Source organism: Pyxicephalus adspersus, chromosome 9 (assembly GCF_032062135.1).
Source record: "Pyxicephalus adspersus chromosome 9, UCB_Pads_2.0, whole genome shotgun sequence".
Classification (NCBI taxonomy): Eukaryota; Metazoa; Chordata; class Amphibia; order Anura; family Pyxicephalidae; genus Pyxicephalus; species Pyxicephalus adspersus.
The window spans coordinates 21,248,823-21,320,911 of record NC_092866.1 but is presented as its reverse complement, the minus strand read 5'-3'; the positions used below and the strand labels follow the sequence as shown (position 1 = coordinate 21,320,911).

Here is a 72,089-nt window from a genome sequence, read left to right as displayed (position 1 = left end):
GATCACAATGACCTGGCAACTAGCATTTTCAGAAGAAGGTCAGCAATGGTAGCCCACATGTCTCTGATGACAGATGACAGAAGTGGTATGTAGGTGTGATATGTTTATACACTTAATTCAGCAGCCCGTATAATTACATCAGTTCTTGTTTAGTTGGTTTCTAGGTTCCCATTGCTTATATTATAAACTATATTTCAATGTAATCTTATTATATTTAGTCATAATGATTTAGTTAAAAAGTTGGCTTAATTTAAAGAAAGTCCTTATTCTAAGTTCATCTCTAGCTCACAATCTTGACTTTTGATACTGACATCTGGCTTGATATAATTTGATGAGTGTGCATCTTACCTTATTCTCTTTAATGGCAATGGCTCAGACTTAAGTTCAGTTTAGGTTCAGAGCTATAGTAATAGACTGTAACCAAATCCAGATGATAATGTTGCTTTTTGTGATGCAAGTTTAAATAGTTAAAAGGTAAATTGTCCAGGACCGATCTAAATCAGGTCTCACTATATTACACCAGCTGATTTTAATTATCCCTTTACTTTATTACATTTGAGGGCAATTATTTTACACCTATATCTGCAAATATTCTTCTTCAGCAGGAAGGAAAAACAGTACTGGTTCTTCTTCCTCTTCTGGGCTACAATGGAACGAATGGCAAAAAGAGCTGATTCATAGTAGAGAAAAATTATCAGAAAACTAGATTGGCATTAATTCTTTTTGCAATCTATAGTGCTTATAAAGGTGTTGGTAAGCTGGCTTGAGCAGTCATTATCATGCTTCAACTTTGTAGGTACATTTTACAACATTTCTTTTAGGTTGTGCTAGAATTCTGTCAGCCTTTCTGAGACATGAAAATGAAAGGGGTACAAGGACTTTTTCCGGAGGTGTATAATATGTGACTGGAAGCACTGGGAAGGCTTTTATTTTCTGCTGGTGTCCTTCCTGCCATGGAACTGGTGCAAAAGGAGTAGGGAAAAAACTTGAAAATATACATATGTTGTAAAAGTGAAAAAGTATGCTAAAGGGAGAGACCCATGTAGGGACCTTCACCCTAGGCTGTGGGAAAAGCAGTGGGAAAAATTACCTGCAGGAAAAGAACCTGTATTTGAAATACCTCTTTCCTAAATAAAGTTGAACTAAACTAAAAACACCTTTACTCTTGCAGATCTCCCAATCCCAGCAGTTGCCTGGATTGGGTCCCAAGCCATCCAATTATCCATGTTTGACCCAGAGAAAGTGCCATGTGCTGCCATGTTATTTTCTTTTCTTCCGCTTTATGCCTACATCACCCATTCTCGCACTGCGCAGGCAAGATTAGGTGATGTGGCCTGCGGTAAATGGGAAAAGAGTGCTGATCTCACTGCACATCTGTAAGATCGGTATTTTTTTCTCTATTAAAGAAAAAGCTCCTTCTGCGCATGCTGGCACACGTTGAAGGAGCAGCCAGAAATCTCCTTTTTTTTGTTGCCGTGATAAAGACATAAAATAGTTTTCTCCTTACAAAAATTGTAGCTTAGGTGTGCTTTAAAAGGTCAACAATAAAATGTTCTAAATGCTTATAATGACTAACATAGGATTTGATCTTCCTACCAGATTATGTCAAAAACCTCCTTCGGGCTCCAACATTTCTAGCAGTTTTATTTAACTTTAAAAGATGAAAGCTGAGAATAGTTTAAAGAAAACAGACCCTAGTAATAAAAAAAATAAACAAGTTGAAAATTTTTTTATAAAGATTTAAAAAACTTTAATTGGGTATGTCACAGTTTACAGTCATGTAATGTAACCACTATTTAGAGATGTATTCCCAAGCTCCAAGAGGTGGGGTGGAGATTCATTTTGACCATAGGAAGCTACTTTTGACATCATATATCCCAACGTTGACATTTAAATTGTGCAGCACTAGGCGGGGGGCATTGACAGCAGTAGTGAGGACATATTGGCATGTCTGTACTCTCATAATAACATATGTTCCAGTTGCTTTTACTCAAACTATTGACATGGCATTCTGTATCTGTAAGCCTATGCCCTGGAGCATAAAGTGACCACCCCAGCACAGATCAACATCCTTGCCTGGCATAGTCAGAATCCCATAGGAAACCACAGAACTGGGAGGACCATTGTTTTCTAAAACAAACAAAAAATTGAAAAGAACATTTAATATATATATATATATATACTCTGTATATGCAATTTTAAATTTTGGGTTTAGGTACACTTTAACAACATTCTCTGCTCATGTGAAGTCATTTACCTGATGTTAACATACCTGCAATAAATAAAATAAACTCGTCTTTAACCCACCATCTTTACCCAACACCCTGTAACGACTTTTCCCATAATACAATACATGGAGGGTGGCCTAGTAATACAGAACTCATAAAGTATCATTATAGGTGGGTCAGTCATTATGGAAGAGGCCAAGCCAATAAAGACAGTAGAGAGGGAAAGAAGTTAATGAAGCAATTCCAATCTTTGAATCTATGTGAAAATGTATATTGGGATAATACACAATTGCAAGCAGTGTTTAGGTAACGTATTGTATTTATATATCCGTAGATGAAAGTGTTGAGTAATGCCACTTTAAACTTTAATATTCCTACAAGAAACTGGCAGGTTCCCATGAACTGATTTACAATGAAGATCAACAGCCTCATTAGTGTCAACTCTAAAATTCAGTCCTAAAAGATGAATGTCTTTTTTGTTGTGTTTGTTTATAGAGAGATTGCCATAGAGACCCATAACACTGCAGCCCAAGTAAGTACAGATAATTAATCTCATACTGCCTGAAAGATAGATGTTAAATGATTGCAGTAATAATAAGGGCTATGTATACTCAGACTTACTAAGCTAAATGTTTTTAAGTCAAATCAAATGGTTTTAACTAAGGAGTCACCCAGGCATGCAAGATTTATGATGACCACAGAGGATTTTGTAGTCCTGCCAGATGTGGATTATGTCCCTATGCTGACAAAGGCTGCTAATGGAAAATTACTTTGTGCTGCAAAGGCACACTATACATATACATGGCCAGGTCTGACAGACATTGGTCAGCAAAATAGCATAGCAGTCAGAATTAGTTTTGGACACTTATTATTACTTACAACTTTTTATTGGATGTACAATTGCTCTATTTTCATATTGTTCTTTCTTATGACTGTGCTGTTGGAATTTTCCTTTTGATTTTCCTTTTGACCATAATTTGGTGATAACTTTTTTACTTACATTTACAAAGCAATCCATAGATTGATATTTTTCAGCACAGAAAAGATTTTTTTGAGTAATTTTTATGTCTTGTTAAAATTATATTATTTCCTATGCAGTCCATAGAAAAAACATCTAAAAAAGTAATACAGGTAGTCTAGAGTTTGGAGCATCCAACATATGGAGGACTCCTAGATACAAACGGGGCTTCCCTGCTCGCTCGTGTGCAGGGCGGGGGCTTGATGGGGGGAGGGGGCTTTTTTTCCAAATAATTTTTGTTGTGAAAAAACATCAAGGTTCATACAAAAGGGATGGGGGCATTTGACTGGCAGAAGAAATATTTTGCTAAACACAGCTGAGGTTGTGGGTGATCTTAAGTGCTGAGATATTCAGCAACTTCTTGTAACTCTTTAATGACCAAGACAAACTCTGCAGTTGTTTCTTTTTGCATATTAAAGCACAGCTTGCTCCAGAAATTAATAAATGTCTTGGCTCTTCTTTTTTGCCTTGTTTGTGATTAACTCACAGTCAGGATTTTATATAGTAACTGACACCACACTGTACATGCACAGAAAGGTAAAAATATATAATATGTTGAGACAAGCATCTGTCCTAATTGCATTTTTTCAAAATAATGTACCTGTTCTGACCTACATACAAATTAAATTTAGGAGCAAACCTACAGTCCCTATCTCATATGTAACCCAGGGACTACCTGTACCTGAGTTTTTGACTTTTAAATATAATTTGTCTATAATGACAGCAAGATTATATTTTGTACAAAGCATTGCAAAGATATTTATAACTAAAGTAGACTTATTATTAGTATTTGTTTTTATTTTTTGACTTTTAAAAAAGTTACAATTAAAAAAGAAAATAAAAAGTAGAGAAAAAAATGCAGAACGATAGTAGCTAAAGAAGGACCAGTGAGTTAATAGGGCTGATTGTGGTTAGCTAAAGGTAATAAAAAGGTTACATTATAACAAACTTTATTATAATCTTAAACAGAAGTGACATAGTATTCACCGATCTAGCAGGAGCAGAAGATATTTTGGAGGAAGAATAGGAAATTGTTTACAAAAAAAGTTTTTTTTTTTAATGCTTTGCTTCATATCAAGTATAAGCTTGTTTTTGTAGTTCTATTTTACCTTTCATACCAGAGTATTTTATCGAAATGTAAAAAGTGGGTTGTCATCATGTATGTAGAGCATTTGACTTTTTATATACAGCTTTAGGACAATAAAGTAGAGAAACTACCAAATCGCACATAGAAAATAATGGAAGCATGTATGTATGAAGGTTAGAGTATCTTGGCGATAAAATACCCTAGTAATTTCCACTCTGTTAAATATACTAATGAAAATTTTGTTATATCAGTTTATCCTGAGATATAGGGCCTGATTTATTAAAGCTCTCCAAGGCTGGAGAAAATATGTTTTCATAAGTGAACCTGGGTGATTCAGCAAAATTGGAAAGAGTCTGGTCAAGGACTGGAAACATTTGCTAACAAATAGCAAATGACTTTTACAAAATCCATTCCAGGTTTGCTGGATCACCCAAGTTCACTTATGAAAGTGTATCTTCTCCATCCTTGGAGTGCTTTAATAAATTAGACCATACAGTACAGATTTTGAACAGTGTTTCAACCCCCATACCATATTTACACTAAACTGAAAAATTAGAAGCTTAGCTCACCTAAACAAAATTACTGATTGGCATATTTTTAAGTAGCATAGGTGGTCTATTTACTCCGTCCCCCCCTGCCACGTTGTACACTAAATTTGAATAGGCAAAAAATGAGGCAAAACAATGATTTCCACTATTTCCTTTGGCGATCACCACCATCAAAGTGACAATCTTCATATGCCCTTATAGATTTGTGATCAGATCTGATTACTACTTTATAGATATGCCAAAACTAGCGATATCAGCCACTGTTGACCTCATTGTAAAGAATGCTAGCTACTCAGTGCAAGGGCCAATTTAACATTTTCCCATATATATATATTTAAAAAAAAGTAACCTCCAAATTCTAAATCTAACACTAACCTGACCAATAAAGTAAACTCTAACCCCTATTTTACCTTCTCAGCTATAAAGGAGCTAGAGGTCTTTCTGCCAGGAAAGTATGTCTGTGACCCGCTGACCACATACCATCAACATCCTGGTGCAAGAAACAATGGCCTGCAAAACTAAGGAGGCTTAATAGAAAAACTATGCTTAAAATGTAAGGATAATTTACAAGTATATTGACCTTTGTGGAAATGTGCGTAATGGTCAATTCGGTGTTCAGTATGGACAAGTGAATGAAAATAAGAGCTAGCAAGAAGACTACCCCCCCCATAAGCCAATGCAACATTGTTATGTGTGACCCAAGTTGACTTTTATTAGTTGTAGACCATAGCTATAGATCTTTATAGTATACTTCCCTCCAAACAACTACTATAGGTATTCATTACATTAAAAAGTTCCAAGCCGAGTTTAACAGGGATTATAACACAGGACAGTAGTTGTATGTGAATCAGTTTTAAAGCTGTCTATTTAACCAGTTTCAATGAAAATGAATTGATTGACAGAATACTATATATCAGGGGATTTGTATTAATATGTTGGAACAGAACAAGGGCCCGGGGGAAAAATGAAATGCATCATAACATTGCAAGGTCACTTGATGTACATGCTCTTAGTTAATCGCATCTAATGTTGGGTGACAACAAATATTACAGCTTGGCCTTGTAACTATGATACAGCTAAGCACACAAACCCTGTGTTCAGTTGAAGTGGTATACTTAACCCAGAGCCTCCTATATGTGAACTAGTTAGTGGATTACAAAACACTGACTTCAATTAAATACAGATTGTTCTTTGTGTGAAGATTTCTAAACCATGTGTGCTTTTCAACAATTTCAAGTAAATCTCAGCACTCCCATACAAGAGGATGAACAGGTTTTCTATTTATTGTTTGTATTTACTAGGAGATTGTCATAGAGACGGACTTTATCTTGGCTTGAAACAGAAGTGAATAATTGATTACACATTATCTGCTAACAAATGACAAATGATTGGTATTACTCTGAGGTTTTGGAGCACAAACCAGTTGGGATTTAACATCTAAATACACATATAATGACGGGCAATTTCTATATAAAATAAATATATAGATCTAAATGTCTTTTCTTTGGAAATTGACAAATGATCCAGCAAGCAGATCAGATATCTTGTTAGATGATACATATTCCAAATAGATACATGTTAAAAGTTTAGTGTCAGTGAACACTGGTACGATGAGAGGTAAAATGGCTGCTTGGCCTTACGTTACAGCAAACACAATGAAACATATAAACCACAGTGTTGTTGCATTACCATTCATCTTTGAATATCACCCCCATTTACTAGTACAATGCACTTCGTAAAATATGTGCCTAGTATGTAATCCATTTTAGTGGCTTTGGCTTGATTAAGCTACGTACACACGTCCAATGGTTCTCACCCGATAATCGTCTCAGGGCCGTAATCGGGCGAGAATCGGGTATGTGTACAGCGCCCGTCATCCATCGTTCGAACGACCGTCCTGGCGGATCCACAGGCGATGGACTACGAACGATCGTAATGCAAAGGAAAGAGGGAGATCGCCCAGCAGGGTGCCGCTCAGTCACTCTCCCCTTCCCCTCTGCATCATTCATGCATTGTGCAGTCTTCGGTCATTGGAAAGGATCATGAAAGATCCTTTCCAACGACAATAATTGTAGGTGTGTATGTGGCTTAACCCAACACACATAAAACTATGCACATTGTATGTGTGTGCGTTCAGACAAAGCTCCAATGTGCACTGGCCCATAAATTGTATCTGCAAAAATAAAATAGAGAACAGAACAGTACACAGCTGTGTGAGGGCCTATGCCAATTGGCCTTACACTTATGTCAAGGGACATGGGACTTATTAAGGGACTTATGTCAAGGGACATTCTGAGATCACATGACATCACATAATAATTTTGTTTGGTACTTGGTAGATTTGTAATACTTGCAGCTCTTTGGCACCTAGACACAGAAGTTTGTAGCAAACTATTATAAAAAGTAGATGAAGTTGGTTGTTGTTTTCAGTATTACCATTATTTCCTCCCTCTCCTTTCTATTTGCAGCTTTTTCCTTAATTTTTTTATTTTTGACAGGTGTCCCAAGACAAATAACCCCCAACATTGCTTGTAATACCTTTGCTTCCACCAGAGATTAGTTTGTATAATATATTGAGATTGCAGAGAAATAATCTAAAACTTGGGAAAGCCTTTCTTTGATACTTTTCATAATTAAAGCAAACTCCTTCTTACATCTCATTCAGGCTTTAACATGTTCATGTCATTTAAACAATACATTTTCAGTTTAGATTTTCTTAGAACTCTTCTTTAAATTCCCATCACCCTTTGCAAACTAAATAATATTTTGACTGGATATTGTGCACATTCCAAATATGTGAATGCTATGCAATTATTTGGCCTCTGATGCAAAATGTCACTTATGGCAGCTTTTTCTTGCACCATGGACCGATTTCATGGAAGAAACTTTTTCCATAGATTGGGGGGGTTAGGATGGAGTGTTTGTGGATGGAATTTTTCATGCATGAAACATTCAGCAAGGACTGGCCCAAATGCAGCAAACACTACGGCTGACAAGGATGGCTGCAGCCTGGTTTGGCACAGCCCATTGCCCATAATATTAGCTTCATCTACATACCCAAATGCTGCAGTATTTACTATACCATAATATAACCTGCCATGTTTCAAAATGAAAAAGCCTCTTTCATCTACTACACATGCTACTTTTCTATATCAATGTGTGTTAAAAGGGAATAAGAGGACATGAGGCACTTGTAGAAAGGTTTTATAAAGGCAGACTTAAAAGTGTTAACAAGCTCTTTCCTTAAAAAAACTTCCTTGAGTTCAACAGAGGCAGCTGTTTTAACATCACCAATTAGTGGTATGTTTCCCGGGGCTTTGATGTATAAACATGGACTGCTTCCTAGATACGTCAGGGAGAATAATCAAATATTGTGCCTTGTAGCATGCATACTTTAAATCAAAGGAGCTTTTCTTCTTAAGGCTGCCATTGCATTGCATTAAGAGTCTGCAGCCAGTATTAACAATGGACAAAGAATAGGGGGATGTAGGAGGGTAAAGGAAAACTATTCTTTGGCAAGACTACTGTACTAGATCATTGTAGAAAGACTGCAAAATACATTCATCACAGTTGGTGGAACATGTAACTAGGCTGACATTAAGCTTGTCCATGAATGTCCTCATCTCAAAATGTCACTATGTTTATGACAGTTGTTTCCAAAGTGATGTTGTAATGTTTATTTGACATAAAATGAGATGTTCATTGGAATTTTTTTATTTTAGAATCAAAGATGCACCTTTTATCCATGGCATGCAAACTACATGTCAACAATTATATGCTACCTTAGTAGATTTTAACATCTGCCAAAATATATTATCTACAGTACCTGTGTGGGAATCATCTTTTTAATGGAAAACAGTAATTAGGAGAACATAATAAAAATAATCTCGACGAGGGTAGCTCACACTTTCTAACCCATCCTTCACCACCACCATCAATACTTTCGCCTCCCCCCGACCCCCACCTGCTTACCAACCACTCCCCCACCAATAAATACCCAGACACCAATCCTGGATTTATATTGGCTGGCAAGCAGCCGTTTATTTAAACACCATTAAATAAATTAACCATTCAAGTATTTAACAAATATCCAATAATAAATAAATGACAAATAAATAAATACATTTACACTTTTGATATGCAAGCATACATTACCATAACATAACACTCCATTATTATTATTATTATTATTACTTAACCAGGATTATATAACACAAACATATTACATAGAATATAACCTATTTAACCAACAACCTTTTTCCTCCCTTTTATTAATACCTAACCAAAGCAACAATATCCATAATGTTATCAAACTCCATACTCCCAGTTATACACCCAAAATCCGAACCCAAAACAACTTCTTCCAACATCTCCGCCATGGCCCCTAGCCGCCCAGCACCACCTCAGGAGCCATAATCATCCACTCACCATAAAGGCATAAAGGGGGAGACCCAACCAAAGGGGATCCCCCCCTGCCAAATTCCACCACTTTACCAATGCACTGGATCCTTGCCTTCAAAGACTCCAACCACTAAAATTAACCACACTTTCAAATTTTAATTACAACTATAAAAGGGGTGGGTGGGCGTAAAACTTTTTCTTTCAAAAGAGGGACTCTCACTTTCATCCAGCCCCTTTTAACTCATCCTTTTCCTAATCCCCTCCTACGCCATGCTCCACACTAGCATAGCCCCCTCGTGCCCTACTACATTTTATTAACCCTAACACCCCCGAGCTAGGCCTTCCACCTGAATTGAAAACTTGTCAAATAATAGCAAGTTACTGTAAGAAATCTATTCCAGGTTTGCTGGATTACCCATGGTAGTCTAGTTTTCCCGTCTTGGTGAGCTTCAGTAATAAATCAGGCCCAACAAGTGTAAAATGCAGGCAAACTCACTTATATATAAAACTCACTATATATCACTATATATATATCACTATATATATATCACTCACTATATAAAACACATATCACAAAGCAAACCATACTTCCCACCTTAGATCCAACAGTTAGTACCAAATATCAACTAAACCACAGTTCCATACTATAAAACAATAAAGGCTACAACAATGAGAAGCCTTTTCTTGCAATATCTGGGCCAGGATATAGATCAAATTGTTTTAATTATAATACAAATATAACTATAATAAAACTTTTCCCCACTTTTGGTCTGTATAATTTTTCAAAGTTCTAGCTGGAGGACTTTCAGTCCGTGATCAAAGAGGGAGCCTGAGAACGGATATGCTATTGAAATTGTGGCAGCACTGTGTGTGGATGCACTGATCTTGGATTCCATTGTGCAAGTCTGTAGTTAGAATGGTAGATCTGATTTATTATCAGGCAGGAAGCTGAGAACACTTTATTTGTTATGAGTAAGAAACAACATAAAGATGATTCTTTGCTGAAAGCGGTTTGTGAGAACAATCTACATTGCTGCATACTTTGCTTTTTTGTTTTTCTTAGTTGCTACAACAATATAATTTTGTAGCAATCACCCCGTAGGAGCGGCTGAATTCTGCTGGTTCTCTCTTCTGGTGGGGTACAGACACACAGGCGCAGTCCATCTCTTTAATCTAAGAGTTTTATGAAACAGTTCAAAGGGATTAGGAGAGAGAGTTAGGCTGCAGAATGCCAGGATTAAACAATTCACCATTTGAAGGGTTGGGGATATTATACACCAGGATGTAGGATAAATCTCCCACGAATCCTCACTTCTCTCTCTCTGGCAAAGGCTCAATTCTCAGCATCACGCCCTCAGAGATACCAATCCTCATAAAGCAGCCCCTTTGCTGACAGTCCAGGACATTGGAGCACTCTCAAGGGAATCTGTCTACTCCATTGCAAATCACCTTCCCATCTTCCAGGCAGACTACTTTACTCATTCCAGAGCCTCCTATCAGATAAAGAACTTAAAGCTGGCTAGAACCCAAGCTCTAAGGCCTTTGTAATAATTGTCCAGAGATTTCCAGCCCCTTTTAACTCATCCTTTTCCTAATCCCCTCCTACGCCATGCTCCACACTAGCATAGCCCCCTCGTGCCCTACTACATTTTATTAACCCTAACACCCCCGAGCTAGGCCTTCCACCTGAATTGAAAACTTGTCAAATAATAGCAAGTTACTGTAAGAAATCTATTCCAGGTTTGCTGGATTACCCATGGTAGTCTAGTTTTCCCGTCTTGGTGAGCTTCAGTAATAAATCAGGCCCAACAAGTGTAAAATGCAGGCAAACTCACTTATATATAAAACTCACTATATATCACTATATATATATCACTATATATATATCACTCACTATATAAAACACATATCACAAAGCAAACCATACTTCCCACCTTAGATCCAACAGTTAGTACCAAATATCAACTAAACCACAGTTCCATACTATAAAACAATAAAGGCTACAACAATGAGAAGCCTTTTCTTGCAATATCTGGGCCAGGATATAGATCAAATTGTTTTAATTATAATACAAATATAACTATAATAAAACTTTTCCCCACTTTTGGTCTGTATAATTTTTCAAAGTTCTAGCTGGAGGACTTTCAGTCCGTGATCAAAGAGGGAGCCTGAGAACGGATATGCTATTGAAATTGTGGCAGCACTGTGTGTGGATGCACTGATCTTGGATTCCATTGTGCAAGTCTGTAGTTAGAATGGTAGATCTGATTTATTATCAGGCAGGAAGCTGAGAACACTTTATTTGTTATGAGTAAGAAACAACATAAAGATGATTCTTTGCTGAAAGCGGTTTGTGAGAACAATCTACATTGCTGCATACTTTGCTTTTTTGTTTTTCTTAGTTGCTACAACAATATAATTTTGTAGCAATCACCCCGTAGGAGCGGCTGAATTCTGCTGGTTCTCTCTTCTGGTGGGGTACAGACACACAGGCGCAGTCCATCTCTTTAATCTAAGAGTTTTATGAAACAGTTCAAAGGGATTAGGAGAGAGAGTTAGGCTGCAGAATGCCAGGATTAAACAATTCACCATTTGAAGGGTTGGGGATATTATACACCAGGATGTAGGATAAATCTCCCACGAATCCTCACTTCTCTCTCTCTGGCAAAGGCTCAATTCTCAGCATCAATACGCCCTCAGAGATACCAATCCTCATAAAGCAGCCCCTTTGCTGACAGTCCAGGACATTGGAGCACTCTCAAGGGAATCTGTCTACTCCATTGCAAATCACCTTCCCATCTTCCAGGCAGACTACTTTACTCATTCCAGAGCCTCCTATCAGATAAAGAACTTAAAGCTGGCTAGAACCCAAGCTCTAAGGCCTTTGTAATAATTGTCCAGAGATTCGGAGTAAGTGAAGTCCGTACAAACCATAGGCCTGTGATACCCAGCACATGTATTTAATAAATAATGGACAGAATACCATAATCTAGGTCATGATATGCCTATTGGTTATATAACATCCCTTTAAATATTTTACCTGCAAACTACATTCCAGGTCCCTGTGTAATAGTATGTATTCTCTAAACAACATATTGAGACTTTTAAGGTACAATAATATACTAGTATAATATTTTATACTATTAGTACTAATATACTATACTAGTATAAAGTATATTAAAACAGAGTAAAGCAAAGGAAATGTGTTAACTTTTATTATAAACATTGTGAAAACAGACCTAACAAGGGTACTATTAGAAAGTAACCATACATTCCACAAGAGATTTGCATATACACGTGGAGTACAGCTAGGTAAGAGGCACAGTATTTACTGGTAATTTTGCCTGTCTAAACACAATTCTCTTACAGTATCCAACAAAATATTGATCATAATATATTACAGTAAATATTCAGAATAGATAGGGTGAATAAAAAGTAATGGGTAGATACCATTGTCTACATGTTTCGTAGACAGATGTACACTTTTTCGGGAGATTACAGTGTCAGGTAAATTCTATAAAGATATAAAAAATTAAACATACTGATCCACATTTTTAAATGTATGTAATCCATAATAGTACCTACACTACAGGTTTATTAAAAGTTCCTGGACTTGGTATTGTCACCAAAACTGCTGGGGAAGACAGAACAGTGCAAGCATGTCACAACTGAAAAAAAAATCATTTTTTCAAAAAAGCATGTACTTTTTTCCATAAATTAGATTAAATATACTTGTTAAAGTGCTTTTAGGCCCCTGTCCAACTTTCAAGTTAGTTGCAAAGTTGCTAACCATAGTAAAGAGTCTAAAAGAGCTGGGGGTGTCATAAGGACATATGGGAACATGTCCCATGTAAAATAAAGTTTTATAGAGCATTTTGTCCATCCCTTCAAAATATCCATTTCCAGCTATGTGCATGAAATTTTCAAAAAGTTACCTTGTTATATACAATTTATAAACAAGCAAGTTTTAGAGGTCGCCTATACACAGAGGTTGAATAGAAACAGGATATGAAAATTCTCACATGTTGTAAAGACTTGAGCATTAAGCTGTGTCAACCCCGTTAATTAGGATGTTTTACATATACAATAGGTAAAGGATATTACTTGGTGCTATTTTTGTAACAATGCTAATATAACATCTGTCCCAGTAGGTCCCTAAGGATATTTTTTGTCCATCTGAGTTCTGAAAACTGTCGTCTTTATTGAATGGCTGGTTCTATTTTGCTGAGTGTGTACAATATTTAGAAGACGCCTTTGAATCGCGTGTGGTTTTCCTCCAGTCATTTAGGACTTTAAGGTGAAGATTAAAGGCAAGCAATCATCATATTTCAATGCAGTCATCATGCCCAGTTCTGTATATTTTCACTATGTTTGTATCTGGTTGCTAAGTGGGATTAGGAGTAAGCCAGCAGCCTAATGCTTCTCAAGATATAGCCGAGTTTAGACATTTTAACAAGCATATTTCTGCTCCCATGTGTATATAATTGGGCATTATATTTCAGTTTTTGCACACAGAAATATCATACACAGACTCTGAACATTGTGTCATATGAATGATTGCAAAAAGCTACCGGTCTATGACTGGTGTAGATTATATAAACAATGCGGCCTTCACAAAATTGCAGAACTGAAAATGACTTTCATTTAGAACTGTACTTTTTTATGTATTTTGGAATATGTTTGTGTTTCAAAATTTAAGCTACCCATATTGTTGGGTAGACCTCCTGAGCCCCAACTGCATCATGCTGCTTCATAGCAACCTTCAGCCCCCCTAAATTTCGAGTTCAATGAACCTTATACACATTGCTTCTCAACCAATTACCAATGTGTTTTTGTTTTTTGAGAGCACAATGGAAAGTTTCTGGGTTCTACCTATCCAAAAACCTAAGCTAACAAGAATTCCACTTAATAATTCTCTTAAACCCCCAAATATGGTAACCCCAAACATAGTATGGGGACCCAAGTATAATATTTGCATATGGTATAAACCCATATTATAAAGTGATTTTTTCTAATTCAAGTGTTATGCACTTCCAAATGATTTCTATACATTATTTTAATTATGTCCATATATTACTTGTTATCTCAATACTGTGCAACCAATTGCATCAGGACTTGATGTATAGAAATATCTTATTCCAATACATTGCATGACACTTGACAAAAGTGTGTAAATTTTGAAGAAACCATTAGATATAGCGGGGACATGATAAGGATACCTTCTAATGATGATGCATATACCATATGCCAAAAACATTCTCCTGTGCTCCTGTAAATCGCAAATGGCAGAAACATTGCCAATCTTGCCAATATACTAAAGAGAAATATCCTCCCCAGGGTCTTTAAGTGTAAGGTAAGTAATAAATGATTTTTTTCCATGACACACGTCTACTAGATGTACCTGATAAAAAAAAAACTGGACCATTGTCTACAATTTTTTTACAATTTCGACCACTAGGAAATATATCCTAGATAAAAACCCTATAGATATAGTTGATCCAGAGGATAGCAAAAAAAAAAAAAAAAACTCTGGTTCAATTTTCTCCAACAGAGGAAAAAAAATCCTTCCTGATTCCATGAGCCAATTGGATGTTCCCTGGATCAAGAGTCACTGTTATTTTTACTTGAAAGCTTTATGACCATCCAAAATCACTACAGGTCCAAGTCTATTTGCAGTCCATTATGTTTAAACTGTAGCCTAATCAAGATGCAGCCCTAAAGATTTTATCCATATTGGTGGAAATTTATCCTGCCTGGGGAGTAAACAGAAGATGCTGAGTTGCTTTGGGATATTTTTGATATGGAGATAATAAAATACACATCAAATTTAATTTGTCAAGATCTTTTGCATTCCTGTTAAATGGACATCAATGATAAGATTTATTGCTGGCAAACATTTTTAGTAGATTACAGAGATACAAAGGGCTTTTATATGTTATCCAAGCATTTAAGGCATTTCAGTGTGGATTCTGTAAAGAAAGTACTTAACCGTCCTTTTTATTTTTCCCACAGTAATGGACCATTCAATAGAGCAGCATTAATGGTTGGAAACTTAAACTTGGACTCTTGCCTTACCTTCAGTCTTGCATAGTTATACATGCTCCTCTACATTTGAAATTGATTACTGGAATTTAGTGCATTATTAGATGCTTATAATGTGCATTCTCAGCCTTTTTGTTCCTGGCCCACCTTTTTCATTCACTGGATTTTTAGTTCCTTTAATTATGGAAACTCTGTATCAAATGTGAGTGTTATCTAGGGTGGTCTTCATGCAGCCTGATAAAGAATACCTATTTCCCCAGCCAACTTGCATTATGGCTGAGGCCTCTTGAGTTGATTTCAGGAAGCACCCTGACCCGTGATACGATCTGCCTACATTGCCTGGCATAGCACATAAACCCAGCGATTTTGGTGGGTAAAAGGAAAAACATGCTTGTAATAAAATTTTAAAGGTTCAATAAAAATTATCATTAGTGTGTTCGAAACGAGCAAAAAAGGAAGAAAAGAAGGTAAAATAAATGCAAATTAAACTTGTATCTATGACTGGCATGCTCCTTAAGCCATTTGGTTAAGAGAGGTAACCAAATGGTCCAAATACAATCATAACCACTATGCCTGCTTTTCTGAGACTGTTTTTAAAATTCTGGGCACAATGGATAGAGGAAAAGGGTTTAGGCCAGACTGAAGCCCCACCTGTTACCGAACTAATCCAAACCCTGTAGAACTTCAGTCTGAATTGGAGCAATAATCCTAAAAGACTTTATTCTTTAGGTTTTCAAGGAAAAAAAACGTTAGACTGTGGTATTTACCACCAATTTACACAAAATACAAAATACAGGTGTGTCCTCCTAGTTCCAAGACATTACTACCGGTAGCAATCACACTGATGCTCAGTGACGCTTGAAACCAAAAAGTCTGCAGCTGTCACTGTGGATAATATAATAAAATTGCTCATAATCTGAATTTTATAGGTGGTTGTATGAAGTTGTACCTAGTTATGTCTAAAGCCGCTTTGGGGGGCCGTTCTACTGTACCCCCTTAACATCTTCATTGAAAAAATATTCATTCCTGGGTATACAGTACTATGATGTAAGTAATTATTGTTATTGTTTTTGTTAATATGATTTTTTGTTTGAGTTTATGGATTTTTTCTTCAATTTAAGTTATTATACTATAGGTCTCATGAATTGCGTTCCTGGTGATGTGGTATATATTTGTATACGCGTCAAACTATTTTGATATAATCATGTAGACTGATATCAATTTTTTTATGCTGCATTATTGTGTGTTCACTGTTTTTAATATTTGTTTAATAAATATTTTCCTTAAAATTTTTTTTTGGACTGATTTCTGAGGAGTCAAGTAATACACACACATCTGCTAGCCATCATAATTCCACTTCTACCGAAGTTGTCATAAATCATGCTTATTGACATTTGTAATTTCATCTACATATATGCAAAGCCTTGATTTTGCTCTTTAGGTGATATTAGATGTGATATCAGAGGGAAGAACACGCATTTTAAAACAATACTTAAAAGGGTGAATCAAATGAAAGAAATTTGCACTAAACAAAATCAAAGGCCCTAAAAAAAATATACTAAATCTGGCTTCATGGGGTATTTCTACAACTCCAAATTATCCAAACTGAGTGGAGATAATGACCGGTTTGCCCTGGGCAAATGTAAAGGTTGATGGGCAGATATACACCATCCTTTGGCTCCATAAACTGAGATGAGATAGAAAGTCTGTGGCCTTTTTGTAAAAAATGATAAATTCTGATGCCCGTACTTTTTGGTCTACTCCACATTCTACCACTACTTACTTTTGGCCCTAAATTATTGTAATTGTAATTTGGCCATGAATACTATAAATTATTATTATAAACTCTGTAGTCCAGAGCTCTGAATGTTGGGAACCTTTCTCTGGCTGATTCAGTTGTCATTTTTCTATGTTTTTGCCCATTTCCTAACCCAAATCCACTTTTCAACATTCTGTTCATTTAAATACCAACAACGTTCGTCTAGCAAAGAAACACTTTAAACCAGATTTATCCAAGTTTCATACTCCGGAAATTACCCAACGTGTGTATTTTTCTATTACTTTTTTATTCTTTGTACAACCCAGGAAATGTACATTAACTCCACAGATCCACAGAGATCTGCCAAATATTTGGCTTACACCAAACAACTTTGGTTTCATGGGAGTAATGAGAGATCTGTAATCCGTTCACAAAATAGTGTGCCGACCTTCGCCAACATAATAGCAGCATGTCACATGAGACAAATAGGCTGATATTTCACTAGTAAGATGGATTGAAAACATTTAGTCTCCTGCTATGTGAATACCAGTCCACATGCCCCTAAGCATCCAGATAATATGAGAAATCAGGGGTACCACCTAAAGCACCCAGGCCCTGAAGCTTAATGGTATGATGACTGGTATTCTCATAGCATGGAGGGCTACATGTTTGCAGCTCTCCTAGCCTGGCATTACCAACCCAGCCGGACTATACATATATATATTGTAGTAGACAGAAACATGTGATGCCATATTTAGATGGTATTTGGCATGATTTATCTCTTGGAAAGGGGATTAAAAGTCCTATATTGGGCCATATGTAATTATGGTGCTGCAGATTTGCAATTTTTTTGGGATCAAGGCCCAGAGCGGCCTGGAAGGAATGGGTGTGCAGGCACTTGATCTGATTTCCAGACCAGAGATTGGCAATATCTTTGGAGCACCTGGTCTTTGATAATAAAAAGACACCTGTCCTTGAGACTGAGGGGAGTTGCAGCCTGAGGCCAGGTGGCCCAGGTGGACAGGCTGAGTGTAGCCTGTGTGCTGGGGGAGCCAAGGAGGCTCCCAAAGTTGAGGTCTGTGGACCCACAGAGAAGAGCCAAAGTTTGTGTTTTTTTTCATGCTGTGCATCATGTGAACTGGATTTTGCTTATTTTGGTTGATATTTTTGTGAAAAAAGTGATGTCTACAATATGCCTTTGTAGCAAGTGAGTTTAAAGCCACCCACAATATATATAATTTCAGAGAAGAGATTTCTTCTGTTTGAAAACCTTTCTGACCACTCTCCAGACTTAACCCCAAATGCCCTGTACTGTTGATGGACTTGATCATAAAAGTATAATAGTGATCATTCAGGTGCCGATGGATACCAACTGACGGACAACGAAGGGCCATGTGTTCTGAGCAAATTGTGTGACTTTCAGAAGAGTTTTACATGGATAAAAGTAGCAGATTAGGTAATTAGTTGGGGAGCAGATTTTGAGATATTTGCTAGTCTCTGTATCTCTTTCTTGTGGTTTTTTTGTGTTAATTCAAAGCAAATATTGTAATGAATAACTATACAAATCCACAAGGACCACCAGATGTTTGCTGTTTCTAATTTTACAAAACTGAACTAAGCAAATGTCTCCTTATGTCTGACAGCACACATGCAGCAAAATACTATTTAAACATGAATTCCTTAAATATGTACTAACAATTTGATGTGTTGATTTAAGTGTATTTAAACCCCCCCCCTCCCTAAAAAAATGTTAATTTACTGCAACCTGTTGATCCTTAGAGTTGGTGGCTGCTTTAGTCTTCTGTTTTCCAGGGTAAGTAGATACAGAATAATAGCTGGTAATGCTGCCAGGATTCCATGGTCACTTCCTGTGCACTGAACTCATATATCCCATCTATATAATGAAGATACTGGGAAGAGGAGAGGTTGGTAATCCTAATCAGGAGAGCATCCTATAGTGGCAATGCCAACAATACAACCACATCTACGAATTGGCAGTATACTTTATTTTTTATTAGATATTCTTTAAGGTAAAAAAAATATTTTAATTTAAACCTTAAAAAAAATCATATTTTTTACCTCCTAATAGCAATCAGATGAAAAAGAGGGACAAAGCACTAAGAGACAGTTAGATTTTGACCCCATCTGTGCACTGCAGCTCCTTCATTGTCCAATCAGTCCACTAATGGTATGATTTAACTTTGGACAGTTTTTGGTGCTGAAATATAAAATAAACCAGAAAACTGGTTTCACTTTTTACAGAGTTTGACTTTAAAGCAGAACTAAACTAAAACCTAAAACAATTAAATATATACCGGTATATATCTTGAAATACATTTAAAAACAAATAATTAAAAACTGCTAGCAGATAAGAGTTTTTTTGTTTGAAGAGACTTAGTATGTCTCTATGCTTTCTCAAAACAAACATTGAACGAATTCATTGGGTATTATTTTCAGTCCAAGAACACACATAGGGGGCCCATAGGAAATGCATTAACCCACTCAACACAATGTGCACATATTTACCAAAAACATCCATAAATGCACACAAATATGTGTACATAGGCCACTAATGACTCTGCATTGCTTTTGCCCCCACCAAGTAAGAAAGTATAATAAGAAGTGTATTGTGATCTTTTACCACCAATTCTATTTATGTGAATGAAATAGTAAAAAACTGACTTTGGACTGTTAATGAAATCTGTAAAGTTCTGCGTATATTAATGCTATATAAATACAATAATATAATAAAAATAGAAAAAAAATTTGTTGCTTAAAATAGTATGTAAATACCTGAAAAACAATTGCATCTCAGTATAGGATTTTTCCCACTTTAGTACATACCTTGCCTGGTTAACACCTGGTTAACACCTGGTTAACATTTGTCATATGGTGCCACCCTGTGGACATTCCACCTTTCTGTACAGTAGCACTAAGTGAAATGAGAGATTTTCTTTTACTGTAGTCACCTGGGTAGAATATATAAATATGGTTGTGTCGCTATGGACTGGGGCATTTATCACAGGGAGTTTGGAGGAATTCTCTAATGTGTATTTACTACTATTGAATAGTGGGCTGCTTCCTTGTCCACCCAATTCTTTCTTAAGGCATATTGGTAAATTCGAATGAGCTGACAGTAAAACACATCTGTGTTTTTGTACATCAAACTTCATTTAGATTGTTCTACTGATAATATTGGCCTAGAACGATGGTCTCCAATACGTATAAATGTGTTTCATTAAAAAGAGTAAGAAAGTTAGAGTAAAAGTGAGTTAGAAAGGTGGGTGAAGATGATCAGTTACTGTTGAACTCTAGCCAGATAATAATAAATAAATCAATACACAATAAATGTCTTTCTTTTAAAATGTAACAAGTGTACCTGAATTTCACTGGGCATTCAGCCTTTTGTCATTTTCTATACATCAGCACATCAATAACCGTTCACTTTGCTTGTACCAGGCTGGACGTCCTTTTGCTGTCAGAGTTGCTGTAAATCTTTGTGGCATAAATTCAATAAGATTCTGGAAACATTTCTCAGGAATTTTGTTTCATATTGGCATGATAGCATTGTAGAGTTGCTGCAGATTTGTCTGTTGCACTTCCTTGGTGTAAATCTCCTGTTCCTGCACATCCTAAAGGTATTGTACTGGATTGACTGCGGAGGCCATTAAACCTCCCTAGTGGTTCATTTCTGTCCTCTTTTATATGTCTAAAAGCAGTACATTGTTTTTCATGAAAATTTATTTTACAGTATAATATAATACTAGTATAATAAAGTTTGAAACACAAAATCATGTCAAAATAATAAATGAAATAAATTAAAACAAAAAAAATATTAAAAAAAAATAAATATTACACTTATACTATTATATTGTACTGTAAAATACATTTTCATGAAAGACAATGTACTGCTTTTAGACATAATAATCCATTGTATTGCATTTATTACAGTTTTTTTGTATTGAATGCAATACAAATAGATTTGAAATTCCCGCCGCGCCTCAAACGGAATGTCCGCATGCACCAACGTCACTGGGAACTCCCCAGTGACTCAACAGATGCGGAAGACGCCAGCCGGAGGAAGCGAGGAGACGCGAAGGACGAAGGAGGACGCCAGCGGATCATGTAAGACACGATTTGCTACTACTTTTACCTAACTCGAGTGTGACTGGGGTTTACCGCTTTCAGCATCTTTTTTCAACCCCGAGTCACACTTGGGGTTACCGCTTAGGGGGTTAAATACAGCTAACTCATTGTCATGGTCAATAAACCAGTTTGAGATGATTTAAGCTTTGTGACATAGAGCATTATTCTGCTGGGTATAGCTATTGAAGATGGGTGCACTGTGGTCATAAAGGAATGGACATGATCAGCAACAATACTAACGTAGGCTGTATCTTGTAAATTATGCTCACTTGGTACTAAGAGACCCAAAGTAAGCCATGAAAATATCCTCCACATATTGTACCACCAGCAGCCTGACTTGAATCGATGAATTCTTGCTGGATCCATGGATCCTTGCTTTCATGTGTTGCCAAATCCATACCCTACAATCCAAAAGGTGAAAGATTGCAGGTGAAATTGTGATTCATCGGACTAGGCAAAGTTTCTCCAATCCTCTTTTGTCCCATTTTGGTGAGTCCGTGCAATCTGTAGCCTCTGGGGCTAGTTCCTAGCTGACATGAGTGGTGCCCAGTGTGGTCTCCTGCTGATGTAGCCCATCTGCTTCAAGGTTTACCATGCTGTGCATTCAGATGTTCTCTTGTGCATACCTTGGTTGTAGCAGGTCATTGAGCTACTACTGTCTTGCTATCAGTTTGAATTAATTTGATCATGTATTCCTGACCATCAACAAGGCATTTTTATCCAAAGAACTGCTACTCAGTGGATATTTTTAATTTTTTACCCATTCTCTGTAAACCTTACAAATGGTTGTGTGTGAAAATCCAAGTGAATAAGCATGTTCTGAAATACTCATACCAGTTTGCCTGGCACCAACAAATATGCCACATTCAAAATTACTTACTTACCCCCCTGACGGTAATCCCGAGTGTGGCTCGGTGTAAACATTACAAATAGTGGTAACCCCGAGCGACACACGAGGTGGAATTGAGGGCTTACCTGGTCCTCACAAGCCAGCGGGTCCTCCTGTGATACCGGCCCGGCATCTGTGTCCATTTGGTGATGCCTGGCCGGCATCTGCGTCCCCTGGCCTCGCATCCCGACATGTGAACATTGGAGACACAAGGTTGCAGATGCCAGGAGGGCATGCAACGTGTGTGCGGGCGGCCTGCGTGCGTTGGGGGGACAGGATTAGGCAGGCCCCTATTTGATTTCAGCTTCTAATGCAAATTGAGACACACATTGCACATGAAATCAGCCCTGCTCATTAAGTGTTTTTTCTAAAGTGTAGCTTTATGAGGCCACCTAGGCCTGGCCTGCCTAGTGTTGCTCAGTGTGGTCAGTCCTCAACCCACCTACTGCTGTTTATAGGGTTCATTGAAGTATACAAGTAGGGGGTCCCACTAAATGCATGTGTACTTGGCTATTTTATTCTTATTGGATTGCTTTTTACTACATTCATCAAAACTAAGAAGCACAGACAAGACTCAAATGGCCTCTTGAAGGAAACCAATGCTTTGCCTATACAGGTTTGCGTAGGCAATGTATGTTCACTTTTTCCTCCCCTCCTTTCAGGTACTTTTTGTATGGGTTACAAGTGCTGTGATTGATCCAGACAGTCTTGGGGACAGAAGGAGTGTTCAGCTGTCGAGTACTACCTCTAACCCTTTAAAACCATAGAGCAGCTGGGAAGTTAGGGTATATAGAGTACATCCTAATTTGACTGTTTTGATCCGTATTGGTAAAGCAAACGTTTGTTTCAAATGCTCATCTAATTCCCCACTAACAGACCAATCAACAACAGATGACGTGTTGCAAACCAGGGAAACCAAATATAACATTAGAATCTCAAATTAGGCTTTTTAAGCCTTTTAGGTTATTGGCATAATGCTCACTGCTGAAATGATTCTGCTTATTTATCCACAGACTGGAAGTCAACCTCAAAAATAGATTGAACTTAGTCGCACAAAAAACTCCTGCAAGGAGACAGGAGCTAAAGAAAGTTCAGGGGGGGGAAATTCAGTTGCTTTTGCCTTCTCCTGGCAAGGATGATCAATGCCATCACCTGACCCTTTCCACTGTTTCACTGAGTATTTTTTATCTAAAGGGCGTCTTAATATTTTATTTAAATCAGGGTGGCCTCCTCCTGGTCAAAAAATGTTGTACTCTAAGCCTGTGCAAGGTGATCACAAAGGTCTATGTGCTACCTCACATTTTGTACTCGTTATATGTCAGAATTTGAAGTGTAGACCACATAGTGGAGTATCCAACAATCTGATGGTTCTATCCCATGTGGAAGTACTGCACAATCCATTAACAAAAGTTGTCTTAGAAGACTCTCCATTATATGTCCTACGAGTAGCTGAGTAAACATAACCACCCATGAAGTATATATGTGTAATATACTCAGCCCTGAAGTACCTAACCTACAGTGGGTAAATAACACCACGACTATACATCACACATTTGTAAAACACTGACCATGATGAATAACCTACTGTTCAAGAGTCACCAAAATATTGTTTGTATTGCTTAGTGTCTTATGAAGAGGTTGACAATGTTGTATGTTAAAGGGTGACAATGTCTTACATTAAGGGGTAACTGTACATTGCAAGTCACAGCAAGAGTTGTAAAAAAAATATACAAAGCATATTGTTTTGTTATGGAGCCATTGTGGGTCCTAAAATCAACATAAAATATATAAAGATCTTTTATTGTCTGTAAAATATGTTATTTTGCAAATGTAAAACCATTATCACTTCAGCAAAAGAACCATACATAACCCTTCTATATAAAGTAAAAATGTGTTTTTCTTTAAATGCCCCCAAGATGGGGCATGCACAAAGGGGCTTTTCAGAAAGGTGCAGGTCTCATGCTTATATGATAAGGCAGAAGAAGCAAGAAGATGGCGGTGCCTGGCGCGACCAAGGAAGAAACAAGGACTAAAAAGGGACCGAATCAAGAACAGCTCTGAAGAGATCTGTGGAAGTAAAAGGTAAGTGGGATTTTTTATTTTACCTTTATTTCATCCTTAAGCTGTTCAAATAAAGAATTCAATAAACATTACATTCTACTGTATTATGCTGTGCTGTCAAATATAATGATGTAGAAGAATAAGTATGTATCCAAAACGGGGGACCAAGGAATGAGCTGTGAATTAATTACTTTGCTACTGAGAGAAAAGATATAATATTTAATGTAGCTTATTTTAAATTCAATAGTTTTTTTCTATTAAAGATCATCTAGCATCAGATTGTTTTGCATGTTAAGTGTATCAATTATAAGTAATATATAGGAGTAACACTTACAGGTATTACAGACTAATTCTGGTTCTGTATTTGGACAGAGACTTTTTTCTAATTTTGGTTCTGTACATTGTTCTGATGGCTTGGGCGTGCATGGCTGCCATGGCACTGGGACACTAGTGTTTATCTATGATGTCACACAGGACAGAAGCAGCCGAATGAATTCTGAGGGGTTCAGAGACATACTGTCTGCTCAACTCCAGCTACATGCAGTCACATTGATTGGGAGGCGTTTCATAATACAGATGGACAATGACCCAAAGCATAAAGCCAAAGCAACCCAGGAATTTATTATAGCAAAGAAGTGGAATATTCTTGAATGGCCAAGTCAGTCACCTGATCTGAACCCAATTGAGCATGCATTTCACTTGTTGAAGACTAAACTTTGGACAGAAAGGCCCACAAACAAACAGCAACTGAAAGCCGCTGCAGTAAAGGCCTGGCAGAGCATTAACCACCTAAGCGTTACACTGAGGTCTAGATTTCTGTACCAAAAGTGATCCACTGTTTTTCATTTTTTTTTTTATTGTAGACCTGTAACTTACAGAAATATGTCCGAACAGGGGTTCTAGTAGATAATATGAATATAAAAAATGTTTGAAACACACAATCATGTAAAAAAAAAAATTACTTTTAATAAAATTAAAGGAAAAACACAAAAATCAGCAATGTAAAAAAATCATAAATACTGAAAATACTGAAAAAGCAATAACTCTGTATATTGTAAAGTACTATATTATTCTAAAACACCTCCCTAGTGTGGCAATTTTTAAAACTTTGATTGTGTATTTATTGGAGTTTGTTTTGAATTATTTTGTATTTGATTGGATACGGGAGTTTGTATCCAATCCAATACAAAATAAGAATTTGAATTTACAAGTTATTTACTTTTATTTTATTTTTTTAAATTTTTTTGTATTGGATTGGATGCTGGAGTTTGTATCCAATCCAATACAAAATGACAGTTTGAATTTACCAGGTATATACTTTGTAATTATTTGAATTATTTTGTATTGGATTGAATACAGGAGTTTGTATTGAATCCAATACAAAATGTTTGAATGAGTTTCAGTTTGAATTTCCCGCACACGCGCCGACGTCATCACGCACGCAGGGAGAAGCCGTCCGTTTTTTTTTTTCTCCGCCGGACGGCTTCTCTCTGCAGAGATCATCCGGCGCTGGAACGAGAAGGACGTGGGACAATCAGCGGGACCAGGTAAGAAGCCGGCCGGCATCTTGTGTTCCGCCGGCCGGCATCTTGTGATGCCGGCCGGCTTCTTACCGGTCCCGCTGGCACCCGACGCTGGAGAGATCGGCGGACGATGACCGATGGAGGACGACGCTGGATGAGCACAGGGGGACCAGGTAAGTAAGGATGTGAAAAATCTCGGGCTTAACCATCCTTGCAATTTTTTTTTGCCCGAGCGAAGGTCGGGCTTAACTGCAAGGAGGTTAAGAGGAAACCCAGCATCTGGTGATGTCCATGAGTCCAAGACTACAGGCTGTCATTGCCAGCAAAAGGTTTTCAACCAAGTATTAAAAATGAACATTTTATTTTCAGCTTTTTAAAATGTCCAATATCTTTTGAGACCCTGAAGTGAAGTGATTGTGTTAAAAAAAGGCTTTAGTTCCTCACATTTTTATGCAATCTGTTGTTGTTTCTGAGTTGTTTCATTTAAAATTAAATGTGGTAATGTACAGAACCAAAACTGGAAAAAAAATGTCTCTGTCCAAATATTTATGGACCTAACTGTATATCTGACTCAGATCAGCTCCATGCTACTGCCACTTACCTTGTGACTTGCTACAAAGTTACAAGATTGTAGTATTCCTTCCTCCCTGAAGCAGATTTGTTATCTATGCCAAGGCACCAAGGCAGAGCTCAAAGATGTCTTTATAATGAAAAAGGAATGTTGTGCAGCAAAGTTACTGAAGGGTCTGATTGAAATATCTCTGAAAAGTTAGCAACTATTCATCTCATGTTGCTGTATAATAAAATACTATGGTGATATATTTATTTACATACTGATTCTAAAAAATTGGCATTTGAACATTTAACAAAAAAATGACAACTACTAAATATGAAATATCAAAAAGATTTTTTAATACACAAGTAAAAGCCTTCATATAAAAGAAGATTAAACTACCGGTTAGTATTGATGGAGGGTGAAACTTCAGCATTAGAGATGGAAAGAACCTGCTCTCCTCCTTTTCCCTTTGCCACCCACATCTTATTGTAACGTATACAGTGAGTGTCCTGTGCTTTGGGTTCAACCGTGATTCCACTGGATAAAAGTTCTCCGCTGCTCTCACTCACAAAAACAGAGGGAGCTTTCGGAAGGAGCTCAAACTTCTGTGCAGTCACAGGCCAGTTCGGCTTTACTTTGTGCTCACATTCATTTGCCAAGTCTCTGGGACTTCTCGGGGTGAGAAAAAGGTTTTCGCTCATAGAAGAGCTGCCAAGATGAGTTTGGGCAACTGGTATTTCCTCCATAGACTCAGCAGAATCAGAATGATATTCCGCAGGAGGTCCTGCTGCCTGAATCGGATGGATGGGAGCCAAGACTGGTAAAGATCGTGCAGGGAAATGTGGGGAGTTACTGGCCAAACTTGGTGGTGCTGGTGAGACTGAAAGTTCTGGAAAAAAAGAAAAATGATTTGTTTATATTGAGAACCAATTACACAACTGCATAAATAATCATACACTACAGGAACAATGCCCTTCTTCCCCTTCATCAGTATGCAAAATGGTTACAGCCACTGGCTGGTAATTACTGCATACTGATAATAATGCAATGGAAACACAGTGGTGCTGGCAATGTAAACAAAATGGCCTGTTTTTTAGGGGGAGGTTAGAAAATGAAAGCAACTTCTCACTGCCTTTAGAACACAACAATATTATTTCTTTTTGACATTTATTTTAGGCATGAGTTACAGAATCAAGCCTGCAATATGTCTCTGCTTTCCAGCCATCAATACAATGAAGGTGCTCACTGACTTCCGGAATGTGTGCTGAAACTCTTCTATCATGAAAATATCGCCCCAAAAATCAATGTTGGCAGAATAACTGTAAGCATCAACATACGTGCTTCCGATTGTATAAAAGCAATTTGTACAGCAGGTTTTTAAAAATCATAAAACGTGCCTTAATGTCTTAACAGAATCTGTAGTCGCCTAGGCTATGGACACTCAAATATTTATGTATTTCAGACTAGCAGTATCTGAGCTATTAACAATCTGTAACTGCTGTTATCAGCAATTTAACCAGAAAGTACACTGTAATGGAGTTGTTCAAGTCATCACACTCCCAGCCGTGAGGCATTTCAGCTTTCCTATCGCTAATATAAATACAAAGAAGGTACATAGAAAAGGAGAGAAGGCTGAGCTGCTGAAGGAAAGCCTTAACTGACTTCAGTGCTTCTGCTGTGAAATTTTAGCATGAATTGCAACTGATTGAATACATTTCCCATTAATAGTGATAAATGTGCATAGTATATTACTGGCAGGTAAGCTTATAATGCAGACTTGTATGTGTTTGTTTTGGAATAAAATATTATTTTCTATTTCTTCTAAATGTACACTAAGCAGCACATGAGCATCTCAACGTACATTCTTGGCATTCCTTGTTGCAGGGGCAAATAAACTTTTGTGCACTCGTGAAATGCACAGAACATCCCTATAGACTGGCCAGTCAAAATAGTCAGTCAAGTTTGGAAGGGTTAGGTTTAGCGGACCTGCTTGAAGCAGTGACCCAGAGGCCAAATAGAGAGAAGTAAAATGCAACCTCAATCAATATCATTTAGATAGATGATTGACCAAGGTAATGTACCTATCTGTCCTTACACTAAGTATCAACCTCAAATTTAGCAACTTCTCATACATAAAAATACCTATCAGCGAAATTACCCCTTTCATAAATAAGCTCACATTCCACAGTACAAATTTGGGTGTAAATAGCTGTCATGGAAGCACAGGTCTTATATGAGGCGAGACCCTTAGCTCTTTATGTCTCATACCATTCTCCTCATGAACAGGAAGGACACCACGTCCTGGCCCATCATGATCAGCATGCTTGTTTGCATCTTCTGGTGATATCTTGTTACTTTTCTTCTTTTTCTTTTTCTTCTATAGAAACATAATACAAATTATCACATTTCTTCATGCAGTTAAGGTATGAACCCCCGTCGATAAAAAAATGCTTTTTTTCCTATTTCCCTACATGCATAATTGGATGACCATATTTTCATTTCAATTTACCATACTATATTAAAAGGAAATACCCCATGTGGCTTTCCTTTGTATAAGAGTGAACAAGTCTGTTTAGTGGTCATTTTATGTGCAAACATTTTTGAAGAATTATTTCAATAGTACTCATCAAGGCAATGCATATCTTGCATATCTGGAGTTTAATAAGTCATGACCAGTTAGCTGTAAGCAAATAAATTGAAATATATATGGTCAGCAATAATTGCTTTAATTTATACAACAAATCATTTTTTTATTTTTAATAATATACAACAATAATTTTATAAACACAAAATTTTGGAGACTCTTGAATGGGGGCATGTTTTCCTTTAACAATGCTCAACGTTGCAATGAATTTCTGATATCATTCTTACTATGTAACTGCCATTCTTGTTCTAGGTTAGTGAGGATAATGCACACTCGCCGATCTCTCTTTAGCAAGTAAAATTTAGCAGCATTTTGGGCCAGCAAGGAAATATTCCAATAGGGAGTTTGGTCCCCTTTTCCCATGAGATTTTGCTGCTGGAGAGTTGTAACAGAATGCTCAGCTCTATGATTTATGTTGTCTATTTTTGTATTAGCAAATATACGTATATGAGACATCATGCAACATCATTAGTAATAATAATAACACCAAATGTATAATATATCTACATGCATCTAATATGTTGACTCCAAGTCCATTATCCATCATCCCTGTTAAAAGGTACATTGAAAATAATACCAGAGACATAAAAGACACATGATAATGAATAATTACCTTCCTTGGCTTTGGCTGTAGAGCTGGTGATAGTTTATGGTCAGAATCAGGGTTGCCATCTGCAATGTCAGGATTCAAGGACATCGGAAAGCTAGAAAAGTAAAAAAAAATCTTATAATATTGTAACATTGTCCTAGGTGCAAAGGTTGCACTGTATTCATTACCTGTTCACGTGTAAAAAAAAATACATTCTCTAAAATAATCCATATACAGCAAGGTAGAGTTTTTTTAAATATGGGTCAGACTAAGACTGGGACGGGTGGTCAAATGACTGTATAATAAACCTAGTTTATACTGATGGAAGTAATAAAGAAACTGACAAATTTTGCACATTAATATTAATCTATGGTATAAAACAAATACTCCTACAACATAACATATTCCATAAAAAAGTGATTATTGTGCCTCATTCACCAGTGTTTGTTTATATGGGATGAAAACATAATAATGTTAACCACTCACGACAACACCAACCCTCTCAATTAAACCATTATAACCCAACACCACAGACATATGGTGAATGTGTGTAAGGAGAGAGAACTACACAGACAAGGTTGTGATTAGAAGAGAGAAAGTGGAAAGTAAATATCACACAGAATGTATTTCTCTTTGCTTTACTAAAGCTTACAAAAATTGTGAAGAACATCTGAAATGTGTTTAACGCCTTTGTTATTTGTCATTGATTCGCTTTGCTGACATTTTGGCAAGAATTCTCTTGGGTTCCAGTATAGAAGTAATTTTTCTTCTCTAAATGTTAAGAAACTCTGAGGTGGAGGATAGTAAAAGACGATCTAATAAATCTCCAAGTATTTTGGAAAAAAACATTCTATCATTAGAATCTGATATCACTAAAACAGTGTATACAGAATAAGGTCAGATATGTCAATATGACTGCCCATAGTCCTCATGCAATTATATACCTATTATATATTTTAAGGAAATCAGAAATAAGACTTCACCTTAAATTAAAGGCCATGTTGACTTCTACATTTGTTAGCAGCAAGTGTCTGATACTTCCCAGACTGAATTCTCAGTGAAAGGATTAACTAACTTTCATAGAGCAGCTGGTGGGTGGAACATGGAACACAAACTTATTAGGCTTATGGACAGGGTTTCGAAAAGCCCTCCACCAAGTAAGATACCCAAAACGTTAACTCAAATGGACCTGTCTTGGGTGGAAAAATATAATATTTCCACACTAATACTGGTCAGGCATTCAGCTGTGACACAACTATGGACCTTGTACAGTGCTGCGTAATATGATGGCGCTATAAAAATAATGTATAAAAATAATATTATTAAAATAAATGAAAATGCAGAATTGTCACAAGTACATCTGTACATTTACCACTACTTTAAATTCATGAAATAAGAATCATCATTTCCAGATTAAATGTCAATGATTACAACTTGCAAAACGTGTGTTCTTGTTTCTCAGAGTCTGGTCAGTGCTTGTGACGTGTGTGGTTTCATCATGACCAAGAGTGAAAAAGCTCTTTAAGGCCCTCAGAATAAAGTTGATGACTGTGGCAATGGATTAAAAAAAGATTACCAATGATTTGAAATCAATAATTATGTATTAATTATACTAAAAAATAATCTAGTGCAAAAGATTTTAAAGGCCTGTTATATTGTCCCAGAATTTGTATAGCTGATGATCCGATTCTTCAGTGTCCAAGAACACCCAACCATTTAACTCCTGCATTATGATTGAAGAGCTGGGATTTGGTATTGTATCTGTTGGGATGTGTGTTAGGGTACATGTATATAAAGAGAAGGATTGCTTCATTTAACCTGCATGTGAGGTGTGCCAGGAAAAAGGATGAGAACAAGATCACAGTTTTTCATTTAATATGCAAAGACCAGACCTTCTGGAAAAATTTGATTGATAAAAATAAAGTTGTTTGGCCACAATACCAGTAGATATGTTTGGCACAACCCAAAGACAGCATTTTGGAGGACGAACCTCGTAAAAACTCTAAAGCAAGGTGACAGTAATTTTAGGGTTTTGGGGTTCCTTTCCTGTTTTAGAGCCTGGGCAGCTTGAAGTCATCAAGTCAACTCTGCATCATATCAAAGTGAGCCTAAATAAAATAGGGGCCACCTGCCCAGAAGTTGAAGTTAAAGCAGAAATGGATCTTTTACACAATACTAATCCAAAGCACACCGAGCAAATAAAGGCTTATGGATGGACCTAGTCAAAACCCTAAATTAAATCCAATTAAAATGTTGTAGATACTTCAAACAGGCAATTCATATAAAGAAAACCACAAACATATAGAAAATGAACACATTTTGCTTAGCTGAGTTGTCAAAAAACTTGTCGATGTCAGAGACTGATAAGCAGTTATGCAAAATCCCTCTTTAGCAGGCAGGAGGGCAGGACCAGCTTCTGAGGCTGAGGGTGTACTTAGTTTTTTTGAGAGAACACTATTGTATATATTTGTTTACAAAATTACTGAATATTAGAATCCCTGTGTTTTTATGCAAGCAAAGAATCTTTATCTGTGTGAATGGTTTAAATAAAAAAACATAATGTTTACATACATACAGAATACTACTAAAATTCAGACTATTTAAATATTTAGGATTAAGATTTTCACTTACTCAGTGTTCAGTGATCCTGATGAAGGACCTTCAATCAGTACATCAGGGTTAGTGTATATGAGGCTTCCTCCATAACTTTCCTCCTGAGAAACAAAGCAGAATGTGAATTTAGAGGACCACTATACCCCTAAAAACAATATACCCTTAACCGTTACAAATGTCTACATTCTGTTAATATACTGGCTTCCCTGTGGTATCTTACTCTGGGCATTTAAAGTGAACCTGATCATAGAAGCCCAATCATGGGAAGATGCTGTAGTATACCTAGCAACAGATCGACTGTGAAGAAAAACACCGGAGAGGATGACATCATGACCAATCCAGCAGGATCCTAGGAACACTATGCATCCCAAAGATACTTTTACACTGTGCTGGAAAATTTTTAAATAAAATTTGGATTTTTTGGGATCTTCTGCATTTCCAGAATATGAATAAATGTATCATAAATACATACATACAAATAACATAAATGTCACCATCGCTAGGTGCCAAAAACAGAAGCTGGTTGCAAGTTAATTATGTTTCTAAAGGTGCGTACACACTTCCAATTTTTATCGTTCCAATCGAACGACGATCGATTGGGCAAAAAATCGTTCGTAAAAAAGTAACCAATGACGCCGACGAACGAGGAAAGTCGTTGGAAACGAACGACCGGACCGGCGGATCGGATTGGACGACGATCGTTGAACATCGTTCGTGTGTACGGTCGTTCGTTGATCGTCCATGTTCAGAGCATGCGTAATGAACGAACGTTCGTTCACTTTCCTGTCGTGCACATAGTTTCTCTATCGCTTAAACGATCGTATCTATTGTGTGTACAATATCTACGAACGATCGTGTCGTTATCTCTATGTGCAGGATCGGTGCTATACGATCGTTCGTATATATCGTGCAGGATCGTTCGTCGTTCGTTTTCCAACGATAATAATTGGAAGTGTGTACGTAGCTTAACTTTTACAGGTGTTTTATTTGTATAGCATTGATGGGCCTGTAGGTAACAATCTCAAGGTTGGCTACTTTAGTTAAAAAGTAAAAAGAGGCACAACTGTAAAAGTGCTTAGCTACTCATGTAGCAAATTATTTCTCTTTCTAAGCAGTTAAAGTAGTCAAACATTGTGTAACCCATATGTCATATTTGCAAATAGGAAAAAAGTCTTTAGCTGCCCCCCGTGGTCCCTGAAACATGCCAATTCTGTGTACACATTATTTTAACAGGTTCATTCTTTTATTCAATGTAAGTTGTAAGTCTACGTATTCTTTAGCATCACTGTACTAAAACAGGCTACATGTCTAAGTTTTTTTTTTTTAACTTAGGTTGGCAGTACATTAAATAGTTATTAGTTATTACTACATGGTTATTTTACCTGATCCAAAAGATAAAAAAACTATCCAACTAGTTTATTCCCAGCCTCACATCATTCCTATAGGCAGGGCACGTATTGGGTCTTTTGCTGTTCACATTAATGAAAATTCAAGCGGCCGTTTACACTGCAATTGTGTTTTTGCCCAATAGCAAACTTCATATTACCTGCAGCATAAAAGCCTTCTAAAATCCAATAAACTGCCTTTAGTCACTTTTCTGCCTTTACCTGGGCATTGGCTGTAGGTGGCATCTTCCCCTCTTCTAGACACTTGCTATTTGATTTCATTTCCTGCTTCTGCCGTTGGTGCATTATGTACTCATATGTGCTAAGCTTATTCCACACTACAAAAGAAAGGGTGATACTGTTTAGCTTGGCATAATAATTGTTTAAAACAAAGTATTATAAATTGTACTTATATAGAAAGAAAACATCTGCTAATATTGTCTGCATAATTTAAGGTGCACACTTGGGAGGGGAATTTTGGCATGCCTTACCCCCTGGCAATAGATCATTTATGTAATTCTTCCTCTTACCCTTAAACCAGAGTTGTTTTAGCGCGCACCAAGGGAACCAAGAACAGATTTATAGAAACTTTGTAGGAATTAGTGCAATCTTATGTCAAAAATGGTAAAACTTACAGCATATTGCTAAAGTGCAGGTTTGCTTTAGGAATATTAGTGCACAAAATTCTGATCAAGAAAAACTCCAATTTGTAATTACAATTGCTATAAAAAAAAGCTTTTTATAAAAAAAGAAAAAAAAAGTAACTTCCACCCCTGCAGGGAAAGAATTGGGCAGCAAGGTGGCTTTGTGTATAGCACCATGGCACTGAAAAGACTGGATCTTGGTTTTTAATCTCTACCAGAGAATTATCTAAAAAGAGTTTTTATGTTTTTCCATGTTGGAAAGGTTTCCTTCCGCTACTTTGATTTTGTTCCACAATTTAAAGACATCATTAACATCCAACCACATTTGATGCTATTGAGTATGTTTGGGAAACTGTGGCAGTCATATTTCATATAAGAAGCGGATGCCACTAGATTATGTACCCTGTAAAATGTAACACAACATTATAAACTAATAAGAAGCTCAAGAACATTACGGGTGCACCAAGAAAAAAAGTTCTGTTAACTATATAGCATCTTGCTCTAACCTCCAACGCGTGTTGGCAATCGGTATCACCGCCAGTGTGGTGGTGGTACTAATTAAATGGGAGAAATATCTCAGGGATAGAAAAATTGTTTAAAAAAATGAAATAATGTGCAAACATTTAACAACATATATAAATGAAACACATTCCAATATCACATTCTGTCACTTACAGAGGTAGATGTGAAAGCAGAGAAGCTGCCCTATCAGGAAAATGGTAATAAGCCCCATTACTGAAACAAGAGCTGCCAGGCCCAAAATCACAGACGCTTGGGTTTCTATTGGACAAGCTGGAAGGAACACATACCATACATCTGACAGGTTCTTCACACCTGGAAAACACATGTACACAGAAACAATATGGAATGATTATTCAATTTAGATTTCTCACTGCTAAACATCATAGGAAATATAGAACAACTGTAAAGAATATTTTAACTCTCCTACATTGCCCACAAGGGGAAAACTTGCTTTAATCCTTAACCCTTCCTAGGAGCCATGCAACATTTCTTCCGAAAATGTCAGGTTCTTTTTGCACATGGGCTTCAACCCTATTCAATGCTTAGGGGGAGCTGTACTTTGGGCAACATCAAATGTTTAAATAATAAATGTTTTCATGTGCAATCTCTAACTGCACCAAGAGAAATGTACAATCTATACTATTAATTAATTTTCTCCTCTCCTCTTTTATGATCAATCATTTCTGTCATATATAGTCAACTTAAAATCAAATCCTTTCTATTCTGCTCTGTTTAAATCATTTCTATTCAAAAGGTTTTAAGAAAAGATTAATTCTATATTGTTACAGCAAAAGTAACTGTACATGAAAACATTGGTTTCACTCACACATGTGTATTGTAGGGCACTACTACAAAGTATGGAAATGCAAGATTTCTATGTTGGGTGTTGTGGTGCCATTCATTGTACAGTAATGCGCATTGCACCACAGCACATCACAACCCATATACTATGGTTAATGAAGTGTTTTTTTTTTTTAAAGTCACACGTTTTTTTTTTTACTGTACTGTATTCCTAATGACTGAATGGTCTACCTACATACTTGTTCCACACACACTAGGTTTAAAGTCAGGATCCAGATGACAGCCCTGTCAGATCCAACTTTAAAAGCAAGTCAGCAACCACAGCTTCTTAATTTCCCAATTCATATTTATCGCATTACAGATTTACTTAGTATTATTTACCTTATTCTCGTAAACATAATAAAATTAAGACTTTACATGAAAATCTAAAACTGTACCTTCAAAATGTTTGTCACTCTTCAACACTGATGGATCAACAAAGTATTCCAGAAACACGTAAGATGAAATGGAACTCAGCACTATGGTGCCCAGGAATGCAGATACAAGACAGTTAAAAAACAGCCTAAAAAAGAGTTAAAAAGAGTTGAAAAAAAAAACAAACATCTTTTAGGTGAATACTGTAAACTGAAATCATTAAGAACATTACATTATATGGTGCTCTAGTTAAAAAAGTACAAATTTTCATTCAGTTTTAATGATTAAAATGTTTCTGTGCTGTCAGTCCTTGATTAACGCCAAATTTCCCATCGCCAAATGGTCTGTGTTTTAATTATAAACAAATCCCTGAACTCTTCTACCACAAACTCCAATGCAATTAACTTGAAAGTGTCAGAAACAAAGAGACAACTGATTTTATTTAGTTTCACTGCCTTCATCTGTTATTGCAAAATCCTGGTTCATTCTTTAGTAGTTGATACTTTTCCAGTAATCTCCCTTTTTACAATTTCAGAGGGTGTGCACAAAAATTGAAAATAACTCAGGGACTACAGATAGTAGAATAGAGATTAGAATTTACCAGAATATAAAAAAACATAAGATAAGGATTGTTATATATACAGGTAGTCCCCAAGTTACATACCAGATAGGGACTGTAGATTTGTTCTTAAATTGAATTTGTATTCCGAATTTGTAAGTCGGAACAGGTACATTATTTTAATAAATGCAATTAGGACAGATGTTTGTCTCAACATATTATTAGTTATTAATCACAAAGCAAAAAATAAAAAAGTGTTTAGCAAAAGATTTCATCAAGTCATGCAAACCGCCCCTCCCCCCTACAGCCTCCGTCCTGCACAGGAGCGAGCAGGGAAGCCTGTTTGTATCTAGGAGGCGTCCGTATGTCAGATGTCCTTAACCCAGGGACTACCTGTAATTATATATATATATATATATATATATATATATATATATATATATATTTATTCAGGATTGTAGTACAACTTTCCATTCTCAGTGGAAATCTATACTCCACCAGCTATAGGAAATTTGGTGATCATATCCATGTAAGCTGAAGGTTTTGTTTATGTACAGAGGTCACTAAACTCACAAGCAGGTTAGATGTTGGTAGAATACTTAGCATATATATTAGGCTCCTTACCAGTAGTTTTTGCCTCCCACGCAGTTATTTAGCCATTTGCAGTGGTGGTCAAAATTACTGACACACTTATTGCATAAACTGCAGTGCTTGGATTTGGCACCCCTGCGAAGACAAAATTGGTGTTAAAGTTTGAATAGTACAAGTAAAAGTGCAATGCCAGAAAGAATTTGGGTACAAATTTAATGCATGGACATGAAAATGAAACAGCACTACAAAAACAGGACAAACCTTAACAATGTCGTCACATAAACACATACTGAGGAAAAGAACAAAAAGAGTAAACTAGTACTCTTGGAGCAAATATATTTTTAAAATTTCAAGTGTTCTTAGATAACCTGTCAATGATTGGCTATACACAGAATGTTTTTGACAAGATGTGAAAAAATTTTACAAACTCAGATTTGGGTTAATCATGATAAATAAATGGTAATGTATATTGTTATATATGTTACTTTTTCAGAGGGGTATTGGGAACAGACATTCCTGGATGGCTCCCAGTGGTTGGCACCTCACAAGTCAAGCGTGAAGCACCTCCACTTTCTGTCAAGACTGAATGGGAGCGCAGAGCCTCCTGAGATACCCAAGTCATGCATCTGGGAAGGCTCTTGGCTGCTCCTTCTGCGCATGCCCAAGGACACTTTCTGTCACATAGAGGAAGGAGATGACGATCATGCATGCGCAGTGAGATCTGCATTTTAGCGTGAGACGCTAAATGTAGCATTTTAGTCATGGGCACAGTTCATGGGTGTGAGTAAGTGGTAGTAAACATGCTGCAACTTCCTTGCCCATCTAAACCAATCCCTAAAGTAAAGTGACAAAATGTAGAACATTAATTGTGCTCACATTTGCATCATTAAAATGTGTAAAACATCCTCTGGGTATGTCTACTTTAGGAGTTTAAATAAATTTAGGTTTCTAAAGATGGAGCTAATGGTGATTAGCATGACTCAAGCAACAAAAGCTATTGCAGTTCTTTGGATTCCACTATTCCTCCGGCAACAGACTTCTTGCAATCAACCTGATTTCTTGATAGCAATTGCAAACTGATTCTTATGGCCATGTCGGTTTATAAAAATATTTCCCTTTATTAAGTATATTAACTTCATAACAATGACAGGTGTACCAATAACAAAATCATGTGCTTTTTTTTTTTAACAAAGGCTTGCACCAAAATTTTAAAGCCATTATGATGATTTATTTCAGTCTGAGCTACTGTCCACCTTTGCTTTAGGTCTTTGCATATGAACTACAAACTCGGTAGAGATGCACTGGTAGACTGAAATGCTATTATTGTTAACAGCTCCTGATTGACTTTGGTCAATAAAAGTATTATGATCGATATAGGATTTTTTTTCTTGTTTTAATTCTAAATTAAAATTATTAAATGATGATCAAACTGTTAATTAGATGAAATATTGATACATCTATCACTACAGTCCGCATTGGACTACCCCTTTCCACTATAGACACTCCTGGAACACCTCTCTCTTGATTCTTTATCCATTATTCTTTTTGTACACCGAACACAGGTCTTAATAATCATCAAAGTGCAGAGGAGAGATGTGTCATCCTCTCTGGTGACTTCTACAAATTGCCCTGAAGCCGTGCCGTGTACAGCTGTAGCCCACTCTAATTCAAAAGCCTCATGGGTCTTTTACAAGCTCCCTGCAGGGTCTAACTGTTTGTTAAATTACAGAAATCAGCATGTGCATCTGAGCAGAAAAGCACAGTAATTATAGAACTGCACTGTATGCAGGACAATGCAATGTAAACTAAATACATCAAAGCTTGGATGCTGGTCCATCACCCAGCTTGGCAAAGATCCAAGAAATGTAAAAGCTTAAGTAATGTTTTCTTATTTATGTGTGCTGTCCTCATATTACTTTACTTGTCAAAGAAATTTTTTACTCTTAAAGAATCATTTCAAGCAACAAGTGTGCATTGCCACCTATCAAAAAATCACGGGAAATCTGATTTAAATGGCTCTTGAAACAAACTAAGGCAAATGTACTATTAATTAATATAGCATATTTATTTTAACAGTTTCTTCATCCCATTTCTCTGAACCAGCGTTGCTCCATCTAACGGACAATGAAGCAGACACAGAAACCTCTACTTACACATCCACCTCACAGATGTAACAATGCATGTTTTCAATGACATGAGCATGCTTGGTCCTATCGAACACGGGCAGTGGGCCAGGAGAGTTCTTGGCACGTACATTCCCATCTGCTGGATCGACTGTCACCGCCAAAAAATGGACAACGAGGTGTAATGCAAACAGTGCGCCCATACACTGCATGAAAGGGGTTAAAGAACAATAACAAAAACAGAGAACTGAAAACTCTGGATATCCCGTCCATATCTCTGAACTAAACCACAAGCAATCTCACCAGTTATCATTCTCAACATGGACATGTTGTGTTTTCTCCCACTGAGTTATGTGAAATGCAGAACTTTGGTACCTGTACTGACCTGTGCATTTGACAGCTAAAATTTTTTTTACATATATTTTCCTTATCATGTTCCACTCTTGCCCCTCATCAACTGTCTTTTTTAAGAATATCACAAAACCGGGCTTCTTTATTACTCCTTTTAAGAGACCTCAGTGATGATGCAAGCAGTAGGATGGCAAATATCAAAATACTTTGATTGGCAGATATCATTTTGGAGAAGTGGGCATTTGTATGCCATGCAGACCATCCTAGGTGACAATGGTGGGCCATGGACAGTAAGCCAGGGAAGGAAAGGGCTAGATGATGGATTTCCTCCTTCCAAGACAGGGTGGGTTTTATCTGACTTATATTTTCCTGCACTGAAGTTTTTTTATACTTTGTGCACCATCATGCATCTTTAATGTCTCCTTTTTAAAGTTCTCCATCTTTTGCACTCTATAACACTGACATATAGTGGTTAACCTCTCATATATTTTTCCACTATTTTGGGAGAGATTTGTTTTTTTGTTTTGTTTTTCTTAAGGGGAGTGGTAAGAAATGCTTTGGGTTTGTGGGACTTGTGGGATTTTACAATAAAGCATTTATATGTTTTATATCCAAATATCTTTGGTATATACATTTTAGTAGTAAAGAACCTCCTATGGATACTTTTATAATCTGTGGAGCAGTGAACCTCCCCAATGGGGTTCCAGACAACAACACTTGTTAAAAAGGTCTAAGCCCTGGGTGCTGGTATATGATAGCTTACAAATCAGATCTTTTGGGTTACAGTATCAAGGGGAGATCACCAAACCAAAAAAAATGTATATCCCAATGCTCCTCACTCTTAATCACCATGATGGTCTCAGATCTCAGAGGTACAGGTAAGTCTAATACACCAGGTACAGGTAAAATACAAGATTGCAGTAGTTATCTAGGGGCTTTACAGCCACGGGATATATTTATTTGACAGATCCTGAAGTGAGGTATTCACTATGAAACAAACAAACATGTTTTTTCACATAGGCCAAGCACTATTTTTAAAAGAATGTGTTGGCACTTTGCTACTAAAGTGGCATTTTAAAACAGTAATTTGTAACAAAGTAATTTACAATCTATGAAGTTTGCCACCAATTGGTGTAATTTCAGCATTTAAGCTTTCTGCATTACTGCAGCTTCAAAGATAATAAAATGACTGTACATCTACATTAAAAGGATACCACATAGCCAGCAGCTACCCAGTGTCGGGGTAATAGGGGGACAAGGACACCAAATCCAACGACTGTAAACAGAAGGTATGTGATCCAGGCCACAAACTGTAAAGGATGTGGAGGCCAACTCCAGCCATTCTTTCGGGAATGTTGGGACGACTCAACTGCAGCATCTTCACCCGCCTTTCCAGGCACGGTCTTCCCAGATGGCTTCCTGCAGATGGTCATCTGTAAAAAGGGAAATACCATAATGCTTATATAGAGAGGTATGTCTGTGAACCATTTGAGGTGATTTTACTGTTTAATATTGTTACAAGATCATATTTATTTTTGGCAAAGAGTTAAACTGTCCAATAGACTTTTGATTTTGGTAACCCCCATATATCATAGAGGGCTCATAGGGTTCAACAAAGCGTTTGGTAACCCACATATATCATCGAGGGTTCACAGGATTGAGCAAAGGGTTTAATAACTCTTGTATATTGTAATTTATTTTGTAATTCTCAATATATTTTACCTTATCCACACAGAGATCTTGCATTTAGAGTGCCTTTATAGCCTTGAACAGACACTCAAGACACTCAAAACAGTGGTTCTGAACCAGGATTCCTCCAGAGGTTGCTGGGTGCTCCTTGACTAAAGAGCATTATGTGCCTCTCGGGTCAGCTACTAATAATCTTTTTGCCTATCATTAAGGGTTACATTCCTCCCAATGACCACCACTAACGTACTGTGAGCTGTGGATATTGTCAGGGGTTCCAAGACATAAAAGTTATTTCAAGGGTTCCCCATGTAAAAAGGTTAAGAAAGGTTGGGTAATATCTAGTGTCAGCACACCAGTACCAGGACTGCCATTGACCACTCTCTTTTACTACCCTCCATAGAACAGTACTGTCAGTGCAGTGTGCGTTTATTCCTACTTTGTCAGGAAATTATCACTAAAATGAGCACTAATGATTGGTATTACCAAATATTGAGATTCTGTACCAGGTTAAGGTCTGAAAAGCCTTGACCACAGGTATATCGTCAGTTTGCTCTGAAAGTAAAGCAAAAGATTATGGCTCCTATGCTATTAAAAATCCTACTGCTGAGGGAATTAGGAATTACTGATAGGGGAAGGGTAATTTTCTTTAATTTCTTATTAGATACATTGAAGTAAATCTGAACAGCATAACACAAATCTTAGATAAACTCACCAGAACATTATTGGCCAATCAGGCCAGCTGCTGGAAGCACTGGATCTTTAGATTTGTTGATATTTTTTCCAGAATTGGCTATTTCTGCTCATTCAAGGATTCTTCTGGGCCTAAACATACACAAGGAATAAATCGGATAGTAAATAGTTGTGTTCTGCCCAACACTGAATGTGAAGAGGTTAATAATCCACATGACAGAGAGTGGTTGCTGCCTTCACAGTCAAGTGACTGCAAATGAAAAAAGTTCAGTAAGGAAACACATCCATACTCAGAAGTCGGATTCTCCAGATCTGCTTGGTGTGGCCAGGACAGAGTTTCCCCAAACCCTTACATCAGGTTGCAGCTGTTGAAATGGGATCCTCATGAAGTCTGACCAAACCTACAGAAATGAAAATACAGCAATCAGTGTGGAATTCTGCAGGATGACACTGCTTACTGGCTGACAAATATGTGTTATATGTTACCATATTGAAATAGCTACTAACATCACTGAAAACCACATAAATGTCAACTTTTACACTGGTCAGTGCATGAAAGAGACCCAGTCACCAACACACCACAGGTTAAACATGAAAATAAATACATATAATGTTTTTTTGCAGCAATTTTCTTTTCAGTAACAGCTTAATTATTTACACTTTCCTAGGAAATTGATGCCCCAAAAAGTGCCCTACAAAGATATGTGGCAGAGCTCTCCCTCACCACCCTGTTTATCTGTAGGAATCATTAGGAAAAAAAACACTACTTGCATTTTTTGCTTTTGCTTCCTAGTTAAATGTAAGTAAGTTTTTGTTTAAAGTTTTTGTAAGTAAATTTACAGTTTTTGTTCCTCTAAAAGGTTAGTACACATGGACAGATGTTTACTTTCCATTTAAATAAAAATAAATAAAAAAACCAATTTAAAGTGAATCTGAATAAGAAATCAGCAGCTAACCAATCATAAGTGACTTTTTGCATACATCAGATATGTCAGTAAAAATCGATGTACAGAAAATGTATCTATTTATATAAGAAAAGTGATCAGAAAGACAGAATCTCTATTTATTGTACAGCGCTGCGTAAAATGTTGGCGCTATATAAATCCTGTTTAACGATAACGATAATAATATTGATTTCATTCATGCGTGTGCAGTGTTAGGTAAATTAGGGGGTTAAAATAAACCAGAAAATAACTTGGTACTCACACCTTTATTTGCTGTTTTAAACCAGAAGTGGAAAATTGAAAACATTTTAGGGATTTATGAAGTCAGATTTTCCTTTTATGAAAGCCTCGCCCAGACCATGGATTAATGTCAAGGGAGGGCTGATAACTGCACAACATTTTTTTTTTTTTTTTGGAATGGGGAAATATAGTAACCCATGTGATGTTGTACAATTCATCCTATAGCCACATTTACTTGCTGCCATGCATGAATATTTTTTTTTTATCTTGAATGCTGTCTGTGTTTCTTTAGGGCAAATTGAAGAATGTTTATATTGCATTTTCCATTTTCGTGTGAGTATGCTGGCTAGTGGGGTCTCCCTGCAGCCCAAAAATGGTAGAATGGATCTCAGCACAGCACACATGCACCATATTCATGGTTTAGGTAGTTCTTAAGGTCTTAAGAAGCATTTATAATTAAAAAAAAAAAAAAAAGAAGAGATTTAAGAGGACCATTTATACAGATTCAGTTACCGCCTGCCTTTACATCATGGCACCAGGGAAGGACACCCTCCTTCTCCTTTACTATAAAATTCAGCTTGAGGTGCTAGGTGCTGTTTTATCCCCCTCCCTACATAAAATTCAAACCTATGATCAAGAGGTTCACTCTGCTTTTTTTTTGAGGATGATATAATATTGTTTACTTCAATCTCAACTCAGGATGTTCCTGCTTTACCAAGACCCCTACTCCTCCCCCCAAAAAAAAAAATATATATATTATTAGTAATGACACCAGAATTCATAGAGCAGTTTGCACAAAGATTTGTTGCACAATTAGCTAAAATACAGTAATACATGTTGTAATGATGTGATTGTTTGTATCAAAAATATATAAAATATTTTGTCCATAAAGCCTAAAATTGGAAATAGCTACTTTTGATACCAGACCAGATGTAGTCATTGTCACTACTAAACCAAATTCTACTTGGATTGATTGCTATGGGTTTGCAAGGCAACTAAAAAGTACAAATGCCTGAAGAATTTTTCCAGCCTTGCCAAAACTTGCCAACAGCAATTTCCATATAGTCTTCCTGCTGTTTTATCAACAATGGTATTTAAAATTTGCACTACACTCTCTTTTGTGAAATGTTTTTTTTTAACTGCTAGGGTCAGAAAATCACACTTTTCTGCATCATTTTTAAAGTGGAATTAAACCCTCACTATTCACCTATCTCTATACCATTGCAGGGCATTACCATTTTTCTTCTCTTCTTCCTTCTTTCGATTTTAGCCATCTTGATTGGCTGGGCCAGGATGACGTATCTCCAGCGCAGGCACATAGGAGTTCATTCAATCCCAGCACACGCAGAGGAAGCCGGGGCTGCCAGGTATCCTGGTATTTCCAGTTACCCAAAGCATTTAAGCAGGTAGGAGAGATTACTACAGAAGGGGCATCGCCCTTTCGTTCAACTTTAAGTGTAATTTCAATAGTCATTCCTGTGAATTTAGATTCTTCAGGGTGTATTATTTACATCAAATGAGAACTACATTGCCAGGTTATCATCTTTTATTTATATAATGCCAACATATAGGGCAGCGCAATATAGAGTGGTTATGTCACTTAGGGGTTCATAATCTAATGTCCCTAAAACCGTCCAAGACCAATAATTAGTAGCTGTTTGCTACCTCCACACAATGCTGCATGCCATATATATACATTCAAATTTACAAAATATATTAGAAAAAAATTAGACTTTTAATTGTTATCTATTGTGTAAGTTTGACAGTCTAAGACTAATATATATGTCCTGGCTAAAATGTAATCATGGGTCAAACTACAAGACAATTCTGGCTTATTAATATATAAGAGACATTTGACTATGGCAGAAGCATATTAGATTGTAAGCTCCCAAGTCACAGTTAGTAACATTGGCTATGGACTCCGTAAACAGCTGTGATATACAGTATGTCAGGTCTTATAAATACAAGATAATAATACACACTGCAAAAAACTTGCAAGAAATAAACCTACAAAAGTTCAGCATGCCTTCCTCAGCGTAATCATTTTATTAATATTATTAATAAACAGGATTTATATAGTGCCAACATATTGCACAGCGCTGTACATTTAATAGGGGTTGCAAATGACAGATACAGACAGTGACACAGGAGGAGGAGAGGACCCTGCCGTGAAGAGCTTACAATCTAGGAGGTGGGGGAAGTAACAAACAATAGGAGGGGAGATATGTAGTGGTGGAAAGTAGAGAGGGTTTCAAAAGACAGAAGATGGGTAGCAATGGGTAGCTTTTAAATGAGCAGAAAGTAGGAGCAATCATTTAATAAAGCGTAATATTTTACCTTACAATCCGGACAGTTGTGAGATCCTGCTGAAGGTCTATAGATCTGTAAATACACAAGGTGCTTGCTTCTACTTAATTACCCCCTTCACTCGCACAATCAGAGTAAATAGTTGGTTGGCAGTTTCTATGTACAGTCTCTAAGCTACCTGGCAGAAACTTGCTGACACCTAAAACTTGCAGTGTACGTAATGGTTGCCCCAGGAGACTATAATTACAAAAAGTTGTAAACTGTTCCTCATCTGGAAGGACTGACCTTCTTTTAGGACCAAACCTTTTTTTCCCTGAGCTTTACTTAAATGTCCCTTCTTTAACTCTGGTGCTTTGATATGCAAAATACATGTGCCATTTAACTGCTAATTGTATTCATATTGCTACAAACTTTTCCCCACCCTCCAGTCAAGGACTTGTTTACAAAGCAGTGCTGGCAAATGGCTTTATTTCCTATGTTTTCATGCCATGCCATTAAAAAAAAAAAGATTGGTTGCAGTTTTGTCACAGCACATTGAACATGGTAATGGTAAGTGCTTCTTAAATTAGCAGAATGAGGGATCTTTAAACCGAGATGTAATTTTATAATCAGTGGGTCTCATAATCTAAACAGATAAAATAGGTAATGCAATCCTGATCTTATTGGATATAAACTGAATGGACTCATTAGGCTCCATCAGTGGTCAGTAGATCTCATTTGGACGATTTTACTTTTTAGCTAAAGCTACAAGGATTACTTTTGATAGTATTGTTTAAAAATAAAACTGAGTGATCAAATATGCCCACTACTGGGAGAAATTATGCACAACTTTTTGCTCCGATGACAAATCCCTACATAAAATCTCCAATGATTGCTTCTTTTAACAGAAATGATGTTTATTATCTGAAATGGGACTTATTTGAGGATCTTCTATGCACCAACATCACTATGATCACAGGAATGAAATTTGACAGTCACAGTACTGCAAACAATATAATATTTATTATTCATTTATTACTGAGAACTAAAGTCCCTCCTGTCTCACGGTCTGTCATTTGCAACCTCTATTTAATGTACAGCGCTGCGTAATATGTTTGCACTATATAAATAATGTTTATTATTAACAATAATAATAACAAAAATTCTAAATCATACTTTTCAAGTTTATTTTTCACCAACTAAGGCTAGGTACACACGTACACACATAACTGTCGTGTGAAAATGAATGATCAACGATTATTCCCGATTTTGAAGGTTTGTATTGTGCACAATTCTGTACATGCTGTAATGATACGATTGTTCACATATAACCCACCAAAAATGTCCACATACTAGATAGGATCGTTTGAACGATGCAGGAAGTGACATGTACAGGAGAAAGTGTATCACAGAACAATCTTACACCACTGAACTGTACACAAAATAGAGTATGAGCGAATGTCGCCCAATCAGATCCGCTGGGACGGTCCTTTGTTTCCAGCAAGATTCGTCGGCATTGTTGACCAGTCGTTGTGCACTTTTTTTGTTAACGATTATAGAACAATCTGTAGTGGATCAATCGTTTCCAAACAATTATTGCACGTGTGTACACTGCCTAAAGCTCATACTGATATCAGATGAGGGTCGCTGGAAATAATCTTTTGTGATTGTTTTCAGTGAATGAATGAATGAGCGCTGTAAACACAACACCATTCAATAGAGAGGGGAGGCCAAGTGAGCAGCTGTGCTTTCCTCTATCAGAGTGGTCATTCAAACATTCATTAATCCAGGGGCCACTGTACGCATGTCAGATTCTTGCTTGAGGCAAGCGGTCATGCTCATCTAGGGCAAGAATCATCTGTGTCTACTTGAATCTACCACGTGATTTGGAAAGGAGGAGAGGTCGTGAAGATTGTAAGCCGGCGTTCCTTTTAGATCTGTTTTACATTCCCAAATGTAAAAACAAAGTTCAACTTTTAGGAGTCCTTGATCGAGCAGATTATTATTGTAAAAAAGTACAGCCGATGTCCCTCCTGCAATAATCTGTTTTACCGGCCTCATCACTCCAGGTTTCTGGCTAAAATCCACGCGAGCAGCGCAAGTTTGGTTGTCAGGATACCCAGCATTAGATGCTTCCTCTCTGCTGGATGGGAATTAATGACATCAGTGTCAGTTACATCAGAGCTCACCAACCGGTGGTCTGCGGCTCTGGCCGGTGCACCCCCCAGCGGAGTCAGAAGAAGGACCAGAGCTGCGGACCATGTCTCCTATACAGATTGCAAGGTCAGGGCGGTGGACGGGTCCAAGCCTGTGATGGGAGAGTGGGTGGGTTCTGCCATCATGACGTCACTATGGGGAAAGTTCGATAATACATGGCTCCCCGCGCATGTGCGGTGCGGACCCCGTAATCTTAGTGGTCCATAGGTTCGAAAAAGGTTGGAGACCACTGAGTTACATCACCTGGTCCACCCAATCAAGAAGGCCAAAGATTGCAAGTAAGAAGAAGATGGTGGAGCCCTCTGAGGAGATGATGACAGGGGAGTAACATGGGGTTTAGTTCAGCTTTAATTTTTTACAATAACAGACTTAGCAATGCTGTCATGTGTAAGGCCACAGGGAAGATTCTGCACAGAGACTTCATGGACCGGGTGGTGGGGGGTAGGGATCTGAGTGGATCAGGGACAGGTAAGTATCAGTATTGGAGCTGGGAAAGAGAACAGTAACGCCAGGGATACCCTATGCAATGTTCTCTCAATAAAGGTACAATTATAACTCCTATCACCAATAATCGATCTTTCCAATTGGCATTCAACTGTACAGGTAGTCCTTGAGTTAAGGAATCTGACATACAGACGACTTCCTAGATACGATCGGGCTTCTCTGCTCAATTGTGTAAAGAAATTAGGTTTTATGGGGGTGGGTGGGGGTTGCATGATTTGCTAAACACAGCTGAGACTGAGCTCTTCCTGCAGCTTCTTGTAACTCTTTAATGACCAGGACAAACTCTGCAGTTGTTTCTTTTTGCACATCAAAGCACAGCTTGCTCCAGAAGTTAATAAATGTCTACACTCCATAAAGTTTTTTGTTTTTTTTGCTTTGTTTGTGATTAGCTCACAGTGACAGTAACTGACACCACACTGCCTAATAATATGTGGAGACAAACATCTCTCCTAATTGCATTTATTAAAATAATGTATCTGTCCTGACTTACATACAAATTCAACTTAAGAACAAACCTACAGTCCCTATCTCTTATGTAACCTGGGGACTACCTGAACCATCCATTTAATTGATATTGATCTGTATTACGATCCGTTTTACCATTGCATCTAATTGAAAGATTGATTGTGGAGAAATAACTAATGTTGATCTATATGATGCTTCAAAAACATAACAATGAGTAAACTGGCTGCCCCTAAAAAACTGGTCTTACTTGTGTTATTGACATGACTATGGCAGTGCCAGCGAGGGGGTCAGTCACATGACTATGGACTTTGTAAAGCGCTGCGTTATATGTTGGCAATATATAATACAAGGTAATAATAACATTAGTAATCAATCAGCACAATGCCAGATCAATTTCTGATCTACGCTGTTTCCAAAAATCTTATGATAATTTTTTGCTAAATTCTGCATTTTTGTTCAATCAATTAAAAACATTACATAGTGTATGTCAAGCTGTACAACAAACAGAAAAGAAGAATAACACAAAGACTGAATTCATTGCATACCTTTCAGTCTTCATGTCTCCAGAGCTCCTTGTAGTGTAATCACAGCACAGCCCATCCACTACACGGTGTCCCCATCTTCATAACCCTCCTTATTGTTCCAGAGCTCCTGGAAATCCCTCTCCTGTGTCCACTGGATCCTCACACTTCCGGGCTGGGATGCTGATGGTCATGTGACGCTGCTTCTTCCAATCAAGAAGCTCGCTCTGTGTTTACGCTCGGCCAGTCTCTTTTAGGCTTTCCCCCTCTCACATTGTTCATAGAATTGTTCAGAGCAGAGTAACATCTGAGGAAAGAATGGGCGAATGTTTTTACTGAAATATATTCTCAGCAAATACCTGTGTATATATTTATATATATATATATATATATATATATATATATATATGAAAATGACAGACTAATACAGACAGTGATACAGGAGGAGAGGACCCTGCCCCGAAGAGCTTACAATCTATATCTATATATATATATATATCTATATCTATATATATATATATAATTATGTCATTTTCTTACATGCCAAGAAAAATTTGGTGGTCAACAGGAAAATTTGGACATTTGCAATTTTTATGTTATAGTAATAATAAAACAAAAAAAATATAATAATAAATTCCTATATTCTGAATGACAATTTTCACCTTTATATTTCACTAAATTTCACAAACTGTACTAGAGAGGGAAAAACAAGGGAGGCGCAGCGTGACGTCAGTGTAGTCTCAAGTTGTATGAGGAACCGTTCCCGAGCCGCACACTTCAGTATTGTTTCATCATTACAACAGTTACCCCGCTCCACCAATACCAATTCTTATCAGATTGTTTTATTTTATTTGTTTATTTCTCAGATGGTCTTTTAGGTAAGTATGACCTTAGCTGTGTATTTTCTTTACTGTTATATTTATTGGCATCAAATACCAAATGACTTTGATAACTATCATTTCTTGTTTGGTCTTAGATTGGAATGAAATAAACCCATAATGAGTGAGAAAGAGCATTTTGCATTTCTTTAGTAATACCAAAGATAATGCAACTAATGATGAAAGTAACAATAGTAATACTTCACCTAATTGTGAGCTGATCAATGAATCAGAGCCTCTACAGTCCTAATCAGCACCATTAGGAAGATCATTATTTTACAAATGTATTTATATTTATTAAAAAAACTCATATTAATGGTCCACAGGATTTAAAATTATGAATTTAGTGGTCTGTGAGGTCCAAAAGTTTGGCGTCCACTGGTTACTGCTTTTTTTGTCCTTGCATTTTAAAGCAGCAGTCGCCAACCTTTTTGGTCCAGCAGACCACTAAAACTACTGGCTCCTGACCGCGCATGCGCAGGCAGCCGGTTGTCAATCAAAGGGGAAGAACCTCCTCATAGTGATGTCATAACGCCAAAACCCTGAGCCTGCGATGGGAGAGTGGGTGGGTTGTGTCGTGAAACACAGCTCGCCCACTTCCCTGAGCCAGGGATCTTCACAGGGGACATGTTCCGCAGCCCTGGCCAGTGCGTCCCCCCAGCGGGATCCTTCTCCTGACCCCATTAGGGGTGCACTGGCCAGATTCGTGGACCACCAAAATCGTTTTGCAGACCACCAGTTGGCGACCGCTGGTTTAAAGGACAAAATATACCAACACCCCTGTTCAAATCCCACTCATCTCCCTTTTTCTGACCATCACCTCCCTCTATAGATTCCAATTTTCTAATATCTACAGGGTCACAGTCTTTGTTTACGTTGCAAGCAATGTAGTTATGCATGCGAAGCACAGCCCTATAGTTGTCTATGGGACACGTCAGTACAGTATGCATGCATAAATACCTTGTAGGCTGATATAATCAAGCCACAGGATCACGACTTTAGTTGTTGCACCAAGCAGACCTATCATCAGAATTTTTTCTTTACTTAAAAGAGTAGACAACCCTTTTATTCCAGGTAAAAAATACCTTGTTTTTTTAAGCTCCTCCCCTTCTGTTTTTTTTGCTGCAACAATAAAGACAGAATGGGAACGCAGAACCTCCTGAGATTCCCACATCACTCAACACAGGAGGCTTCTGGCTGATCCTTCTGCTCATGCCTGATCTCAGGCATGTGCAGAAGGAGCTTTTTCTTTAATGGGGAAAAAATGGCATGCGCAGTGGGATCAGCACTCTGTTTTTCCCATTTACAGCTGCTAAGTCACCCAATCTGGTGCCTGTGCAGTGCAAGATTGGGTGACATAGGCAGAAGCCAGAAGACGAAGAAAGAAGATGGCAGGAAGCCAGGACAACGGCAGATTACAGGACAGTGCAGGACCTGATCCGTGATAGCTCTGGAGGGATCAAGGGATCTGCCGAAGTAAAGGTAAGTGAGTTTTTTTTTTTTTTTTTTTAGTTTATTTCTGCTTGAAGTAGGAGTATGTTGAGGAGGAGGGTGGTTTAAAGGTAAGGGGGTAAAATAGGTATAATATAAATATACATATACACACAAACAGGTCCTTTAGAGCAGCGGTCCCCAACCACCGGGCCGCGGCCCACTACCGGTCCGCGGCGGTGTTTTCAGTGGGCCGCGAGTACATGATCCATTATTGAAAACGAAGCGGCACCCAACCACCATCCGCGGACCGGAAGTGGTCCGCAGCGGTGTTTGTATGAGATGCCGGTAAATGTACACAGTAGTCTGTGTGTACAAGCAATGCGAGCACATGACATGCAGCTCGATTGGCTGTCAGATGTCATGTGATCGCTTTGAAGCAGCAGAGGTGCACAGAGAGAAAAGAGAAGACGCCAGAGTATGTCTTCTCTTTTCTCTCTGTGCACCCCCCCCCCCCCCCCCCCCCCCCCCCCCCCCCCCGGTCCTCAGAGAAATTTCCTTCCGTGAAACCGGTCCCTGGGGCCAAAAAGGTTGGGGACCGCTGCTTTAGAGCATAGGAAAAGGAAACATTTACCACCTCAGATTTGTCAGTGCACATAAACAGGATCCAGTCCAAGAATACAAAATATCCAAAACATTTATTTCACAATAAGGCAATATTACAAAGTTTTAATCCAAAAATAAAGATCGTTCTTTGCTCGCTTTTACTAATGTGTTGCATTGTCCTGTGTGTTTCAATGCAGAAAAGTGTGTGTGAATGCACCTCATGGCATGGCACCAAACATTCTTAATGGCATCTCCAAAACATGGTATTAATGCATATCTGTGGTTCTCTTTGCGTTGCACTCTTGAAAACATGGTATGCAGTACATTGCAGTGCTGGTGAGTTTATTAAAGCTGAACTAAAAACTGACCTACATTGAAGGGAATGATGAGAGTAGTCAGAATGGCTGCACAAGGAGGAATTATAAAGAAGTGATATTTATTATGTACCTAGGCCAAACAAGTACATCCTTGACATGGGGAGAGAGACTCAATGCCAATAGAAATCGACATTTTACCCATGCACCCATAGAACAGGCCCTAACTGTAGTTTTAGACATATTAGAAATTTCTGCCACATTTTTCTTAATGGTCCTGGTTTGTTATCATGTCTATTGTGGTGCATTTTTATGTCTAGGTGCATTAGTAGGTGCATACGTCGTAGATCATTTGCCAGCAGTAACCTGCCCTAACAGCATGAACCCAGTGTTTGGAAAAATCAGCAACATCCCACCCAACGTTGCTGATTTCTCAAACACTAGGTTCATTATGATGCTCTGCAATAACATTCTTAATGGCACCCCAACAAACACATTAATGTACATCATGGTGAGCCAGGTGCGATCACCTCTTTTGATGCTTCAAATGAATAGGTTGCTCTAACTCAATGCACTTTAATGCATACAAAGCAGTAATGCAAATGCATTAGTGTGCTGCAACAGTGTGAATCCAGGGTAAGCATGGTAAATGTGGCACAGCACACATAGCCTGGTCATTCCTTGTGTTTTAGAGTAGTTAGTGAATAAAATGTCAGTGCACCCATTTACTAACCACACAGCTATATGTGCACTGTATATGGTTTTTATAGCTCACCTGTATTTCTGGGTGAAAATTGTTCCTGTGCCCAGGCAGTTTTATTCTTTTCTCCACTTATGTCTCTTGAATCCTTTCCAGGGTTCGTATTATTAAGCATAGCACAGTCCATCCACTTTTAGGTGTATGGTGCATTCTCTATAATAAATGTCCTTAATATTCCATAGCACCTGACAGTCCCCCTCCTCGGTGTGTTTACCTTCTCCTAACACTGATTGTGTTGATGCCAGTCATGTAATACATCTGCATTCACTACAGATCCTCGCTCTGTGTCTCTGCTGATCCATTCTCCTCCAGGCTTCCCACGGTTGTAGTTTGTATATGCTATATTGCAATCTAAAATAAAACAAATCTTTTTCTTGCAGCATTTTTTACAAATACATTGGAGGCCTTCTTGCATTTTCCCATTAGTATAGCACACATCAGATCTCAGGTCAGTGCGTTTTTAAAGCTGTAGATACTGATAATCACACAGACAGATGGTACACCTGCTATTCCTTAGAGGGGTAGAACTGCCAGAAGCTCTGCAATGATAAGCAGCATTGTACAGTCTGCTCCTTTCTGCTATAGTACGTTTACTTTATAGATAATAAACTGTATATTTCTACAGGGAGCTCTAAGAAGAACCAGATTTGGAAGATATTAAAGAAAATAGTCTGAAGGCTATGACCATGGACAGTATTGGAAAAAATGGGCAAATATTTACTGGGAAGGGCCCAAATGCACAGTTGGGACCCTGAAGAAGGTGGTGGCTCTGGGCAATTGCCCATTTTGTCTGACCCTAAAAATTGGACTTGGCTATTACTTAAGTTACATACAGACGCTAGATATTAGATTGATATTCATTGCCCAAGGCTAATACTTGGGATAGTCTCAGGCTTAAGGCTAGTGTCTGTATAGCTGTTCTAAACGTCACTAACAATCATTTCCACCGACAATTATTGCAAGTGTGTGCCTAGCTCAGTATGATCACTACTTGAAAGCTGTATAACAAAGAAATAGCTTGTACTAGATGCAGGAATAATTTCAATCTAGAAATGAATACTGCATAACCCGTGGTGTATGTGTACAGGTAATGTGTGTGGGAAGTGATGGTTGCCAAGGAAAGGGTGGCACAGACAGATCATCTCACTCACCAGCCCCAGACTTTACCTGCTGTGCTACACCTAACATGCATACAGATATCCTGTAAAGAAAAGCCAGGAAGGCCCCAACTGGCAAATAATTCCATCTTCTAATGTCCTAGCAAAAACCCAGGGATATGCATTGTCAGCCTGCACCTGCTTTGCACATTGGTACTTTATCATCCTAAAAATGTTCTCATTGGTTAATATAACTGCACATTGATGGTGAGTCTGCAGGTTACAGTGCTGCAGATAAGTATTGCAAGCAAGAGCTGCTTTCTTTCTAGTGGGACTTATAGTATTATTAATAAACAGTATTTTTTATAGCGCCCACATATACACAGTGTTGTACATTAAATAGGGGTTGCAAATGACACACAGATACAACAATGATACTGAAGGGAGGGAGAACTTTTACATATTTATCCTTAGGCCGGTTGGGCTTTAAGGTTAAACACAAGCCTTATTTCATTTTTAGTCCATCCATACAAAATCCTCTACTATCCCATTGGTCTGCTTTTACTAAACATTGCAAATTCTGCATCACAAGTGTTGAAGCATCCCATATCTTGTGAATACTCATTTCTAGGCATATGGAGTACATATGTGGAGTGTCTTCAACCCTTCTGCTGCACGCTGTCCATGGCCCACCCCAATAATTCGTTGGCAGTCTTACATGCCATTCAAAACAACTTAAAAGTAAATTCTGGAATGATAGGAGTGTAGTGACATTAACAACCACCATAAATGAGCTAAATCAGCATTATGCACAGGAATTATAGCAATCAGGATCAACAACTTATAATGTAGGATGTCCCTAAATGTAAGGCTAGTTATATTAAATCAATGCAGCTTATACCCTAGACGGGGATGGGGGGTATTCTGACGGGAAGGGGATCATTGCTTGATTAGGATTAGGAATGAGCGAATTTCTCAAAAATTCAATTTGGTCAGTTCGCCAAATTTTCCGAAAAGATTCGATTCAATCCGAATTTATTTGCGTCAAATCACGTTAAAAGGCTATTTCAGGTCATTTCTCCTATTTCGCGGTTGCCGTGCAGTACTTCTACTATGTATTCTTAGATTAGAATATATTATATATAATAATATTATATTATAATACTGTGTATTATTAGATGGAGTGAAACTCTATCTAGGAATACATAGAACAGCGCTGCAGCAGCAATCGCTCTTGCCATGATGTGATTTTTCTATGTATTCTTAGATAGAGTTTCTCTATCTAAGAATACAGGGCACAAAAGGGGATGAATGGGGACTTGTTTATTTTAGTGTCTGTGACATACTCATAAAAAAATCATTTTCTCTATATTGCCCAGATACAAAAGGGAAAAGAGTATATCTACCCGAAGTAAAGGTAATTCTGTTTTGAGTTGTCACATCATTAGAAGATTTCCCCTCACCTCTTGTTCTGAGAAGAAAATTTGGGATTTCCTACCATTTCCTACCATTTTTTCCATACTATGTATGGAACTACAGATCTAAAAAATTACTGGGGGAGAGACAATTTTCCTATTTCAGGCGAAGTCTATGGTACAAAGAAAGCTTGGGGTATATCAGATGGTGTACACTACAATTTTGGAAGACTGGGAAAACAGTCAACTTTCATGCAGGTGAGTTGACAGGTTTTGGTGTAAGCCCCATTTACTGTGTGATGGCCAGGAACTCCACAAGAGGCAGCCATATGTTTGCCACTGAGTCATTATCCTGAGGTTACAGCACAAGCAGCTTAACAGTTCACAGTAAAATATTTCAGAGTTGTTACATACAGGATTTAGTTCATGAGCTTCCCCAATAACACAAATTACTACAATGTAGAGACTAGTCACAAGTTTGCCTGCCACAGTAATCTCTGGACTGCACTTTTGGTGATATTGTTCAGTCCAAGGCTTTAGGCAATTGTCCCTAACAACTAGTAACCTCACTATAATATAAACATCAAGCAACTTACTGTACCGCAGCCACTCCCAAATGGTGGCACCTATGGGCACAAGAGTACAGTTACCTGACCAGACGATGAACAGCAATATAAGCTACGTGTCAACATGCAGCTACCTGGCTATAATGCTGATGTATTTATCTCTATGTTTTTTGGGTTATTATTATTATACAGTATTTATATAGCACCATCATATTACACAGCACTGTACAAAGTCCATAGTCATGTCACCAACTGTCCCTCAAACGAGCTCACAAACTAATGTCCCTACCATAGTCATATGTGATTAATGTAGTCTAAGGTCAATTGTTAGGGAGAAGCCAATTAACCTAACTGCATGTTTTTGGGAGGAAACCGGAGTACCCAGAGGAAACCAACGCAGACACGGGGAGAACCTGCAAACTTCATGCAGATAATGTCCTGGCTGGGGATCGAACCTGGCACCTAGCGCTGCAAAGGCTGGAGTGCTAACCCCTGAGCCACCGCGCTGCCTGTTTATAATAATAAACAGGATTTAGGTAGCACCAACATAATACTCAGTGCTGTAGTGGTTGCAAATGACAGACAGTGACACAGGAGGAGGGGAGGACCCTGCCCAGAAGAGCTTACAATCTAAGAGCTGCCGGCTACAACAATTAGGCAGATTAGGAGTTCTGACTTTAAATACATTCCCAAATCTAAAACTATTTTTTTTTTAGCAGTTAGTCATTTAATAGCAGCTTACGGTGCACAAACTAAAATCTGCAAATTTTCTCGTTAACAAGATTGGGGGGTAATGTATGTTTCAGAACCAGAACCAAACAATCCAGAAGGCGATCAGCATTCACAGACTTTGCCTTGATATTTAGTATTAAAAAAATGATATTTAGTATTAGAATTAGCGAGTCCTGGTAGAGAGTATAGGCTAGTAATATTACCTGGGTGAAAAGTGAGAACTGGTATTATCATGCTGGTGAAGAATAAAAGCTTGCTCACATTCTAGAACTTTGTTACCTGGGACAATCGTTCATTCAGATCTTGGGTGAAAATCTGGTGTTGATAGAAGTGTCCAAAAATGTGATTTGCTTTTCCAGATTTCTAAACAACAGACCACTAGCTACAGCTATGGTTAAATATTGGGGTGAGGGAGCAGTGGGGTGTCTACTGCTTTACCCTCTACTATTCACAGGAATTGTAGTGATAAGTGGGAACACAGGGATTGTTTAACGGATGTGAAGATAATTGTTAGAGCACTGTATTTTAACTGGAGATTATTTCACATTATGGACATTGGGTTATTTTTAAACATGTGTATTACTAAATATAGAAGCGTGCAGTTATTGTACATTTGATACTGAATGATACATACACAAATTTATCATGTTTATTATTATTATTATTATTATTTTTAATAAACAGTATTTATACAGCACCAACATTATATGCAGTGCTGTACAATAAATAGGGATAATATTGTATTGTACTTAATTAGCAGATGGTGGTTTATTAGAAGAATTAGAAGAGTGTTATTCATCATATATGATTAATGATACAAAACCGTGCTGTATAAAAATAACATCTAGCATGATGATGACATGATGGTTCCAGATGCACAAAGGACTGAAGCATCTGGATTCCCTATAGCATTGATATGCCTCTGGTCCAGTGGATTACTAACATACTAACATTACTAATAAAATACTAACAGCTGGAACACATTTTTTTCATGAATTATTATTATTATAATTATTTATAATTCCAAATCTCAAGTGCAACAAGATGTAAGCTAAAAAGTCATGGAAGGTTAACATTTAGTAAAACCAATACCAAAACATGACTTCCATGGAGATGCAGTTGTCTATATATGGGACTACAGATCTATAAAATTACTGGGGTAGACATTAGGATTAAACCCATCAATGTGACTTTAATATCTCCATATAATATATAGGAGTCTATTTATAAAGCAGTGAATCTGACATTGAAACATTCCCTGGTTGAGAATTAAACATTAAAACACATTGATTTGGACGATTTTCCTCCAGGGATTGTTTCGGTGAAAGTCGGATTTACTGCTTTTTAAATAGACCCATAGTATTTGAATTAATATACAGAATTAACATATTGGGGCTGATAATAGACCCACTCTAGTCACACAAAGGTGTTCTCAGTTCCTGTTACTAAGGTCCCTTTTTCTTTTATACAAGCTTTCAGTCAGATTACATGAACTGATGCCAGAGAGTCAAAGTCCGATGAGATAGTGAGTCATAAAATAAACATAAAAGATACCATTCTTAAAAAAAGTACCTATGTATAAACACTGTGTACTTGTTACCAGATCAGGAAGAGAATTGTTTATTGCAGTTAAAACTAATAATGAGTTTTTGATTGTAATAATCTGCAGTTATACTGTTCTCTGTGTTCGGACATTATCATTTGAACCATGGTACCGTAACATCTCTCATTATGGTACAGTGGTACCTTGGTATAAATCCTTAATCCGTTCCATGTCCTTGGACTGAACTTTTACCAAACAAATTTTTCCCATAAGAAATAAAAGGAAAATGATTAATCTGTTCCCATGAAAAAAAAAATCCTATTGTATTGGCATATTATACATTGATGGGGTTGTATAGAATAATTTAAACACTGCCTAGTACTAAAATACATAAATACAAAAGCAATAAAATGAAATACATGAAGAGTTGAGTGCCTACTAGGATGGTGCTGAGAAGGGAGGAGATGTTATGTAATTCACAGAGAGTTATAGCGCGGGTTGTTCGCTCAATAGCAACTGGCGTACTGACGCTTGTTGGGCAGACGTGGCTTTGTCTCGAGAGAGGTAAATAGGGGAAGCGCGTGGTGTTATGACTCATTTTGACCCATACAAGTTCTAGCACAAAGGTTGTATACCAAGCAAAATGTTTCGTGTCCAAACAGGACTTATACCAAGTTGGACTTATTCCAAAGCGGACTTATACCGAGGTACCAGCGTATTTGTAGCAATTCATACAAATGCATTACATAATATAACAAACCTGTGAGCAGCCTCTTCTAGCTTGTAAAGACCTGATGATTTTGATCATATTGGTGAATATAGAGAAAAGAGCAAATGTTCTTAAATCAGCAAGATATGGGATGGCAGGAGGAACCAATAAACAAGCAAGGGGCTAGGAATCTGACACAACCAGAAGTGTCTGATTTAATAATTCTTTGAAGAGTCCTTTCCTTTTATTACAGAAGTTAATTTTTTGGCATGGGCAGTAGTAGAGGGGATGTAAAATAAATCTAAACCAAACAGAATGATATTTAGTTTGATAATGTATTGTTTATACTCGTTTTTTCATCCTTTTGCATCTTAGTGCTACTGATCTCAGTGAACAACAACTGCACAGTATGTATCAGGTTGCATACGACAGGAGTGAACACACATAAGTGAACAGGGAAAGTTACTCCAGGACTACTTGATATCATGATTTGAAGATGAAAGGTGTTTTTGATTGATTGAGTGATAAATGAATGAATGAGCACTGTAAAGCTACATACACACTTCCAATTATTATCGTTGGAAAACGAACGACGAACGTTCATGCACGATATATATGAACGATCGTATAGCACCGATCCTGCACATAGAGTTAACGATACGATCGTTCATAGATATTGTACACACAATAGATACGATCGTTTGAACGACAGAGGAACTATGTGCACGACAGTAAAGTGAACGGACGTCCGTTCATCACGCATGCTCTGAACATGGACGATCAACGAACGACCGTACACACGAACGATGTTCAACGATCGTCGTCCAATCCGATCCGTCAGTCCGGTCGTTCGTTTCCAGCGACTTTCCTCGTTCGTCGGCGTCGTTGGTTACTTTTTTACCAACGATTTTTTGCCCAATCGATCGTTCGTCGTTCGATTGGAACGATAAAAATTGGAAGTGTGTACGCACCTTAAGAGTGAGAAAGAACGAGCTGCACCCCGATGTGCCCTTCTCTCATCACTTGCATTGCAGTCGTTCATCATCGTCAATCTATCAGGACGGGTCCATGAGTGACATCGGTGACCTCTGTAAACATGCCAGATTCTCAAGCCCGACCGTTCGTATTGGTGAGAATCATCTGATATGTGTCAGTCAAACAATAGTTATAAGCATTGCCTGTAGGGTCCCTGCAGCTGATAATTGTATATTTGACTTACCATTCTTTGATTTGCATTGTCTTGGTTAAAAGGTCCTAGGAATGAATTCCTTGACTGTATGTCAATTTTCTATTATCTTTTATTGAATCTGCTACAATTACAACTACAATACATGTTTTCATGTCATTTGTGTTTATCCACTGCCAATTGTATTATAAATATCTAGAAATATAGTGGTACTAGTAGAGTGGGATCCCAAAATTTGTAAATTACAACTAGTAATAGGTTGCTGAGCCAAAAACCTGACAAATGTGTAGAAGAAGAAACAAGAAGAACAATTATGATTGAAAGGATTAATATTGAACATTTCATAGCTAATACAAAGTTCTGCTAATGGCAGAGGAAATGCATACAATCTCACTCAGAGTATACATATGATCAATAACCACATATAATCAATAAGTGCCCCATAGACCCAACACGTTTTGCCATTTGGCTTCCTCAGGGGATTATCCAGAGACTTATATTAGTAGTGGATCGTGGTTGTTGAGTATATTAATGGTAGTGTAGTTGAGTTATGAGATGCAAAAGTTGAAAATAACTGGTGAGTTCAGGTGGTTGAGATACTTGACTAATGTTTCACAAAAGAATCAAATAGAGACTGCTGTTTCTACATTTATGTAGTTCAGATACTTGGATAACGTTTCATAGAAGAAACAATGAAAGCTGCTGTTAATTTCCAGGAGAGGGGAGAAATATTGTGTCTAAAAATTTTTACTGAAGGCTAGGGAAAGGGAGAAAATATGTATCCCAAGAAATATTGAACTGAAGACTGGAGAGGATAGTGGATTATTATTTACATTAGCATAGATGTTAATAACAGGGTGCCTGCAATCAGCTATCATAAACTATGACTAGAGAAGTTTCTTTTTCTACACATTTATCTAGAAATATAGACATTTTAGGCCTTGTTCATAGGAGTAGGCATTTGGTGAGTGTTCTATATTGTTGGATATTGCAGCTTACTGTACTAACGCTTCAGTAGTATTCTAATGAAATGTGTCACTTGACAAGTTTTTACAGAGTAAGTATACAGGCACTCATTGCACATTCTATCTCCTCACAGGATATTTTTATAATAAACTTTCTTTCAGCATTGAGAAGAAAAAAAGTTGTCATTGGTGGAAAAACATGTGGTAATGTACCCGGTGCATTGAGTGGTGGTGAAAAAGATTTCGGTGCAAAACGTGACCTAAAGGATATTGTTCCAATATCCAAAAAAAAATGTAAAAATATATAATAATATTAATAATAATAAAAAGCGTTGTTATTGGTTCACCACATTTTTTTAAAGTGACATTTTCAGCTTGATATTTTTGCATGTATATGTCCCAATTGTTATAAGTGTGTATTGCCACTTTGAAAGCATAGAACACCATTGGCCACAATGGGGAACAACGATGGTTTTTTAAGCAGCCTCTTTGCCAATTTTACAACTGTTCACCACTTTAGAAAGTAGATTACAGTTACTCCAATCAATTGAAACAAGATTCTGATCTCCACCTTATCTGTTTCCAATTTTATAAATATGGAGTATATGGAGAAACAGACAATCAGGAGGAGAACAAAAAAAGTGAGATGATTGTGCACTTTTTTCATAGACCCTATGATGGACACATTCTTTGTTCACTTGGAATGTCATGCAAATATGTGTTAAAGTAATACTACTATGCCCTCTTGTGGAAATTAGATTGCTTACAAAAAAAGATTGTGCATTCATAAAGCCTCAATTTTAATACATTGTCATGCCATCATTGTTATAAACACCACTTTGTGATTTAATATTACCAAAAAATCACCAGATTCACCACTCCCTCATCCTCAACACAAACACACTTCTCTCCCACATAAAGGGATATGATATTGATATAAAATACACTTGTGATTTAATGTGTAACTCCAAACTATTCAAAGTAACTGATTACTAAAATAATCCTTTTGGGTTGCATCCATTTTGGTGGCCCCTAAATAGTTGTCAATAGATCTGTAGCACAATCCCAAAGAAGCTTCTAGTGTGGGTTCTCTCCTGGCAGTGCAGAATCAGTTCTGGTTCGGTCCATTCTTGTAGTCTAGGGATTTATTGAACTTTTTTTGCAACATTTAGTTGAGAGGATTAGGGGCAGGATGTCTCAAACAGCCAGTAATCTCCCTTCACTGTTGAGTCAGCCTCGGCGTCCAATAGTCCCAATGGTACATAAATTCAAAGCTGTCTTCTCAGTTAGTCTGCATCTGGTGCCAAAAACTGGTACTCAGCTTGATCAGCTTTGGATAAGGTAGCCTGGGGAAAATGATCTTTCAGGATCCTGTTCGCTGGAATGAATAAACTGGGCTTACCATATGAACTACAAAGGCCCCAAGACAGGTCCAGGCCCTTCAGCCTCCTGGCCCCCAAGGTATCCACGGTGCACTGTCCCTGGATATTTATATGGTATGCGAGACCAGGCGGGAAATTTAAAATAATGAGTATTTTTAAATGTACCTCATTTTACATTTAAAAATACTTATTATTCAGAATGCCGGAGAGGTTAAAGTACTTTGTGCTTTTGTGTTGGATCACAATGGGTCACTTGCTCCTAAATGGTATTTTGTGCAATATTTTTGGCCACCAGTATATGACAAGTGTGGAACAAGCTCATGTCTCCAATGACAAGTTTGTTACACAATTTACAGTAGAACCCAGGTTACTCTACGAAAGCTCTGCTTTCCTGATTGCTCCTGCAGCCCTAGCGGAGCATGTGTTCTGTATCCAAGAACACATACCACAGCTTCGCTAGGGCTGCTTGAGCAATCGTCATCAAGGTTTCCTATTTCTCAGCCATTCAGCACTAGAGGTGAGTGAGGACAAGTCTCCCTATTCTAATCTAGTGATGAATGGCTGAGAAACCTGAGTTTCAGAGTAACCTGAGTTAAGCGAAAACTACACTTATCCGGAAGATATCCACGTTCCCTGTGGGTGCCGGATAACCAAGGTTCTACTGTACATGGGAATACAGCTCCATCTAGCAGTGGACAGAGGCTGCTTTTCTAATAACATCTTGCTTTCTACTTGAGTATATACATTTAGTTCATTTGACCTACTGTACTTCCACCCTATCAATACAAATTTCACACTCTCCTTCATCATTGGTCTTTGCCCACTCATTTTTTGGGTTTTCTGGCATTTGTCCTCTTGATTGGCTGATCCATGCACACAGGAGTTACCTTATTTTGGCAACACTACGTCAACAATGTATTACTTTTAGTACAGTCTTTAGCAATATGTTAGCAAAGTAATTTAGAGTCTTTTCTGTGTTTAAAGTTAAAGTTCCATCCTAAACACAGTAGTGTAAAAATAACTTCTTTTACCAATTAAAATTATCTCAAAAATGACCTATACTAAATGTGCTCAAATGAGCTTGTAATTTAGTATACCAGCACTGGCAATACAAGCCTAAGGACAGTCAGACTTAAAGAGAACTCTGGGCACTTTTCTATGTACCTATGTAAGAATTACTATCTCTATTGCTAGCCTTTTGACCTTTTTGTTTGCCCCAAAATCTGAACTGTCATATCAGGCCCTTTTATAAACTCTAGGTCCCAGGTTTGAATCTCGTCCAGGACACTATTTGCTTTTGTACAGCGCTGCATAATATGTCGGTGCTATATAAATACTGTGTAATAATAATAATAATAATAATAATAATAATAATGTTTTGCCATTAAACTGTTATACATTGTTCCACCTGTAGGTGGCACTACAAGAGTATTTTGTAATCTTGATTCTTGATTTCAGTAATAGAAATTTTACCTAAGGTTCAATATTAATATATAAAAAAGAATCACTAGTCAAATCTGGTTATCTAAGAAAAAAAATATATTAAAGCAAAAAAAAAAAAGTCAGCCTGGAGGTTTTTTTTTTGTTGTGCTGGGGATTGATAGCTCATTTCATTTCATACATAATTTAATGTTTTCTTTATTTCATATTTAATCAGTGACAACAAAATTCTTTTTAAAATCTGCATAATGCCTCACATTGCCTCACAAAACAGATGGACTGGGTCCAAAATTATGTTCTCTTCCTACTAACTACTGTTTTTTTGCAGATCTGTGACTTATATAGTGGATTAGTATGATTGCTAGGTAGATGTTTTAATACAGCGGTCGCCAGCCGGTGGTCCGCAGCTCTGGCACAGTAGCGCAGGGGCATGGACACAACTTTTGTTGCATCCACAGCCCTGCATTATTGTCCCCCCAGGATGTTTAACAAGCAGGTCTGAGCCTGAGATGGGAGAGTGGGTGGTTTCTGGCATCATGACATTACTCTGGGGGAAGTTTCGCCACCTTTGAGGAACACATGGCTCCCCGCACATGCGTGGTCCGGATTTTGTGGATTCAGTGGTCCGTGAGGTCCGAAAGGTTGGCGACCACCAAATTCATTAGTTAAATTCAATAAATTCATTAGACACCAAATCTCTTTAAGAAAAAATTTTGTGCAAAACCACCAAACAATGGGACTTTTTAGGCCAGCCTTTACCAAATTTAGCCAATTACACAACACATTTTTAAATCACGAACCTAGTTTAATAAATATAATTCAATAAAACATAAAAAAAATTCGGGTAGTCCCAATCTTTTCTACGCGTTTCGCAGAATAAATCCGCTTCCGCAGGAAAAATAGGGAGATCTGATGTATGCGGACATGCAGACATGCAAAACCCGTTCCAATGGATGAATTGAGGATAAATGGAATAGCAGCAAAAGGATTACTTTTCAAGATGATAGCTAATTGTTGATATGGATCTCAGATATTTTCTCATATATTATCCAGAACTTTGATGTCTTTTCTTATAGTTGCAGTAGGTATTATAAACATTAGGGAGGTAATTCAAGAATATCAGACAATACACTCCTCCAAGTATGGATGCACTCAGATACAGCGGGGTACTTATCAATAATCAACCTTCCATGCTAGCAGAACCGCTCACCTTCCTATATTACAATGTGAAATACTCCTTTGCATGCTACCCTATTACATCTCTACATGTATTTGAGGCAAACTTTGCAGGCTCCGGAATCACATTCCTAGTAAATTGATTTGTATATTCACCAAGGAAAAATGTTTTTACACAAAAATGCACCTTGAACTAAGGCCAGCAAGCTTAGGATGACTCAGAAAGGACCAAAAAAGATTCTGGCAAGTTAAAAAGCTGTAGTAGGTTGTTGGCTATTTGGGCAATCAAGAATTTTGCTGATTTTGTTTATATGTTGTAATATATTTGTTTTTTTTTTTTTTTGTTTATTTTATTGGTAATATATTGAAGTTTTATTTATTTAGGTGATGTATTGTTTTTTTGTTTTGTTTTCTCAAGTTTTTTTTACTTTTAAGTTTATTTATTTATTTTTGCCTGTGCTTTTTTAAGCATTCACCTACCGACGACCTGTTTTTGAAAGCTGTCTTTAGTTTGTAGCATTGTTGCAGCATAATTTAATAAGAAATAGCATATAAATCTAGCCTTGCTATTTAATTGGCTTGCTACTTGCCACTTTTACATTTATGTGTCCTTTTAATTCTTGTAGTAAAACACCTTCCTATACATTTTTCTAGTACATTTTGGTCAGGTCTCTTATATAAAAATGTCCTGCTATTGGCCAGTTCTACAACTTATTACATAATAAATGTTTAAAAAAAAATTGATCAGTCACAGAACAGTTTTACATAAGAAAAACAGGGACAGCCTCAGTGTTCAATTTCTTTTTTTGCAGCCAATGTTTGACAAACATGTCCAACTTCCCATGCCAATACTTTAGAGTATTTTGTCTATTAAACCTAAAAATGGCCAAAATATACCTTTCAGATTGCCAATGATTCAGCCACAGAATATCCTAAATCCAACCGAAGAGAACCTTCAGTACTGTCACGCAGTAAACTCATCATATTACTCCCCTGGAGACTGGTATGTGGTCCAGCTCACGTTCACTGGTAAGAAAATAGCACACACTGGCATGGTACAGGTGTTGGAACAAAAAGGCATAAGTGTCTGTTGGGAAACATTTGGGTTGATTTGTTAAAGTAGTTAAGGCTCTTTACTTAGCAAAAAGAATTATGTGTTGCCCATCACATGACTGGGTATTCTTTGCAATGGGAATTTTCACCACATTGTGAGCCGCAGCTGCATTCACTGATCAGCTAAGTGTGCGATCCCCGTTCCCCATTCCAAACCTCCAGTGAGGATTGAGACTTCTCCCCATTTAACCTCTAGCACCGGGGATCGCACACAGGATTCCCAGGGCTGCAAGAATGATTGCAGCCCTGTAAAAAAAACCTCTGGTGCCCCGGGATCACAGAGGATTCTCAGGGCTGCATTCATTCTTGCAGCTCTGGGAATCCTCCTGTTTGCGATCCCTGGCACTAGCGGTTAATTGTAATGAATTCCTCGGTCTTCCGATGGTTTCGCGAAATCGGTTCGCCACAATTTAGCGAACCCATGGGAAGTTCAAGGAAACTTGAACTTCTCACTCATCCCTAATTGCCACCATTTAGGTATGTGAATTCCCACTACCCCAGCTGAACACAGTGGTTTCTTCTGCTGGCTCATACTCATACTCATCTCTAAAGGATGTACAAGGTGGTGGTTGAACCATTGTGATGGGGAAACCAAGTATTCAAGTCATCCGGTTACACACCTGTGGCAGGTGGAGAGCAGCATAAAGGAAGCATTTGAAGACAAAGGTCCCAGGAAAGACGAGTATATTGGTACTTCTTTTTACAGGTATTTGGTATTTGCTATAGTGCACTCACCTAAAGGTATAAGTAAACCTTCTTACCAAAAAAGAGGGGGTGTTGAGCTATTCAGAAGAATGTCACTTTTCTTCATGTAACATAGCTATTCCTGGAAAAAAAGCCAATGTCAATTTAACACTCATTCAGTGCTCCTCGAAAAGTTCTGTGCGAAGGTTAAAATTTCAGCTTATGGCTTTTTTTGCTTTGTTTGTGATTAACTCACAGTGAGGATTTTTTACAGTAACTGACACCATGCTGCCTAATAATATATTAAGACAAACATCTGTCCTAATTGCATTTATTAAAATAATGTATCTGTCCTGACTTACATACAAATTCAACTTAAGAACAAGCCTTCAGTCCCTATCTCGTATGTAACCTGGGGACTACCTGTATATACTATGATGGGCAAGTGGGGATCCAGTGGTGTTTTGCTTTTGAAATGATTCAAATAGGTCTGAAGCTTTAGTATAAATTTTTGCTGATTTAATAAACAAAGACTGCTAAGATTTATTATAATGTGTGAATCCTTTTCACTGTGCTCCCTTCTTGGCCTTAATGCCAGTGCATTGCATGTCTGCAATGCATGTCTAAATAGACTTAACTGACTTAAAAGATTTAATAGAGATATTTTTGCTATTGCAACCTTGTTTTAAAGATGTTCTCATACAGTACATGCAATGGTAATGTGACTAACCCAGATATAATGTTTAAAAGCTTTTCCAGAGCTTTTAACATTCATTATTAGTTGTACAAAAAAAGAAAGTTATTTTAAATATCCAACAGAGCTTAAAGGCAGTGAATGTTATGTAATCTATGGTTACATTATTACAGCTAAGCCGAAGACCTACATCAAGGCAACTCGTGGTATGAAAGTTTCTCATGATTATAAAAGACTATTACTATAATTAGAATGAATTTGGTGTTCTATTCCAGGAAGAGAGGGGCAGATTAGAAGAAGACCTTCTATTTTTGACAGAGATACTGTCTTAAATGATGTTCCAGGACAAGGATAATGAGAGTGACTCCAAAAGACATGTAAGCTGCTTACAGAACAGAGTGGTACCATAACAGTGATATTATCACAGGTCACCCAGACTTGTCATGGACTTCAAGCCACCCAGGGAACATTCTCCTATAAACAATTATTTATTGTGTTCTATGATATTTGATGATTGTCTGAATTGTAAAACATACTACCGCAAAACTAAGCATTACAGCATTACATCCACCATAATTATTTCTTACACCAATCTTTTACCTCTAACCTTAACATAAATCTCAGTATTGCTTAAAAACTGTTTTCTGTGACTTAATGACACGAAATCACATATAGTTTGTGTCATTCTTGCTTAGTTCAATTGCTGATGTGCCCTTAATGTTCCAGCAAAATATATTACTCCAGGAGAGTCAGTTTCCTGAAGCATCCAGTTGCCATCTGGTGGAATTTAAATGTCTACACAAGGGTGACTTTACAGGTCCATTCTTTGGGGGCTTGAAGCTTTACCTTGGATGAGACGGGTCATCATTCTGCTGCAGGCAGGAAGAAGCATTTCCTTATTCTTCTCTCCCCCATTGATCAGACTGCAACACTGGAGGCCAAAACACATTTCTCCACCAAGGAACTCTGCACTGATTCTGGTTTATGGGAATGCAATATTCTTACCTTTTAATTTTTTTGCATATCAAAAGTGGAGTATTTTGCGAAGAGGATCTTTATTTCAGGACCAAATTCAAAAGTTTACAGTCTCTGGACTGTGGGGGCTATGCGGACTGCTTACCAATAATGGTGCGTACTTTTGAGTGTATTTCACTGTTTTATTCTTGAGGAGTCCAACAGCTCCATTGAGTACATCCATATTCCTAATATATAAAAAGTATTGATTACAGTGGATGAAAGTGTTTCAGCAAAAGAATTTAATTCATGGGACAGATTTGTTATATGGCATTGGACCTTTTCCATACTGTATAGAAGACCTAATATGTTACTAACGCATTATTTTTTAACACCATTTTCTGTAGTATGAAAACTCCTTGTCTAATAATTAAAAGGTACATTTTGGGCTAATTTATCCTTTTCATTGAATGGGTAAGGGATATTTTGTACCCTTGTACTGATTCCCCAGGGCAAGGGGGCCAATATCTGGATGTGTTATTTTTAACACAGGGGTTACAGTCCTCCCCCAATGATAGTCCTTGACACTATTGGGAGGGAATAGGTAATAGTCTGTATTTTTCAAAATGGAAGCAAGCTTTTTTATCTCCTTTTTTAGTAAACCAGATTCCACTTTTGGCAAACCAGAAGACCTTTTATGAATAGGAGAGGCAGCACACACAATCACTGTCCCATTTCCTATCCTGAAAGGTCCCAAGCCTCGTTTCAGTATTATGGGGAGGTCAGGCCTATGTAACATATATAGTGCAGGGGTGAGGAGTATATTATGTACAGAGTACAGGGGTCAGGAATGTACAACACACTACAGGGGAACTACAGGGGAAAACAGTATGTTATGTACAGATTGCAGGGGTCAGTATTATGTACTGTACAGTGTGCAGAAATTGGGAGTATGTAAAACACAGGGTTGGGGTTTGTAAGCCACAGTCACAGCATTAAGTATTAATCATTATTGAATGGGACCACTCTCCATGACTTTTGTTGCTGTAGCTTTTGTAATTGCCCTGAAAATGAAAGAAAGCTTACTGTAGGTGTTCTCAGTCCATAGACCTAAATGGAATTCACTAGCAAATGTTAGGTTTGTCAGCTGGACAACGTTAAATTTGCTGGACCACTGGTGAACGGAACATGGCAAAGTTTGTGCATCCGTACCTGGGACAAACTCGCAGATCAAGAAGTCAGAAGTACTTTTATGCAAAGAGTGGCTGCTAGGAAAATTTTACGCATAACATATTATGGCCTAGATATGGCCTAGCCAGTAGTTTGTTCCTGCCTAACGCCCCCCTGGCAGATCTGGCCTAATGCCTTTCTTGGTAAACCATATTCCACTTTTGGCAAACCAGAGGACCTTTTATGAATAGGAGAGGCAGCACCCACAATCACTGTCCCGTTTCCTATCCTGAAAGGTCCCAAGCCGGGTTTCAGTATTATGGGGAGGTCAGGCCTATGTAACATATATGGTGCAAGGGTTAGGAGTATATTATGTACAGAGTACAGGGGTCAGGAATGTACAACACACTAACTACAGGGGAAAACAGTATGTTATGTACAGATTGCAGGGGTCAGTATTATGTACCGTACAGTGTACAGAAATCAGGAGTATGTAAAACACCACTGGTGAACGGAACATGGCAAAGTTTGTGCATCCGTACCTGGGACAAACTCGCAGATCAAGAAGTCAGAAGTACTTTTATGCAAAGAGTGGCTGCTAGGAATATTATACGCATAACATAATACAGCCTAGCCAGTAGTTTGTTCCTGCCTAACGCCCCTTGGCCGATCCGGCCTAATGCCGGCTGGCAACTGCTGCAGAGCCGGAGCTCCGGAGCCACGTGCGCTTCCGGGCAGGGTCCTCTCCTCCTTCTGTGTCACTGTCTGTATTCTTCCGTCATTTGCAACCCCTATTTAATGTACAGCGCTGGGTAAAATGTTGGGGCTATATAAATCCTGTTTATTATTATTATTATTATTATTAATATTAATATTAATAATAATAATAATAATAATATTATGAATAATAGCAGGTTTCCTTTTAACTCTGTCAAGTGTGCTCCTTTTAGCTATTATTTAGAGCAATGCATAGTTTACATTTTGTAGATTAAGCCTTTTGGCATTTATTTGCAGTGTTAATTATTTTTCTGCTGGTTCAATGTTTTATAAATAGCAGCAGCTACAAGATTGTTCTGTGCCAGAGCTGTTTTATTGGTACTGGATCATAGTTTCATAGCTTTAAATCAGCTTCTGAGTCATCAGAATATCAATATGGAAGGGTAAGTTATTGGTTTGTTTCTGGCAAGTTGTGCTTTGAACTAATTTATTTCAGTGCACGCAGCAAACTTGCCAAAACAGATAATATCTTTAGAGCATGACATTTTCCTGTAACAAAACTGGAAAAAATACAACACATGAGACCTGTCAGCATAAAAACAAGATCCAATGCCTTCTTCTCCCAGGAAATCCATCAAACTTGCAGATTTGGCATTACGGAAAGCAATCATTTCTCAAAACCAAGTAATATGTTGTAAATATTCCTAGCCTTGGCTGCTTCGTAACTCTTCCTAATTTAGAGGTTTTCATCATTATTTAATGTGTTTATTTAGAAATAACCCTGCAGAACTTACCAGATCCAATATTTACCATTAACATCAAACTTTTCCCTACATACTTTTAACAGATAAAGCTCATTTTATATTAAAAATGAACCCGCAGATATTCTTGATGCAACCGAGGCAAAATGCAAAAAACCTATCAGTATGTCAATGGGAAATTAAAGATCCTCAAGAACAAAACCAGTCCTAATAGCACAGAATTCACCCATTTAACCAGTGGGCCTCCTATATGTGTATGTGTAGGGAATATGGTTCAAGATTCCATGAGATTTTTTGACCTCTAACTAAGAAGCACATGGTAAAGGAAGGATTTTGGACAATTGTACAATGGCACATATGACTTTCTTCGTGTTACTTGTTACAAGTGAGAAGTTACAGTAGACATGATATGCGATATGTAAAAGACTTAAGAATGTTGTAGTTGAATGAACAAGGATTTGTAAGGGGGAATTTGTTTGAACAAAATCAACCCTCATGTGTATTAGAATGTGACACCAAGCTGCCTAGGCCATCCAGGTTAGACTGAAGAAAATTGCACTTTTTTAAAAAAACATTACAATGATCTGCAGATGTGAGCTTAGGTATTTTGTATCACAACGATCACTTAGTACATAGTACACTACTTAGAAGTAGTAGGAAACTTTTAATGTTTCTCCATCAAGTTTTGTTCTTCCTACACATAGCACATTTAATCCATCCCTATTTATGAACCGAATATATACCTT

General features: G+C 37.5%; 1 protein-coding gene across 3 annotated transcripts; it reads right to left on the bottom strand.

Annotated features, from left to right (window-relative positions):
- Window positions 1-26,592: 26,592 nt before the first annotated feature.
- On the bottom strand, window positions 26,593-49,340 carry ZDHHC1 (zDHHC palmitoyltransferase 1). 3 transcript variants are annotated; one of them, XM_072422905.1, is made up of 13 exons: window positions 49,075-49,340; window positions 42,164-42,274; window positions 41,896-42,005; window positions 40,709-40,927; window positions 39,174-39,349; window positions 37,054-37,155; window positions 35,894-36,018; window positions 34,809-34,967; window positions 33,712-33,827; window positions 32,123-32,205; window positions 29,516-29,606; window positions 28,527-28,635; window positions 26,593-27,147 (listed from the first exon to the last, which is right to left on the bottom strand). In XM_072422905.1, exons 4-13 carry the CDS (start codon window positions 40,925-40,927, stop codon window positions 26,654-26,656), a joined length of 1,674 nt encoding a protein of 557 aa, XP_072279006.1. In that variant the 5' UTR covers window positions 41,896-42,005; window positions 42,164-42,274; window positions 49,075-49,340; the 3' UTR covers window positions 26,593-26,653. The 3 variants fall into 3 exon arrangements, with proteins under 3 accessions (XP_072279006.1, XP_072279007.1, XP_072279005.1); XM_072422906.1 differs by lacking the exon at window positions 49,075-49,340 and adding an exon at window positions 45,395-45,657; XM_072422904.1 differs by having other exon boundaries at window positions 41,896-42,274.
- Between the last annotated feature and the right edge of the window lie 22,749 nt (window positions 49,341-72,089).

Bases quoted from the DNA above. Each gene is read 5' to 3' on its own strand.
- ZDHHC1 (XM_072422904.1), bottom strand. From the start codon at position 40,927: ATGACCATCTGCAGGAAGCCATCTGGGAAGACCGTGCCTGGAAAGGCG. The intron at 29,607-32,122 runs GTAAGTGAAAAT...TTACTTTTCTAG, and splicing joins TCAGGATCACTGAACACTGA to CTTTCCGATGTCCTTGAATC. The intron at 28,636-29,515 runs GTAATTATTCAT...ATGTTTCTATAG, and splicing joins TACAGCCAAAGCCAAGGAAG to AAGAAAAAGAAAAAGAAGAA.